This window comes from Zeugodacus cucurbitae, chromosome 4 (assembly GCF_028554725.1).
Source record: "Zeugodacus cucurbitae isolate PBARC_wt_2022May chromosome 4, idZeuCucr1.2, whole genome shotgun sequence".
Lineage (NCBI taxonomy): Eukaryota > Metazoa > Arthropoda > Insecta > Diptera > Tephritidae > Zeugodacus > Zeugodacus cucurbitae.
This window is the reverse complement of record NC_071669.1, coordinates 18,748,565-18,820,653: the sequence shown is the minus strand read 5'-3', so window position 1 is coordinate 18,820,653 and position 72,089 is coordinate 18,748,565. Positions and strand designations below refer to the sequence as shown.

The 72,089-nt window shown below is 37.0% G+C and overlaps 5 protein-coding genes across 6 annotated transcripts; 3 read left to right on the top strand and 2 right to left on the bottom strand.

Annotated features, from left to right (window-relative positions):
• Positions 1-39,289: 39,289 nt before the first annotated feature.
• LOC105216310 (charged multivesicular body protein 1b) lies at positions 39,290-40,348 on the top strand. Its single transcript, XM_011190738.3, has 3 exons — positions 39,290-39,510; positions 39,586-40,051; positions 40,117-40,348. The coding sequence occupies exons 1-3, from the start codon at positions 39,489-39,491 to the stop codon at positions 40,238-40,240; spliced, it is 612 nt and encodes a 203-aa protein (XP_011189040.1). The 5' UTR covers positions 39,290-39,488; the 3' UTR covers positions 40,241-40,348.
• On the bottom strand, positions 40,312-41,148 carry LOC105216315 (uncharacterized). The gene is made up of 2 exons (XM_011190752.3): positions 40,900-41,148; positions 40,312-40,837 (listed from the first exon to the last, which is right to left on the bottom strand). Exons 1-2 carry the CDS (start codon positions 40,998-41,000, stop codon positions 40,486-40,488), a joined length of 453 nt encoding a protein of 150 aa, XP_011189054.2. The 5' UTR covers positions 41,001-41,148; the 3' UTR covers positions 40,312-40,485.
• Positions 41,149-41,390: 242 nt separating this feature from the next.
• Positions 41,391-42,475, top strand: Sgf11 (SAGA-associated factor 11 homolog). The gene has a single exon (XM_011190728.3). The coding sequence runs from the start codon at positions 41,501-41,503 to the stop codon at positions 42,155-42,157; it is 657 nt and encodes a 218-aa protein (XP_011189030.1). The 5' UTR covers positions 41,391-41,500; the 3' UTR covers positions 42,158-42,475.
• A 212-nt stretch (positions 42,476-42,687) lies between these two features.
• On the bottom strand, positions 42,688-44,779 carry LOC105216292 (cilia- and flagella-associated protein 45). The gene has a single exon (XM_011190714.3). The coding sequence runs from the start codon at positions 44,621-44,623 to the stop codon at positions 42,962-42,964; it is 1,662 nt and encodes a 553-aa protein (XP_011189016.2). The 5' UTR covers positions 44,624-44,779; the 3' UTR covers positions 42,688-42,961.
• A 2,175-nt stretch (positions 44,780-46,954) lies between these two features.
• On the top strand, positions 46,955-64,693 carry LOC105216254 (gram-negative bacteria-binding protein 1). 2 transcript variants are annotated; one of them, XM_011190662.3, is made up of 5 exons: positions 46,955-47,244; positions 58,548-59,130; positions 59,187-59,356; positions 59,420-59,796; positions 60,840-61,105. In XM_011190662.3, the coding sequence occupies exons 1-5, from the start codon at positions 47,115-47,117 to the stop codon at positions 61,023-61,025; spliced, it is 1,446 nt and encodes a 481-aa protein (XP_011188964.1). In that variant the 5' UTR covers positions 46,955-47,114; the 3' UTR covers positions 61,026-61,105. The 2 variants fall into 2 exon arrangements, with proteins under 2 accessions (XP_011188964.1, XP_011188956.1); XM_011190654.3 differs by lacking the exons at positions 58,548-59,130; positions 59,187-59,356; positions 59,420-59,796; positions 60,840-61,105 and adding exons at positions 61,367-61,934; positions 63,702-63,889; positions 63,949-64,253; positions 64,318-64,693 and having other exon boundaries at positions 46,975-47,244.
• The last annotated feature ends 7,396 nt before the right edge of the window (positions 64,694-72,089 follow it).

Here is a 72,089-nt window from a genome sequence, read left to right as displayed (position 1 = left end):
GCCAATATTTTCCTGCAAGGAATTACAAATTATTTTTCCTTCATATAAAAAAATATGTATCTGCTAGCATTTTTTCCATACCCGAATTTATATACACCGGTATATTTATATTCTTGTTTTTGTAGCACACCTCGTTACCAGTTGCATGGTTGTAAATGGCTGTATATTGCCGCCAACAGTTCAAAGGTCTATAATTCAAGTGTTTTAATTAAAATCGGCTTTTGATTGAAATACAGCAAACATGCTGATAAACAAATGTAAGTGATTTTGCTACAGTTTTTACTCGCTCTCACATGCACTTCGACGCATTTGGTCTATATTATTAACAATTCGCCCTTTTGCCTGCACCTGACACAATTGAGCATTCATTCGCTCTTTAAAGTATTTTCCATAAAGCTTTGCACAAACCTTCAACGCCTTTATCTTTCAGTTGCAGTATTTAGAGAGTAAAAAGTTCTAAAAAGAAGTAAAGAATAGTGATTACGAAAATATGAAACTTTTTTCGCAACAAATTTGTTTGGTGTCAATGCCAGGTGTTTGTATATATACATAGAATGAAACATAGGTACATACATATATTTACATCTAATTGATTTTTTTTTTGTGGACTATTAAGAACTTTAAACTTAATTCAAGTGCAAACAGAATTACAATGGCATAAAAACTTGGAAAGATAAGCAAAATGGCAGGCTTGTATCCTTTGCATTTAAGAAAATCAACTTTGTAGCCTAAATTAAGGCAGTGCCTAGAGAATTTACAAAAAATTAGATTATGACATTTGGTACTTACGTATTAACGTCACCGCACCAACTTCTTTGATGGATACCACGGAATTGGATCGACTAGGGTAATTTTTTTAAATCGCGGCCGAAGTAGTTCTAAACAAAAAAACTTAGCACATTCCGGTTACATTCCGGTTCCTGACATTTTAAATCCCAAGATCCCTATTTTAATATGGGTTCTATGGATCTGGAATTCAGTATTGGGATGTTGATAATCGTTTTTTATCAGTTTTTAAATAATGCTAAGACAGAATTACAATCAATCTTGGATTACATGGATCTTGCATTGGCCCTCGGGAAAATGTTTAATTCCTATTCCTCTACTCTTAAAAAAGTTGATGGGATCTGCCGGGACTACAATAATTCTCTCCTAAATCACTGCTTAAAAATGATCAGTCTATATGCCCTCTTCCTCCCTCTTCTATGTCTTCCAGAGGGTGGTTCTCCGCACCTTCCCGACGAGTCCTGGTGCTTTCAATCGCGGGATCCGTTTTCAATCTCTATCAGTTGTTTGCCGAATAGTCGATAATGATGATGACACGGAACTCGCTCTCCTCAAGATTAGCTCAGATCGGTAACAGCAACACAACTGCTGGGTCTTGATCATTCTTCCAACATGAGGAAGCCTGAAGGAATGGCAGAACCGTTGGGATGCAACAACCAAAGGGCGATGGACGCATCGGCTTATAAAAAAACGTCGAAACTTGGGTAAATAGAAATCATGGATATACTGATTTATATATGACGCAGTTTCTAACTGGACATGGATGCTTTAGAGAGTACCTCTAAAAGTATGGCCATGACAATGGAGTGTTCCTTTTGTGGTAACGAAAACGAAAATGATCTACATATTTTCTTCTATTGTTCGAGATATAATGTAGAACCGGCTCAAATAGAACAACAGATAGCCGAGCGACTATCACCCGATAATATAGTCTTGCGTATGCTGTAATCAAAACAAGTGTGGCTTGCTGTAAAGAAGCTGACAGCAGAGGTTCTAACCGAATTGCGAAAAATGGAACGAATACGAAAGGCCGAAACAGAGGAGAAATACAATGAGAGACGTGAGTCAACAGACAAAGCTTACCTTGCGTAGTAATACTTAACGGTAGTCCCACAGGGTAGATAAAAGCTGACGATGTTAAGGGTTTAGCACGTAGGCGTTCCGGTGCGCGAGTTCGGCTTATGAAATTTTAGTATGACTGGGGGTGTTCCCAAAAGAGGTGTACGCAGCGCACGGAACGAATCGTACATGTTGTCATTCCGGACTGTATCTTTTAGAAGATTCCCCCTTCGATAACAAAAGAAAAACCCCCTGCACTATACTGTATTTCATTAGAGTGTTGGGACTAATGTAGTCGCTGCAGGTTTCATGGCAAGGCACAAGAGGCTAAAAGTTGGAGTGCAAGCCTTATTTATGTGTATATATGTATATATAAGTTCAAATTGTATTAAAGGTTGGCATTTTTTCCAATTCTAGCAAAGAGGATGTAGTCATTACTCTGTTTGAGGACGGAAAGACCTCGGCCAAATAAAGACCTGAATGAAATCGGAGTCAAATCCCTTAACTCTTTGATAAACCTATGGAACATAAAATAGGAAGGTTCACTAAATATAAATTGAAGTCAAATTATACTCGGATATGCTCGGAAAATTAACAAACTGGTCTCCGGAACACTAGGCCATCGAGCATTTTGAGCACATTGAGCATTCCTGTTTGGTAAATAATTAAACAGCTTCGCTGGCATTTCTCTAAAAAATTTGTATTTTCGCGCGCTAAAAATGTATTAAAATTATATAAATCCACATTTGTAAACAAAAATCGACTTTTGGCCATTTAATTAAAGAGTCCATTTTAAAATTGATGTGATTTTCCGGAAAACAGCTTTATATATTATAATATGTATATTTATAATTTCCTTTGATCCATTAACGCCAAAGTGTTCCAATTCCACATTTCATTTGGCGCATTTTGAAATTTCCGCCACACAATTGTGTCGAAAACATATTTTAAAACTAATTAAAACTTTTAAATAGTTCCATTTGATTTGATTTGCTAAACGGAACCGGAAACAACTAGAAACGATAAACACTTCACGCATGAATATTTGATTTAACTAATTCATTTTGTTACCACTTTTGCATAGAGTGACACATGAAAAGCGTGGAAAATGTACAAATGCGTTTTATACTGCAGTGACGTCATGTCGCAATGACATATCTCACGCCTTACCGTTGTACAGCTATAAATTGAAATTGAGCACACAACGGACATGAGCATAGCATAGCATAAAAGTAAAACTAGTTGACAAAAACAAAGGAAGTAGATTGAAATATAAACACCAAAGATAGAAGAGAGTAAGCGCTGCTGCAGCGACGCAACGTTGCAGCTGACGCTAGTGACAACAACAAACATTTAACGCAGCAACTCGCTGCGACAAAGAACATGCGTGGCAAGCATATACTTACACACATGCGCTAGTGTTCGTAATTGTGCGGTTTGTCTTGACGATTTGCTAGTCACTTGACGTGCTTACTACACTTTACCGTTCTAACGCAAAGCTGCAGCCATTCGTGTAGCCATTACGACGTATGTGCTTGGCAACGGAGACAGCAAGTCCGTCATTGCAACTACTTGAATGGCAGTCAGGCAGTCAGCTATTCACTTAGGCAAAGCACTGATGCTGCCAAGTAAAAAGTTTATTCGGAACACGTTCTTTCATTCAATCACACCACTTTTTAATGTTCTCTTCCGATTTTCCAACATTTCCGTGAATTCTTTTTTGTTTTCAATTTTTATTGCCAGTTTTGCTGCTTCTTCTTCTGGGTAATGCTGTTTGGCATTTCTATGCCGGCAGCATAGCGTCTGTCAGCATCGCTGCCGGTGATTTTGTCAGTGGTTGCAATTCAGGCATGATTGATGACTCCTTTGTGTGGCAAGTTTCTATTAACAGCTGGCAGGTGTGCTGCTGTTGTCGTACTGGTACCAGTTTTACAGCAGTTGTCCATTGCGGATGTTATACACTTGCAGCACAAAGTCTAAAATTCTTGCTTTGTATCTTGATTGTAGGCATTGCAGTGATAAGAATTTGCAAAAAGGAGAGACGATAAAATTTTTGTTGTGTTTGTTCCACATTCAAGTGGTGCAAGGATTGTTTAAAACTTAAAATATTCCATTTCAATGCTTAGTTCTGGTAGATAGTCAGTCTTATATTGGTTGTTGGCGACTATTTTTATACTCTCGCCACAAAGTTGCTAAAGAGAGTATTCTAGTTTTATTCACATAACGGTTGTTTGTGTCACCCAGAAAAAAAGAGTTAGATATGGGGTTATATAAATATATATAAATGATCAGGACGACGAGTGGAGTTGAAATCCGGATATCTGTCCGTACAAACGATAACTTGACTAAAAATTAAGATATCTTCATGAAACTTGGTACACATATTCCTTGGCACCCGGATAAGGTTCGTATTGAAAATGGGCAAAATCGGAATATTGCCACGCCCACAAAATGGCGAAAACCGAAATAACATAATGTGCCATAACTAAAACACAATTAAAGTTATAAAAGTAAAATTTGGTTCAACGGATCGTTCTAGGAAGGGACATATTTGGATGTAATTTTCTGGGAATGTGAGCGTGATCCCGCCCCTATTAAGTTTTTTGTATATATCTCGTAAACTATTAAAGCTGTATCAACCTAACTACTAAATGGGTGATTCTACGATAAGAGGTAACTTGTGCGGCAATCAGCTTAAAGTATTGTTTTGGTGCTTTATGTTGCTATTTTTTTAAATGAATCACATCATATTAATTTAGTGTATTAAATAACATTACATTTTACTGCATAATTAAAACAATTTTCTCTGAAATTCCTTACAAAGTCTAAAAAAGTCTCTCTCCTGGCTTGTCCCATTGTTACTTTTTAATTAACTTTCGGACAATACATATATTTTTGTATGAGATGCTAAACCAAAACTAAGTTCAATGGGAAGGAAAATAATTAAAATTAAGTATTGTTACATAAAACAAAATTATTTTGTTTATTTCATATAATTTTTAAAATAAATTTTGTCCCGAATTTTTTATGTATTTACCCTGCCAAATTTTGTTCCGCTTGTACGATATAAATTCAAAGATTCGCATTGAAAAAAGTGCTCATAGGCTCATTTCAGCCTGAAGTTAACAATACTAATCGCGAAATCCCTTTGAGCGCTGTAGTTTTTTAGTTATTGCGGACCGATTGTGCGGTGTGCTGTATTCGAAAACTGATTTTGTCTTTCCCCTGGCAATTCATATAACGTATACTATTAATTTAATTTATTTGCCTTTATTGTCCTAAATTACTAATACTGTGATATTTAAATTTAAAATAAATATTTAAATAAATAATTAACCCAAAAAATAATTCAATCAATTAAAACAATTAAATTTTCCATGAAAATGTCTCTCCCCTGCCGTATTTCCCAAGGCAAAATAACTGCCAGGGGAGAGAGTTAGAGACCAGGGGAGATACTATTCATCATGACACCCGGACCGGAAGTCGTGAGCACTAAGAAAAAACAGTAGAAACCTTAAATTACATCGTAAAGATGCTACAGAAGAGCTGCACTCAAATGGTAAAAAAATTTGAAATGGGTGTGGCTCCTCCCACTTATGGGTCAAAACCATATCTCCGAAACTGCTCAATCAATTTCAATGAAATGTGACAGCCACGCCTACTTTCCATGTACCAGAACTTTGAAGTCGATCTGAATCGTTTACGTTTCAATATATGAAGAAAGCACTAGTGCAGACATCGGAACAAAACTTTGCACAAATACTACATTTATAGTGGAACATCGTCCTTCTAAAAACCGTCGAAATCGGACCATAAGTTTTCAAGGCCCCATAATTTATTTTTCACTGAAAATATAAGTAAGTCTCTTAGATATTTTTAAGAAATAAAGAGGGAACATTTTTCTTCTAATAATATGTCTCCGTGCCAAAAATGAGTTAAATCGGGCCATAACTTCCCCTAGCTCCCATATACCTGTTATTTGCCGTTTCAAACTTTCATCGGACTTTTTATCGGTCGGTATGTGAGATATATCAGTGAGCATATAATCTTGGAAGGAATGTAGCTAGGTGACAAAAATAGTTGAAATTGATCCATGAATTACCCAGTCCCCATATACTATTTATACTGATTTTTGTTTCCTAATGGACTTATGCCGAATGTGTGAGTAAAATTGTGTGAGTAACACACAATTAATAAAATTAAATAAATAAATTTCGAGAGTATATAATGTTCGGTTACACTCGAACTTAGCACTTAATGACTAGTAACAAACAATTTTTTTCGTTGCGAAAATAAACTTTTGGGTATGAAAATGTGGTGTTCTTAGATGAAGAGAATTTCTTAGAGGGATAGCTGTCAAACCAGCTATCAAACAATGTTTTACATATTCAATATGGACTGACAAATTATTTTCAAAGACCAACATTTTTAAATTGTGGGGTTATATATTTAAAACTCAATAAAAGCGATATTTCTGGTTTATCAGGACTCTGTAGGCTTTTTTTTCAAGAGTAGAAGGTTACTACGAACTAATGTCTGTCGAAAGTACCTTTTAAAGCGTCAATTGGAGATAAAGTTACCAGCAATGGGGACAAATTATTATTATATTAATGGTTGCTCGGGTAAATATCGATCCCTTGAGTACTAGTGTAAAACATTTTATGAAATTATATAATTTCCATTTTGATACAATCCATTTTAAATTTTTATTCTTTGCAGACAAAAAATTGGTCCAAGTGTTTTTTGATGTCCTGATTTGAGGTGAAGGTTCTCCCATCCAAAAAAAATGCAGAAACATAATCATTTAATACTCCTTATGTGCCAAGTCTGAAGAGTATGGTGGCTGTATTAACACATCCCATTCAAGCTGCAAAAGCTTTTGACGAGACATCACACTGAGGTCCTTTTCCATTGATCAATTCTTGTCCAGATTTTCACAATGGTTTGAGCTGGTTCATCCTTTTTAGATCATGTTTATGTCGAAAAATAGTAAGCGGCCCTTCAAAATTTTCTAGAAGTAAGGTGCATTAAAAAAAAGACTAGGTCATGTTGTTCGAATGGACGAAAATGCTCCAGCTCTAAAAATCCACCAGTACCCGCTAGTGGAAGCCGAGGAAGAGGGAGACCTCCACTCCGATGGAAGGGCCAGGTGGAGAAGGACCTGGCTTCACTTGGTATTGTCAATGGCGCCAAACTGCCAAAAGGTGAGATGCGTGGCGCCCTGTTGTGGACTTGGCTATAACCGCGTAAGCGGTGTCGACGCCTGTCAAGAAGAAGAAGATACATTAAGCCATAGAGTATGTAAGTTTCTTTGGAGTACTATCTGCTAAAGAACCAGCTACAATTGACAAGTTGGAAACCAATATTTATTATGTAAAATTGTTACGACAATACTGTCTTCCAAGAATTCTGTTCAACTAAGAATAACCATAAAATTGGCAAACTTAAAAAGTAAACTATTTGGATATAAGGTTTCCGTATTTTATTTGCACACATCTAAAAGAGGTCTTTTGTTTCCTACAAATTTTCAAAATATATTCACTATTATTTTCTTCTTCACTCTTGCCTTACATTTTGTATAACTAAAGACATGGCATGAACTGGAGTCTGTGTTTAGAGAACAATATGTGTATATCCTTATATATATAAGACCTGTTACTACTGCGCTATCTTAGTGTAAAATTCTCGCTGGTTTTGAGTTTGAGTTTTATTTCCTTTCTATTTATTTATTGTAGTATCTCACAATTTTTTCTTTTCTTCTTCCGTTGAGACTAAAATGTATGCCGGCACTTGCGTCTGCTTATGACTTATCTTTGCTCCTATCTTAACACTCACACACATACATACAAACAAGTGCATAACTGGAATTATTTAAATGACCTATATACCACATTCTATCTAAGCGTTGCGCTGCTGCAGCTACCCACAATAATTTATTAAAGCCTTTGTGCCATTCTACATGCTGCTGTCACAAACAATTACAACAAAAAATTGCACTTCTCACTAACTTTTACAACGAGCATAAATTATTTGACTTATAATTAAAAACAACTTTCTTGCCAGCAACAAAATTAATATTAACTAAGAACAACTGCATTCTTTTTGTAGATATCAAAAAAAAGAAGCGGATGCTAAGTATTATTCATAAATGCGCTGCGCTCAGCAGCAGCAAGCTGTTAAGCTTACACCAAGCTGCAGCAGTTTAGACAGCACGCTCATATAACGGTACATATTAGCGTTTGCTGCCACAGATCACAGCAATGACCGCAAGGCGACTCGGGTATTTCGGTGTGTCGCCACGGAATTTCACGAGCACGAGTCCAAGCGACACTTGTTAATCAAAGTTTACTCCTTAATTTAGTGGCGAGCAGCGCAGCGCAGCGCTCATAATCATATACTGACATTTCGTAAAACTTTTAACAGGCAACTAAAGTGGAATGAATGAAAAAAAAATAAAAATAAAAAAAAAAAATGAAAAAACATTAAAAGTAGTAGAAGAGTAGTAGGAAGTGTAGTAGAAGTGTAGTAGTAGTATCGTAAAAAACTTCACATTTTTAATTACATCATAACTTTAAGAGAGTGGGTGGCGAGCGTTTACAACAAGCTACAAGTGTGTAACAACTGCTGCTGCTCGCCTACTTTTAACTACATCCACACTAAGTAAGCTACTGGTATACTTGTGTTTGTGTGTGTGAGTGTCTACATACATATATATATATGCGCATTGTTGTAATTCAAATTTAATGATCATATCGTAACTTTTAATGACAATAAGTTATTGTTTCCAAGTTTGCTAAATTTATGCAACACTCATTCAACTTGCAACTTGCAACTTACAGCTTACAGCTTGCAACTTGTAAGTTATAAATGCCTTGTTGCAATTTGAAAAAGCTCGCCAAATGAATGCGGCGCGCTTACAACCCCACTCACTCCTCACTTCTATATAAACCCAACCCACCCAGCCACTCACTGTCACCACAATGCAGCTTGTTGTTGTGTGCCACACAGTTATGCTGACCACAATTAACTTTCAAGCACTGTGTAAAACTTTGAATTTATGTTTGCTATGCAGCTATTTGTATTATTCATCTGTTGTGAAGTCGCGCAGCCTTAAGCGCGAGAGGTATTAAGGGATTAACCGCCAAGCAGCCAATGAAGTAAATGAGTACTGTAGCTACGAGTGAGAATTATAACATTTATGAATATGAAAGGATATTCTGATGGCGATTTTTGAAGAGATCCTACAATGAAATGACCAGAAAGTTGAAATAGATCTATTGAACTTGATACCTCGATCAGTTTATAAAAATATGTATTTCTTTCTAGAGTTTTGAGATATCGAGTTTAATAATGCAGCTGTATTGTTGTTGTTGTTGTGTTATAATGATTTCTCAAGAGCTGAGCACCTTGGCCCATTTAAAATCACTGACTGATCTGCCCGTCAAGTGGAAATACTTGAAAACTTGTAGCAGGCTTCGAGCGATTTATTTTGATATATATGTAAGTAAAAAGAAATAAATTCGATGTTATACCACTTAAAAAAGGTTTTACTTGCAACCGACCCACATAACTTTTTGTAACGGAACAGATATCACATTTCCAGCTGTACCCCTACAAGTAGAATCGACTCTTCAACGTGTGTGACAATGATAGAGAGACAGAGTTTAATTCGACAAAGTTATTTGAGCTTCGGAGGTAGATACTCCGTCTCAATATTTGGCATTTCCTTTGATCACTGCATAATCTACATATCATGGATTAATTTGAATAAAATTAGATTTTATACTTTTCGACTTTAGAGAGCAATTTTCAATTTGAATGTTAGGTTAGTATTGTTTATTAGGCATATCTCTGCATATGCAAATACCCTTATGATTCGGCAAATTGCTTGGAATCTGTTATAAACTACTTGAGTCGGCTAATGTAAGTTCTAACCAACTCGCTATGTTCGCCAAAGTTGAGCCTTACAGGAGCGTTCAATCTTAGTTTGAACATTGGAGACGGAAATGCTTAGATGATTCCACCTGACCTTTTTCCACATAGCTTCGGCGAATTGCATCTGCCAGGATCCCTAATTTTAACTCATATGTACCTATCGGACATTGTCCAGTAAGCACACATATGATCGCACCCAGATGGACTTTGCTGAGAGAAAGCTTCACTACATGCCAAAAGGACCTCGCAATTGCACAGGTGTTGCTTGTTCTCCAAAGCTTGAAGAACTCACACGTTATTTGTTTGTCCAGCTCTCGGGCGCAAATGCTAACTCGATCCCATTCCGGGCAAGTTTGTCCGCTTTGCAATTTTCAACGATTCCTCCGGCTGCTCTGTTGTCGGAGTGAGTATATATCTGAAGGTAGCCACAAGACGGGGCAGTATGTTCAATGTTACCTTGATCGCAGACACCTCTGCTTGATAGGCTTCCGTCAGAAGACTCCTCCTCCCACCTTCGCGCTGAGTTTCGATACATCCGGGAAAAAGGTCAATGCGCCTCTTCTCCATCGGTTTCTCCTCCTCCATATAGTCCTTGTAGGTATGTGCGTAGAGCAGAAATCGTTGAGGGACAGTTCCGCGATGCAGTGTTCCAAGTAATCAGGGATGTAAGCTAATTTGAATTTCAATATTTTCGTCTGCAAATCGGCGAATCTTTCATTAATTCTTCTTCTTGGGTATATATATATATATATATATATATATATATATAGATATATATCCCATATGTGATATATACCGACTTCCTTGGTTTCGTAAGCTGTTGTCCGGATTCGAAGGACCCACTTGGCACACATTTTGTTGTGCACACGCCAGAGTCAATCAGTCAATCGAAAAAATAATAATATTCTTAAGAACTTTATCTATCAAGATGGTTTTATAGTAGTCCGTATCCTCAGTTGAAATTAATAGCACAAATAATCTCAAATATTCAACGGAAAAAATGTGTTCAGGGTTACCTTTACTAATGTACTATATAACTACTTGTGCTAGTTTGAAAGATTGCTGAAACTGTGTCAGCTCAACTTTGCTGTCCAAAAAGGTGGAAATCAAATACGTGCAATGGGAGGAAACGACATTACAAACCAACAAGCTTCCTGTTAGCAAACCGCTACATACACGTATTCGGATGTTAAAAGTCTTGTTGCGACTTAAGATGTTGTACATATTTATCTATACGAGGTCAGTGAAGGAAAGATGGCGATAGGTCCCAGCTACCGTTTTGTCCTGTTCCAGGTAGTATCACACCAAATGAATCTTAGCAAAAAGTGTTATTTTCCGGGAGATAGGATAATCTTCGGATCTACCTCGGATCAGCTTCGCTTTATGAAATCCAATGTTGAAACTGTTTCTTTGTCTCTTGTGGTGTTGCAACGGATCAATGTTTCGTCGACAATCACGAAACAATCAACGCGATCCGAAGCCGCTTAAGCAGCGTCAAAGGCTGTAGCGATGTCATCTTACGTTTGCGCTTCTAGTCCGCAGTCTTATGGCCAATATTTCATGCAGGCCTCTGAGATACTTACTAAATACATGACTCCTCAGGATCCGACTTGAAATCCCATTGACTATCCTTGTACCAGTCGGACGACCCTCGTATAGAGCACACATTATACACGCTCACAGCGCACGCTTCGTCGCATATATGCACCGGGTATTACTTTAGCAAGCAAGCAAGCCAATGCGAACGAGTGAACTCACGGCACACGGAAATCCCATGAGGTGTGATGTGATGCGGCAAGTTTCATCATTATGTCACACTTACTGCCTGTCGTCTACGAGCTGAATAAATGCGCACCTTTATAACAAAATGTGCATATGTAAGTACAACAGTTACGCACGTACTTGTGCTAAGCATTAGAACTTCGCTTGTCTCCAAATCGCTGCCAGACGACGACGATGTTATCAGCGGTGGCAAACGTGTGCGCCTAAAACTTGTGGCAATATGTTGGACGGATGCATGCCACATAAAGCAGCTAGCAACTGCTGTGTAACTGCTGATCTATGGCCATGCGTTAGCACTATTCCCCCGAGTGCCTCCTATATACCAACAAACATGCATACATACTCACATACATGTGTATACTTTAAAAGTAAGCGGCAAACTTTAGCTAAGTCAATGGCTCTCGCAAAGGTAACCACGTTGTCGTCGTAGTTAAACAAACTCACACACACATAAGGCAGATACAAGCACTTGTGCCACTCTAACAGCTGTCGCTGCTGTTGCACGCTCATTGTGGTAAGATTTGTGTGCTTTTAGGTCGTGAACCTCGTCAGCGTTGAGTGTGTTTACCTCTTTGCACATGCGTGCACAATTTCCTTACAAACACAACAAACACACACACGTGTTTGCATACTTTTAAATTAAATAATTCCTGCAAATTAATCAGATTTCCTAAAAGCGCAAATTTTTGATGGCTAAGTTAGCATACGCACATGCTTTCACACTTACATACTTATGTATGTACTCGTATGTGAATAGAGGTGTTTGCAGTTGGAAAAGTTTCAAATTAAGTAATTTGTAGCAATTAAAAGATCGTGAAATTAAATCGAGACTCGTCTAATAGCTGAGCGTGGATTTTCTTAGCTTTATAGCAAGCAACTGAAAAAACTGATTTGAAGCTTTTAAGCTTACCAGGCTTACATTCAACTTTTTCCAAGTCTGAGCCTTTTAAAAAACCTTTTCATTCAGCCTTTGAGATTTCTTTGCTGAGATATTTTATTAGTTACATAATAGTAAAGTCCATAAATAGCAAGAGGAGGCAACGGTACTTGAAAAATTAAAAATTTCACGGATGTGAAGAGTCTAATTTTAATTTTTTTTTCAATTTACAGCTGTATTCTGCTCATTTTTTTATGAGCTTGTTTGTGGAGCAGAAACAATACTGTAACAATGACAATTTCCTATTCCCAAAAATAAAGAGATCCTTAAAGGGCCATATACACTTTTCCATCCGTGATCTCCCCATGTCTAGTCTTAGTCTGTAGAAGGGACCCCTCAAAACTAAACTGTCGTATTTTGTACAAGAAAGAGTTCAGTAGTCGTAAACAAATAGAGGTGTTCGTCAAGTACGCCTCGAAGATCATAGTCTAGGTCGGCAGACGACATATCTTCAATGACAGGACCATACTGACTGGACTTCGGATGCGACGGACCTTCGACAAACACTGAACGCCATTTCCAGAAGAGTCATTAACACCTTCATCTTCCCGCGAATGGCGTACTTGAAGATAAAACACCACCCATCGCAGACACAGAGCTCAAGTTGTCTCGCGAAACTAGAGCGAGCTAGAGCATTGAATCACCGCAGGACACTAACTACCTCTTTGCAAGTCCCCTAAACCCCGCTCATCTAACACCCTTCCCCTTGATCAGACCTTGTCGAAACAACTCGTTCCTGTGCCTCCTTAGATGACTTCGATGACAATTAATTTATGCTTGCAGGCACAGGCCACTTTGGATAACCGTTACAACAAAAACAACAACGAGACCCGGAACACTATCGACTGGAATCCAAAAGGAAGCCGAAATAAAGATCGACCCTCTCTAACTTGGAGAAGAAATTTGGGTATTGAAATATCTATAAAATGTAATAAGCACAACGAAACAGTAATAAATTGCAGACAAATGCATTATTAATGAACTTTCACACCATTAACGAAAAAATATTTATATTAACTTTCTTCGCTTTCAATTAACTCACTTACACTTCAATTATTCGAAACAAATTTGCTTATGCTCCATACACACATATACATAATTAATTAGTGATAAAAATCAATTAAAAATTATTGCAACAAATTGAGCGAGCACATTAAGCTGGCTGGCTGTTTAATTGTCAGTGAAGATTAAAAAAACAAAAGCAATATTTCATATACATACATACCTACATATATTCTAAGAAATTAACAGTTAACGTTATAAGTATGTATGAATGTAGAGTATATTAAAATGACTGGCAGACACAATATTACAAAAACTAAAACAAAGCCAATCATCACTTATAGACAACGATTAATTCTTCAATTTCTCTATGAAAGAAGGCGTCGCGTAAAACAACGCCAACCACGAAACGGCTTTGCCACGGCGCCCTTAATTGCGTGAAATGTACAAGTATGAAATTAATTAAAATGTTGCTGCATAACAACTCGATTATGAATGACGTTCATGAGCAATAAAAAAGAAATACTCTACCGAACAGCACTGTAGAGTAAGGCTGGCGATTTGAAGGTCATTTGTAGAGTGTGGTAGTGTGGCAATATAGCAAAATAGAACTTTAATGATATTATTACAGTAAACATACATACAAAATTTTGGCTATTTTTGAAAAATAGTGCACTTAATTGAAATTTTGCACAAAATAAATAATAAATTATTCAGCGATAAGTAGATTTTTGAAAAGCGAAAAACTAATTTATTTGTATAATATTTTAAACGAATATTGAATTTGCAACTGTTAGAAATAAATATGAAAATTGGTAAATATTTCGGAAATAAAAATATGTGAAATTTGTGTAATATTCAACTTAATATTATTTACTTGAAATTATAAAAATGATTTTAATATTAAAAAATAATAATAAATTCAATTTAATTTAATTATTTAAATACACACATGGAAATTTGGTACGAGGGCTGCTATATATATTTCTGGCCTAGGCAACACCAAGTGTTGACAGGTGCAATCTGACATTTCCATTGGAAAGTTTGACATTTTTTAGCATAACATCACTCAGAACGTTTTGTCATTTAATCGTGAATTGTTTTATTTACAGGGAATTAAAAAATTCATCTCGGCCAAAAAATGGAATTAACTCGTGAACATTTTCGTGCGATCATTTTTCACAACTTTCGACGTGGATTATCGCGACAAGAGTGCATCGATGAACTAAAATCTTTGTATGGCTATGAAACACCATCCTATAGCAGTGGTACAACGAATTCAATCTAAACGACGCTCGCTCAAAGACGAATTCCCTGAAGGTCGTCCAAAAACAGCCGTTGTGCCAGAAAACATCGATGCCGCACGTGAACTGATAATGCAAGACCGTCATGTAACATACCTTCAGGTAGAGGCATGCCTCTGCATTTCTCCCACCAGCATACATTCGATATTGCATGAACACCTGGTCGTAGAAAAGGTTTGTTCTCGTTGGATCCCGCACAATTTGACAATCGCTCAAAAAAAGGCTCAAAAAAGTGCTTCGAGCGTATGCTCGAGCGGTTTGAGCGCATGCAAAAGTGTATAAATCTTGATGGAGAATAATTTGAAAAACAATAAAACCATTTTCGTTGATAAATATTCCTATATTCATTATTAGGCCAGAAATATATACAGCAGCCCTCGTATATGTCAAAAAAAAATTAAACGATAATAATGGCAAAATAATGAAAAGATTGCAAAAAAAATCGGATGCCATTTTTTTCGTTATGGAGCTTTTAAATTCCATCTAAGGAGCATTCGAGTATTATGGATATTCTGATATATAAGATTAAAAGATGCTATTTTTAAGTACACAGATCTCTTTTCTCATAGTTTTATAACGTGTTTCATAAATAATTCTACGCCTAAAATTGCCAGTCAGTTGCTCTTTAGTCTTGACGACTTCACTTACTGAGGACAAGGATAATAATGATTGATAATGTCTATATTTGAGAAATTTTCTTCAGAGAAGAACAGGTTGTTTCTTTATCAGACCGATTTTTACATTGGTTACGCTGGTTCAATTTGGCATTTGAATGATTGGAATAACGTTTCATAGTTTTTCACTTCTATATCCGCTATTTCGCGCGATTGTAAGAAAAAGGGAGATCCGAGAATTATTTTTCTTGATCTCGCAAAGGCGGGATATTCCAGAAGAAAGTGATGAGATTATTCCACCTGGAGGAGAGCTTCTACAAATAGCATCCGGTAAAATTTTTAACCTTGCCGCATAGATCTCGACCTCTACGAACCCTACCTCTAGAACCCCTACGAGTAATGAGATGTGAACTTTAGGGCGAAGAGTCAGCGTTTGCTCAGCTCAGCTGAGACTCACTTGTCCAGTAGTAAGCCGCAATAGGAGAACGGTACTCCGACATATTCCACGCTACTATTAGTGAGACAGACCTAACCTTCCGAGCTCATCAGTCTTTCAATTTTCCCCGATTCCGCTGTGGCTCGGGACTCAGACCAGTTTAATCGGAATTATAACAATGCCACTGATAGTGAAAATAAGTGATACAGATGTCGCGGTAATATGTTCTCATATGAAGAAAATGTATGGTCATATTCTAGTTGTTGAGGTCTCAATATACTCTCTTGGAAAATTTTGAAATTTTCAATAGAGAGAGCAAATAAAGAAAATTTAATATTTCAAATTTAATTGCAAGCACAACCCACTGTTTTAATTGCAACCTACAGTAGTAGCAAGTTATGAAATCGCCTCAAGCCAACACAATCACCACGCTCCAATGGGTGTGAGCATGGTTAACAGGCATTCAAGCAGCAATCGACTTTCCCACCCTCACCCCTCAACATGCTGCACCATTAGCTCAATTCTACTCAATTTCACTTTTGCTGTAACTAACACTTTCAACGCTTTCCCCCACGCATTTGATTGCCAATTAAATTGTCGTTAATTAAAAATTATGTTCACTCCTCGGGAAAAGATAATAAATTTTCAATATTAAACCAAGGCTGAAAGGCAAAGGCAAAAGTAAACTATATATATGTATGTATGTAACAGCAATGCACAGATAAGCTGTAATATAACAGAACTACAAACTAACATTTATGTAGCTACAACCAAACAACCAAGCATACACATACATACACAAGTATTTATGTACACTTTCGCACTTCTCTAATACAAAAGCCACTATATTCATTCAGTGCTGCTTAATGCCAGTTGGAGTCCTTTCGCCTTGCTTAATATTAACGAAGAGATTTCCTATATATATATATATATTTATATATATGCATGTTTGTATGTTTGCATGTGTTTGTGCGTTCAATTCTTTACCTTTATTGGTAATGGCATTACGCTTCAATAAAGTGAAAAATTGTTATTGTTATTGCTAATGTCAGTTTTGCTTGTTTACTCATATTGTTTTGACTCTGTTGTGATTACTTGGTGCTGTTGAATGAGTGAGAAAATTAGTTTCCGCTTAAACAATTATATCGGTGTATTTGTATACATTATACGTATATAATTGGTGCTTTCATCTTTGTTAGTTGCTTGGCCGAACTTCCCTTTCCATTAGTGGTGTGCGACTTGAACTAGAGAGTTCTAAAAAATTCGGAGACGGCAGTAAGCGGCTAGTGGATGGATATTTATGTGAGTCGTTTATCATTTCGCAGTGATTTGACATAACTATTTATTTGAGGTGTGGTCATTAGTGGGTAAAATTTCTATAATATTTGGTTTTTATCACAGCTAGAATTTTAAGCAACGAACTACCATTTGGTGGTCACGTACTCAACACACTGGATAAATATATCGTTTGTATGTATGTAATTGACGTAAAAACCGTTTAGCCGGTTATAGCCGAATGGACAACAGCGCGCCATTCTTCTCTTTCCTTCGCTATTCGGCGCGAGTTGGAAATCCCAAATGTAACCAGGTCGCTCACCACTTCGTCTTTCCAAGTCAAGTCTTTCAAAATCATCGGCGTACGCCATAAGCTTTCACTCTTATAGAAGATTGAACCTTCTCTATTTAGCTTTGCAGCTCGTATTTTTTGTCAACATCAAGTTAAAGATGTAGTACGATAGTGAGTCACCTTGTCTGAAACCATCGAACGGCTCGGAGAGGTCCTTCCCGATCTTGACGGAGCTTATGGTATTGCTCAACGTCTGCTTCCACAGCTACATAAGTTTTGCGGGCATACCAAATTCAGACATCGCGGCATAAAGGTAGCTCCTTTTCGTGCTATCGAAGGCAGCTTTAAAATCGATAAAAAGATGGTGAGTATCGATTCTTCTCTCTCGGGTCTTTTCCAAGATTTGGCGCATAGTGAATATCTGGTCCATTGTCGATTTTCCAGGTCTAAAGCCACACTGATAAGGTCCAATCAGTTTGTTGACGGTGGGCTTAGGTCTTTCACACAGTAAGCGCGATAGAACCTTGTATGCGATATTTAGGAGGCTGATCCCACGGTAATTGCCGCAGATTGTGGGATCTCCCTTTTTATGGATTGGGCAGAGCACACTGAGATTCCAATCGTCAGGCATGCTTTCTTCCGACCATATTCTACAAAGAAGCTGATGCATACACCTTATCAGTTCTTCGCCGCCGTATTTGAATAGCTCGACCGGTAATCCAACAGCCACGCTGCTTTGTTGTTTTTCAAGCGGGTTATTGCTATTCGAATTTCTTCATGGTCGGGTAATGGAACATCTGTTCTATCGTCATCGATTGGGGAATCGGGTTCGCCATCTCCTGGTGTTGTACTTTCACTGCCATTCAGCAGGTCGGAGAATCCCAGTATGCCCTGGACATCGGTTACCAGACTACCACCTTGGTCTCTACATGAGGATGCTCCGGTCTTGAAACTTTCGTTAAGTCGCTTGATGTTTTCCTGTCTGCCGGCTTCTCCAGTTCTTCATACTCACGCATTTCGGCCTCTTTCTGCTTTTGTCTGCAAATACTTCTCACTTCCTTCTTCAGCTCTCGGTATCTATCCCATCCCGCATATGTTGTGGCCGTTTCCGCTGCGAGACGGCAATCCTCATCGTAACAGCCAGTTTTTTGTTTGAACTTCTACACATGATCCCTTCCTCGATCGCTTACAGACGTTCAAATAACGTGCATATTTGTTAATGTGCTCTCTGTGTTGAAATCATAATCGTATAGCCTTTTCGCACAGAAGTTAATTGATTAAATAACCGGCCTTTGCTCAATTAAAGCGCTGATTTAGACCGTTTGACTATGCAAAAGAAAAATCTTACTTCATTACATTAATTTTTAATTGGCCAAAAATCAAGTTGAAACTGGAATACAGTTCTTCGAGTTGTTGCCCACGCTGTAAATTTAACTGTGAATAAAAAAATAATAAAAAATTAATCAGCTGACGAAATTTACCATCTTCTTAACAGGAAAAAAGAAATGTATAACAGCTGATCGTTAATCGAGTGGTTTCTCAATTATAATCTTAATGTATTAAATTTATTTAACAGTTTGAAAAGCCTAATATCTAATTAATATATAATAAATCGTGCATTAAGTTATAAAATCATAAAAAGCGCATATCTATTTAAGAATGTGCCCTCATTATAACAAGCACTGTATGAACTACTGTAAAACTTTGTTTGCCAGAAGCCGCAGAAAACACGTTAAGATCCATTTTGACTACCTGGTTGCCTTCCGAAAGTTCGCTGACTACATTTCATCTTGGTGAACATATCTTCTCTTTTAACTCATCCTCTCTAAACAGGACGCAATAATTTTCGCCAGAGATTAAAAGCATTGAAATTGATTACAAAACCATTGGGTATTTTAGATATATTTAAGTTATTTATTTTATATTTTTATTTACAACCCCCAATTCTATACATTTCGTGCCACTTATAGATCGTATCAGAGCGTCGAAATAGTGACGATTTACATTCAAAATAGTCTTGATGTCAGAATTAAATTTTTCACGGTTACACTATGAATCAAACCTCGAAATTTCTTTTAAAAAATCATTCGGACATTTGAGGTCAAATAGTAGTAGTATTGACTGGCCACCCAAATCGTCAGATTTTACTCCAACTAACTTCATTTTTTGTGAGATATTTGAACAGCAAAATGTAAGGCTGAACACCTTTAATCAATGACGAGCTCAAGACAAATATTTTTGTAGAAATCCGAACTAAACTGGCTCGAACAAGAGATAGAAGACTCACCACAAATAATTGTATGAATACAATGACGTGAATGATGTTGGGTTAAAAATTAGGTCAAAGAAGAATTTATAAAAAGACAAGGTACAGGCTTAACACAATAGTGTAACTATGCCCCAGACTCAAGACATGGTTCCTTGTGGTTTTTTCCTATTCATAAAAATAAAGAGAACTGCTGTCCTTGTCAAATCATTCCTTTAAAGAAGTAAAGCTCCAACATATTTTATGATGAGGAATGAACGATAAAATGAACTGAGATATAATACGTAATACGGATAGATACAAATCCTCCTCTAAAGAGGCTGGTGTCCAACTAATTACCATCAATTTTACGGGTCTTCAAAACAGTTTTCTTGGCGTTATCACATGACTCCTGGTTATTTGCATCAATATCGTCAAATATACAAAATATATATTTAGATATTTTCCTCCGCCACAGTTTAGAAATATTACTCAAACATAAATATTTATGTGAAGCAAATGATACTAGATTAAGAAATTTAAACCCTACTTTAGACTGCCAGATCAGTCAGATCATAATGGAGAAATTTTAATTTTTCAGCAGAAATTTTATGCTATGTTGAAAAGAAATTCCAGTATTTCACACAAGTTCTGGTGGTTGGACGATTTGTTAAACCTAAATTCCAGAAAGCATCTTATTTGAACATCTTCTACATTACAGCACATTAGGTTTCAACCGCAGCTCATACGTCAGCAATCCACTACTATATAGAGATAGAGATAGTGCTAAACTCGCCTTCCACGAATATGATTTCCGGGATCATATTCGAATTCATTCAATACATGAGTAAACGTAATCAAAGTATCATGCCCTCTATTTAAATTATACCAATTCTTAGTTAAATCTTTGACTTTTCTATGTATGGCGGTTCAAAGAGAACTACAATGATTATAGTATGACGGAGCGTATGAGTAACATTTTATGCAAAAGATCAACGATAATAGGTAAATGATGCTTATTTTATACACAAATTATAACTAACGTATTGGCCTTCGTTTTACTTTAGTATACAAATATAATGTGGTTTCTTTTCTTTTTTTCTGAAAAAAAAAATCAAAATTCATCCAACATTTTATATGAAATGTTACTACATGTCAATTAACCACAGAAATTTCCTGACAAAGCTCAAACAAAAAATCATAAATGTGTTAATATTACATTAGAATAATGCAAACAATAATAGTACACCACGAAAAACGCCAAAATGTGCTAGCCAAGTGTTGCAACGAGCCAAAAGCACGACCGCCGGCAAATGACAGCTGCCATGATGAGCAAATGAAGCAGCGCTTTCTTGCGCCTTTGATATGAAGATGCTGCGAACAGCCAAAATATTTGCGGCGCTTGTATTGGATGCCTGCCAACCACGATGGCAGCACACAAGATAAGCAAAAAAGAAGTGAAGAGAGAGAGAGAGAGTGTCAAAAAAAAAAACACAAACAAGCACAACTGCTTTTGAAGGACACAACGGCATGTCCGGTAAGGCAAGGCAACGCAAAAACCTTACAAAATGCGTGAGCAGTTACTAAGCTGCATTCACACCAAATGTAAGCCGATCAGCGGCCAGAAAAAATCTGCACCATTTAATCGCACTCCTCGGCTTTCGCGGCCAAAGTAGAAACAGGCTTTCATGCTATTCAAGCGAGGTGTGGACAATCGTTCAACACTTCTGCTAAATACTGCCGTTGTGCCGACTGCCACTGCAAGACAACGAACTAGCGCGCTAACAAAAAAACAAAAAGAACTTGCATATTCGGTTCTCAAGTAGTGAATACTTAGTACACCGTCAGCAAGCGTAGAAGCGTAGCAGAAGAACACAGTGAGGGCGGTGATTGCGGGGAATGAGTGCATCTGTGAATGAACAGATTTCTCTTACTTTTACTGTTTATAACACTTTGTTATTTTTTTGTTGTTGTTTTTCGCTGTCTTTGCTGTGGCGCATGTTTGGCTGCCAACTGCGGTTGCTCGTGCACCACATGCACACATGTCCGTTGGGCAAACAGCTGTACACACGCTTAACGGCACACTATCTAAAGGGCGCAACGTTGCGAATGATTGCTTTGATGGCGTTGAAAATTGTGTGCTAAATGAAAATGGTGTCGCTGCTGTTAGCGTTGGCGACAATCTCACTGCTGCTGCTACTGGCATTCCAGCATATTCTGGTGTGCTGCTGACGGTGACACTGATTGTGATTGTGTGACTATGTGAAACGCGCTGCATTTGGGTAAATATGTGCAAGTGAAGCGTTTAACTTGTTGTATTTACATACATATTTCGTTTTTTCACTTTTCTTTGGTTGAGGTTTTGAGGGGTTGGGTGTTTTTTTTTAAATTTTGCGATAATCAATTGACGTTTCTAAGCAGAATTTTTATTTTATCTGTCTGTCTAACCGGTCATTGACCAAAACTAAGGAATGTCAACCATACTCTAAGACGGCGTTTTGGCGCAACTCACACGAGTGCCGGTTCTGTGGTAGAGGAATCGACCTTTTGGCCTCTAACCCTATTTTAATCGGTAAGTTTTACTCCGTTTTGATGACAGCAATCAGTGCTGACGACAGATCCATAAACCCGAGGTTTTTAACAAGTGTCAACGCAAGATTGTGGAAGTTTTTGGCCCAACTCTATTACTAATCTAAAGATCTGCAGATTAAAATTACTCTTCTTGGTTTGTACGCTTTGAAAAAGCTCCGTGGCAGCAACACAAAACGGAAATCTTCAAGGGAACAAGAGGCTTGGTCCATCGAAAACTATTGGAGAGAGTCGGTATTGAGGAAGACTGACGACAGTATATACTTCCCAAATAATTTCAAGATTTTTGTCGACAGAACCTTCTTTTAAGGAATCCAAGTTCCGACCCGTTTACTTAGATCCCACTGTAGTAGACACGGCGCTTTTAGTTATGAAACATCATGTGAAATTATGCAACCAAAAATTATTTTGAGCTTGGTTAAGGAGATCTCCAAACAGCCGGCTCTACGAAACCAGAATTTACACGAAGTTTATTCGGCTATGGGTAGTTTTTTCGACGATCGAACCCTGTCTGTAGTAGTGCACCCTTTCCGGTAATTGAATACCGCAAGATCCGCCATTTTGATGCACTATTGTATGACCTTTATATTCATGCTATCACGTTTCATCTCTACGTTCGAATCATTTGGTGCTTTCAATGAAATGTCCTATTTCCTTTATCCTTTCTTGTGGACTGCCACAAATTTCACAAAGAAAGTGAAAAACCGTCTCCTTGTACTCATCTAGTTAGGGGAGACGATGTAGCGCAGACCCATTTTCATGCTTTTTCGTATGCTGTAAGACTGTCTATACTTTTCCTGAATCTATTTAACAAGTCCTTAGTTCTTATCCTATCATACTCAGGCCATATCCGCTTTCTTATTTAACATTTCCGTATTTTAGATTTCCATCTATTCTGAGCAATTTCTTCATTTTCTCTCTTGATAGTTCCTGATGGGCAATGTATTTACTTAGCCTCGGTGTTATCTATAAAGGCTCCTGATTTTAGCACATCTCATCTCCTATATATTCACTTTCTGCATCCACGCGTAGTTATTCAATAGAATTTCTCTATGCCTACCACTTCCATTTGGAAGATGCTGGATGAGTTTGGTAAACGGATAGAGAGAGAGAGGGATAATCCTTGGAGTATACTCCGTAACTGCACCGCAGTCCATTTTAGATCCATCAGTATACATAGATTGAGATAGTATCCTCCTCTCTTATTAAATCTCTTCTCCATTCACGTCTAATGGGTATCCTCAGATGTAAGAAGTTTTATTAATTATACTCTCGCAAAAAAGTTGCTAAAGAGAGTATTATGGTTTTGTTCACATAACGGTTGTTTGTAACACCCAGAACTAAACGAGTTATATATACCAAAGTAATCAGGGTGAAGAGTGGAGTTCAAATCCGAATGTCTGTCTGTCCGTCCGTCCGTCCGTCCGTCCGTCTGTGCAAGCTGTAATTTGAGTAAAACTTTAGAAATCTTGGCGAAACCAGGCACACATGTTCCTTGGGACCATGAGAGGCAAAATAGGACCACTGCCACGCCCACAAAATGGCGAAAACCGAAAACACATAAAGTGCCATAACTAAGCCATAAATAAAGCTATGGAAATAAAATTTGGTACGAAGCATCGCACTATGAAGTGGCATATTTGGATGTAATTTTTTTGGGGAGGTGGGCGTGGCCCCGCCCCCAAATAGGTTTTTTATACATATCTCGGAAACCAATAGAGCTATATAAACCAAACTTTCTGCAGTTGTTTTTTTTAGCCACTTCTTAAAGTGGGTTAACTCACTAACGAAAAACGTCAGAAACACTAAATTTCACGTAAGGAATGGCAGATGGAAGCTGCACTCAGATTTTTTTACAAAATGGAAAATGGGTGTGGCGTCGCCCACTTATGGGTCAAAAACCATATCTCAGGAACTACTCGACCGATTTCAATGAAACTTGGTTTGTAATAGTTTCCTTACCTCCCAATAATGTGTTGTGAAAATAGGCCAACTCGGTTCACAACCACGCCTACTTCCTATATACTAGAACTTTGAAGACGATCTGAATCGTTTACATTACAATATATAAAGTAAGCACTAGTGAAGATATCGGTGCAGAACTTTACACAAATACTAAGTTTAGAGTATGGCAGCCCCATTCTAAAAATCCCGAAATCGGACCATAGGTTTTCAAGGCCCCATATATCGAACACGAGGACCTCGGTGCCTCCAACCTAATATTAGGGTTTCCAACTTTCAATGAACTTTATACAATATAAATAACGAATATTTGAATCAAATTGTGTATTATATAATATAAATAAAGTTAAATAAATACATTGCGAGAGTATAGAATGTTGGGTTACACCCGAACTTTGCCTTTCCTTACTTGGTTTTGGATAATAATCCAACCGCAGTTCTTCAACCGCCAATACAGCAATATTTCATAATCCATCTTGCGTGGCGTGGCTGCCAAAAATTATATCACATATCGGAAGACTGAGTAACAAAGATGATGGTCTACAAGTAAATGACTATGCCTGCTCGTATATTATGGAATATGCGTAAGTGTAAATACTTGTGCATGTGTGAACCACACATAATTGCCTGTCTTCTTGCGAAAGAGGCCAATAAATTTACCTGCAAATGACAGTTGATTTTCAAATTGTTTACACACCTAAATATATGTCTTACACATATGTACATATATATATAATATAATGAAGCAACTACCTACACCAGCCATCACTTGCCACTGACAGCAGGCAATCTGTTTAACGGTGCAGGTTACGATTACGTACATTAAATGTCCGACACATGTCAATGCTACAACAGCCTCAAGCTGGCGCCGAAAGTAGCTAACGGAGCGCTGCTGACGGCTGGCAGAAATTGCTGCAATCCGATCAGCGGTTGATACGTTACGCTGTGGCTATTATTACGTTAGCATCATATTTGTAACACGCTGTTGTTGTTATTGCTATATTTGAGTCGTAGGCAGCCACTGAAGGCCTCCATCAGCAAGTTGACATTTAATTTTCTGGTTAAATAAGATTTACGAAAATGCATATATATATATGTATATATATATATATATATATATATGAATTGTACATAGCAATGTGTTATGATATATCATAAGTGCTTGTATGGGTTATCAGCGCTACGTGCAGCCAACACTCAAGCCAAAGTGGTCAATAACGCTGCTCATCATTCTCATGTGTAATGTGTAATGTCTAATACTTATAATAAATTATAGTCAAATATATGCTTCGAAAGATGTGTGTGTGCCTGGAAAATTATTAGCTTAGAGAGTTGTTAGTTTTAACGGAGCATACAGCTAAGCACAGAGTGTTAGTAGCGCAATGGGATGATGCAAATTTGCAATACACATAAGATATGCTTAAGAGGCTTCAATATAAGACACTTTGGTGTCCTGAGATAACTAGCGCTACTTGAAATTTATGCTACAAGAGTGTTCAGCTCCTGGCTGTCGGCGTACGCCGATTATATTGATATCATCGGAAGCAACAACCGCGCCGTTAGTTCTGTTTGTTCCCGCCTGGATAAGGAAGCGAAGCGAATGGGTCTGGAGGTGAATGAGGACAAGACGAAATATCTCCTGTCATCAAACAAACAGTCAGCGCACTCGCGTCTTGGCTCGCACGTCACTGTTGACAGCCATAACTTCGAAGTCGTAGATAATTTCGTATACCTGGGAACCAGCATCAACAACACGAACAATGTCAGCCTCGAAATCCAGCGCAGAATCACTCTTGCCAACAGGTGCTTCTTTCGACTGAGTAGGCAATTGAACAGTAAAGTCCTCTCTCGACGAACCAAAATCAAACTCTACAAGTCGCTTATCATTCCCGTCCTGCTTTATGGTGCAGAAGCTTGGACGATGTCAACATCAGATGAGACGACACTAGGAGTTTTCGAAAGGAAAATTATGCGTCATGTTGTCCGAATGGACGAAAACACTCCAGCCCTGAAAGTGTTCGATGCAGTACTCGCCGGAGGAAGCCGAGGAAGGGGAAGGCCTCCACTCCGTTGGAGGGACCAGGTGGAGAGCGACCTGATTACACTTGGGATCTCTAACTGGCGCCGAACTGCGAAGGAGAGAGAGAAGTGGCGCACTATCGTCGATGCGGCTATAACCGGCTAAACGGTTGCAACGCCAATCACATACATACCTACATACATTTGCGATACTAAAGGCCTAGCAGATATGTACTGAAGTGGTGCTACATTTTCGCCAGTTATTTGGTCGAGCTTGTCCAACAAATTTAGACTCCACGAACTGCTGATGTGTAATATCGGGTGATCCAAGTAGAGGTATTTTTTTCAATAGCCTTTTTGTGACAGATCACGCGTGAGTCGTGTCAAGCTGTTATTTTATTTTTGTTCATTATTGTTTGGCATTTTATCTAAAGAGATGCAAGAGCTACAATTTCATCCATAACAAGTAAGGAAGGGCTAAGTTCGGGTGTAACCGAACATTTTATACTCTCGCAATTTATTGATGTAATTTTATAAAGACAACACAATTCGACCCATATATTCGGTATACAGTTCAATAGAATAACGAAAATCATCATAAATAGTATATGGGGACTGAGGTAATTCCTAAACCGATTTCACTGGTTTTCACCACCAAGATACCGATTTTTATCATTTCAGGTACAGAGAGAAACTGTTATAAGAAAAAAATTGAGAGGGAATGAATTACATAAAAATATCTGAGGGATTTAACTATATTTTCGGTGAAAAATTACCCTTAGGCACTGAGTTCTTCATGTTCGATATCAGAGACCTTGAAAAATCATGGTTCGATTTTGGCAATTTTTCATTAAGTGATGTCACAGCTCAAACACAGTATTTGTGTAATGTTTTATTCCGCTATCTTCATTTTTTCCTAATGTATATATGTATTATAAAGTGAACGAATCAAAAGAATTGAAAATTGAGTTATATGTGAAGTAGGCGTGGTTGAGAACCGATTCCACCCGTGTTATCAAGGTGTCAAGAAAGTGTTATATACCGAATTTTATTGAAATCGGTCGAGTAGTTCTTGAGATATGGTTTTTGACCCATAAGTGGGCGACGCCACGCCCATTTTCCAATTTGTAAAAAAATCTCAGTTCAGCTTCCTTCTGCCATTTCTTATGTAAAATTTGGTGTTTCTGACGATTTTCGTTAGTGAGTTAACGCACTTTTAGTAATTTTCAACCTAACCTTTGTATGGGAGGTGGGAATGGTTATTATCCGATTTCTTTCATTTTTGGACTGTATAAGGAAATGGCTAAAATAAACGACTGCAGAAAGTTTGGTGTATATAGCTTGCGAGTTATATACAAAAAACTTATTTGGGGGTGGGGTCACGCCCACTTTAATTTTACGTTTTGGACTGATCGATTGGTCATCATGATCGTGTGATATCACACCGTTATCCTTATTCCCGTGGGGATATGTAAAGTCTAAAGTAAATGCGATGCCAATCCCGCTTCATTTCAGGACTTGAAGCAAAACATCACGCGTGTCATTCACTAGTTACTAGTCGAAATGCTTGAACGAGTAATCGAAAATTGAACTCAACGCATGGACCATCTGAGATGTAGCCGCGGCCAACATTTGAAAGAGATAACCTTTTAAAAATAAATGCCAAGGAAAGTTCTTTCGAATGATAATAAGCATTAAAAGAGTAGAGAAGCTCGAAATGGATCATCCTCTATAATATAATTTTTTTCAAAATAATGGCCTTAGATATCTTATTTTCTGCGAAAAAAATTTCATAATTCTCTCTAAATGTGAATATAACCACCTGTTGTCTGATCTGTTTGCAGTTTGAAGATGCTTTCCAGGACAACTGTCCTTTACATTCACTATCTTAGTACAGTTCGAGGAAATAAAAGTAGAAGAGTTCGTGTTGTATTGTCTGAGAGTATTTGGACTTTTTTTACGCAAAAGATTCGATTATTTAAAAATTCGTTATTTACCTTTCGGGCCGATGTGACCCAAAGTCATTCTGAACTGGTTAAGAACATTATAAGCTGCTAATCATAATATTAAAATAGAATTTCCATGTAAAATAAATGACGAGAGTGTATAGTCTTTAGAAAAAAACGTTTGAGGCTTGGAATGATGACTCTCGCCAAGTTATGAACCCATAACACACCGTACTACGACTGCCAACCACTTATCTAAGTACCCTCGAAATGTCTGCAATTGTTTCCACTCACCATAAATCAATAAACAACTTTTTATCAACGAATTTTCACAATTCTCCCGATGCTCTGCTCTTCATTAAAATTCAAAGAACATTTTAAAAAGTTTTGACAGCTTCATTTACATTGTATAAAAGTATGCTGCAAACGAAATGTTGCATTATTTGGGTTTTTATTTTATTTTATTTTTCCCAACATTCTATCAGGCTTTGTACTACAACGACGTACTCATTTGTTGAATTATGTAAGTCTATTGTTTTGAAGGGTAATTAGTATCGGAGACTTTTTGCGAATACTCATACCTTACCAACGGAAAATAATGAAAACAATTTATGAGAGCGAAAAAAAATCAACGAATTTGCATAGGTCCATTATTTGTGCAGGGCAAAAGTTAAGCGCAGCGAAATCATGACGAAAAGTTTTAATGGTAAATTTGTTGCAAATAAATTAGAATTAATTTGTCAACAAAAAAATTGCGCGAATTTTTGTGGAAAAGATAAATTACAACAACAAATGTTGCAAATTGAGTTTGGAGACTGCTGACAGCAGAAAATAGTAATTGAGAAGGGTAACAGATTATAGATATAAAAATATGCAGAAAGCTGAGGAAATTAGATTTTGTGATGTCTAGCCATCGGTTTAATGACCTTCAAAGTATTCTTAAATCTTCCCAACTGTTGAAATTTTTAGCTCTACAAACCCTTCGAATGACTCCAAAAATTCCAACCTGTTATAATCGCATTAATTGCTTCCACGCGTTCTACCTCAAGCAGACAAAACCTGTGATCTCAATCCGTATTGAGCTAAGAAAAAATTCATCAAATCCTGAAAACAAAAACAACTAAGAAGATTGACACAAAGCAGCCGGATAATGCAATAGCTGCAGTGCACTGAAACTCATCACTCAAAGTGAGTGGGAATATTTGACTGTTTTGACTTGCAAATTGCTACTTCTACCTTAGCAAGTGCTTTGAGAATCACATAGCCATGACTATGTGATAGGAAATATGTCAACGCTTGTCTGAATCAACAACTGATTGAGTCCTTTGAGGGAGAAAATGCGATTACTTTGTAACGGCAACAATTGTTTTTGTCTTCATGTGCAACAGACATTTGCGTTTGAAAAGAAAGCGTATAATGCAAGAATGTTTAATTTCCTTTAAATATAATAATTGTTTGAGTCACAATGCTCACAAGACGAAGTATTTAATTAAGTCAACATTTTTTAAGGGTAAGTCCGTTAAGCGGATGATGGGATTATGTGTAGAAGTTCACGTAAGTGAGGGAAGTTTTTGATTGTCATTCACTTGGGAGTGGCCAGAAACGATTATTCTCCACATGATTCAAGCAGCTCACGACTTCCGGTTTTAGACCAAGTATCCTCTAGGTAGCTAACAAACATCCGTTTGAAGGCGAGCTAAAGTGAGAAGGCGAACCTGCTCCTGCGGTTATGCGTAGGGCTTGGGACGCACCACATTAAAACGAAGTACCACATAAAAACGAAGTACCAATGAAAAATCGAAAAAGAAAGCTTCGAATCGATAGCACGAAAAGGAGCTGCCTTTACGCCGCGATGTCTGAATTTGGTATCCCTGCAAAACTAATACGGCTATGTAAACTGACGTTGAGCAACACCAAAATCTCCGTCAGGATCGGAAAGGACCTCTCCGAGCCGTTCGATACTAAACGAGGCATCAGACAGGGTAACTCACTATCGTGCGACTTCTTCAATCTATTACTGGAAAAAATAATACGAGCTGCACAGCTAAATAGAGAAGGTACAATCTTGTACAAGAGTGTACAGCTGCTGGCGTATGCCGATGATATTGATATCATCGGAAGCAACAACCGCGCCGTTTGTTCTGCTTTTTCCAAACTAGATAAAGAAGCGAAGCGTATGGGTCTGGTGGTGAATGAGGACAAGACGAAATATCTCCTGTCATCAAACAAACAGTCAGCGCACTCGCGTCTCGCGTCGCTGTTGACAGTCATACCTTTGAAGTTGTAGATAATTTCGTCTACCTGGGAACCAGCATCAACAGAAATAACAATGTCAGCCTGGAAATCCAACGCAGAATCACTCTTGCCAACTATGCTACTATGGACTATGTAGGCAATTGAAAAGTAAAGTCCTCTCTCGACGAACAAAAACCAAACTCTACAAGTCTCTCATCATTCCCGTCTTGATGTATGGCGCCGAAGCGTGGACGATGACAACATCCGATGAGACGACTCTTGGGGTTTTCGAGAGAAAGGTTTTGCGTAAGATTTATGGTCCTCTAAACATTAGCAACGGCGAATACCGCAGACGATGGAACGATGAGCTGTACGATTTATAGGACGACATTGACATAGTTCAGCGAATAAAAAGACAGCGGCTACGCTGGTGAGATCATGTTGTTCGAATGGACGAAAATGCTGCAGATCTGAAAGTGTTCGATGCAGTACCCGCTGGAGGAAGCCGAGGGAGAGGACGACCTCCACTCCGGTGGAAAGACCAAGTGCAAAGTGACCATGCCTTCAACCATTGAAGCATCATATCAAAGGCATTCTAGCAGTGAGGAGGGTTTTAATTTCCAAAACTACTTATTTGATCTATGGCTAATATATTGAACTTGACAGGGCTGGTCGGAGCAAACTTACTCATCATCTAATAATTTCTTCATCAGAAAATTTCCGATTTTGTTTTAATTTTTTTTTTATTTAGACGAAAAGAACATCACTAGGAACATTCAAGAGATGCTACCAGTTGAAAGCCTTAAGCCAAATTGAGATCCGTTCCTTCTACATACATAGATATCCCTATCGAACCAACCCAAACATTCACAACACATTGTAGATTATTTTTATATTTATCTGATCTGAAAGATTCTATTAGTTTAACAATAAAACTATGTGATTACTGAAAAGGAACTCTGACGATTTCAAAACAGCCCCGTGAGAAATCTTATTCATTCGAAACAACTTATTTACTGTCTTCTTTAATTCACTGATAAAGTATTATATCAAAGCTATAACATAGATGCGTGAACAATTTGAAAAATAAAGCCGAGGATAGATACTAAAGTCACCTCTGAGCTTAAGACAAAATGTATTCAAAGAATCTATAATAAGATGAGGTCCGTGCAAAAAATAACGTGAGGAAAACTCGAGATCCTACTCGAGAAACTCCTATCTTAATGGTATAAATATTTCTTGGCATCATGAAAGGATTATTATTGCAGATGGACGAAATCAGACCATTGCCAAGCCCACAAAATAGCACTAACAAAAAGCGTGGCAACTATTAAATTTGACAGAAGAAATGGCCGAAGAGAGCTGCGTTAAGATTGGTATACAAAATGGAAGATGGGCGTGGGGCGCCCACTTATGGGTCAAAAACCATATCTCAAAACTGCCCTCAGCCCTCTTATACTTATATGATGATATTCGTTATTCTAGTGTACTTTATGCCGAATATATGTATGTCGAATTGTGTGTTACCTTGATAAAATCACATCAATAAATTCCGAGAGTATTATATATTCGGTTGCACCCAAACTTAGCCTTTCCTTACTTATTTGTTGTTATTTTCGATATAGAACAACCCTCAATCAATAGCTGTTGCATACAACTTTTCTAAATCATATTTTCAACATATGTTAGCACCGGATATAAATATGGAGTCCTAACCGAACGCATACGAAGAACTTCAGTTGATTTTGTATCCACAGCCTTGCTATGACTTTAAGCTCAGCTTTTGTGAGTATATGTGATACATATATACAATATTTATATGACTGCCTAATCTCGAACATATTAATTCCTTTATGCTTTCATATGTACATACAAATGATGAGTAATAAGAAAATGTGAACATCTTACACATACACACACACACAAACAAATGTATTTGAGAGAGCGTAGATTATTGTAAGACTTCACAATGCTTTTGTGTCTCCTTTGTGTCAATCCTTTGTCTTGTATTGTACTCAAACTTGACGTTCCTCATCGCTGCCTTGTAATTGTAATATTGTTTTTGTTGTTATAGTACTAATTTCAATCATACTACATATGCTTGTTTGTTGCATTGTCTCATGACTTGAACTTCTTCAAGTTTTCGCCTCACTGCATTGTACTGGCTTATATATGTATGAATATACATACATATGTACATATGAGTAGATGATATTCACTTCATATTGTGATTAAAATTTAAAGTGAATTTGCTTTTGTTTTTTTTCGATTTTTTGTTTTGTTCTTCTTTACTCTACCTCGACTGTTATTATATTTTGCTTTGTTCTGCCAGGCGTATCAGGCGGAAGTAATCTGGCAGTGCGTTGTGTGTGTGTGAAAGCGTAACAAAAAATATGAAATATCTAAGATTTCTAGGGTGGATAAGAAAAGTTATTGAGAGAACACGTTGTGGAATTTTAAATATATGGAAGTTGTAGTCGATGAAGGCGTAGAAACTACTAATAGTTAATTGAAAGTAATACGGAAGCGTATTTCAGATTTAAGAAGCTTTTCAGTGAAAGCATGTTTCTTTCTGAAAGCTTTCATGCTACTTGCAGGGTACTATGTTTGAAAAAAAGAAATTCTGAGGCTCATACTGGTTCAATAATTCAGCTAAGGTTCAAGTATATAGAGGTATTTATATTTGCCAAGTGCTTAGATTGTGAAAGCTCTGTTAATTAAAGCTTTTAAGCTTGCTTGAATTACAATAAAATATCTGAGGGATTTACCTATATTTTCGGTAAAAAATTACCCTTAGGCACTGAGTTCTTCATGTTCGATATCAGGGGCCTTGAAAAGTCATGGTTAGATATTGATATCATATACAGTGTTTGTGTAAAGTTTTATTTCGCTATCTTCATTGGTTCCTAATGTATATATTATAAAGTGAAGGAATAAGATGAAATTCAAAAATGAGTTATATGGGAAGTTGTCGTGGTTGTGAACCAATTTCGTCCATTTTTCACACGTGTCATCAGGGTGTCAAGAAAATATTATATATCGAATTTCATTGAAATCTGTCTAGTAGTTCCTGAGATATGGTTTCTGACCCATAAGTGGGCGACGCCACGCCCATTTTCCATTTTGTAAAAAAATCTCAGTGCAGCTTCCTTCTACCATTTCTTAAACAAAATTTGGTGTTTCTGACGTTTTTCGTTAGTGAGTTAACCCACTTTTAGTAATTTTCAACCTCACCTTTGTATGGGAGGTGGGCGTGGTTATTATCCGATTTCAACTATTTTCATGGTGTGTGGTGGGGTGTGTAAGAGAACCGACTGCAGAAAGTTTGGTTTATATAGCTTTATTGGTTTGCGAGTTATATACAAAAAACCTATTTGGGGGTGAGGTTACGCCCACTTTTCCAAAAAAATTACATCCAAATGAGCCCAGGTTTTCGGTTTCCGCCATTTTGTGGGCGTGGCAGTGGACCGATTTTGCCCATTTTCGAAAGCAACCTCCTCAGGGTGCCAAGGAATATATGTTCCAAGTTTCATTAAGATATCTTAATTTTTACTCAAGTTATCGCTTGCACGGACAGACAAATTTTGAACGGCAATAAATATTAAAATGCAAACTTACGAAGAAATGGAGATTAAAAGCATTAAATGCTTTTACAGGTATTAAACTTTGGAAAGGGTTGCCCGACTTATTATATATAAGCTAGTATTTCTTAGAAACGACAATTGTATAGTAGTATCCTTAATAGTAGCAGCATTCTATTAGACTACTAACAAATAGTTATTAGTTCGTTCTAAATACACCACGCGCCGTTAGCAGCATATGGCGCTAATTTTATACATTGTTTGGCTTTAGCAAATTTATTCCCATTGCAGTTGTTGTAATGAACATTTCAATGGACTTGCTAAGCATAACAATTAAATTAGCAAACGCTAACTAAATTGATGCTGCTAATCAGAGTGAACGGTATAAAGGTTAATACGATAGTGTAGTCCCATTGGAACATGTTGCATGTTAGCATATGGTGAACTTGACGCATTGTATTGTGAATTTTTATGCAGCGGAAGTTGGCTTTATGCTTTTGCTAAAGTGAAAGAATATTTTTTATTTATTTATAATGTCAATAAAGTTGTTGGAATTAAATAATTTCCTAACTCGAATCACCATAATCCCCAAAAATACTTCGAGTTATAGAGACTTTAGACTTCTATTGTCAATGCAAGAGTTGTTGTTATTGAAGCAACAAATTATAATAGTTCTCGGAATGCTGCCGACAGTCCTTCGCTAAATATAAAACCAGATCCGTTCAGCTTTTTTTTGTATTTCGACCTAACCTAACCTAACATAAAATGATTCTATGTCATGACTTCTGTTTGAACTTTAGTGCAAAGACATTGTCGAAATCTTGGAGTTCTTCTAACTTAAAAGCGCTTTGAAGTAGAGTACGGAACAAGTCAGGCTACCCAACTAACAACTTTTTGATATCGTTTGAACTACTATTAAATACAGTGGAACTTCTCTAACTCGAATCACCATAATCCACAAAAAAACTTCGAATTAGAGAGACTTCGAGTTATAGAATATTCATTAAAACATATAATTTTTCAAAAAGCTGGAAAATAAAAATTGTAATGGACATACGTTAAGAAATTTTTTTTTTGTAGTTTTATTTGTTGCATTTTGTTATTGTTTGGCTCTTGGCGTCTATATCCCATGCCTTTGTTCTTAGACTCTTTTAAAATTATGCCTCGATAGTAAAATTTAAAATTTTGTATAATGTCCTGACCAAAAAGTTCGATTTATGGAAGGAAATTTGTATGAAATTTGGCTTCTAAACGCTATTGCCAATTCAAGTGTTCGAGTTATGGAGATCTTCGAGTTATAGAAGTTCGAGTTATGTAAGTTCCACTGTATATATCAATTGTATCAAAGCTATTTAGAAATCAAACAAAGTGGTTTTGTCACCAGCCACAGCTTGTATTCCGTTCAAGCTCAGATACTAAAATTATATATAATACTAGCAGACCCGGCCACACGTTGTTATGGCTAAGGTATACAGTAAATTAAGTTGGTCCAATCTTGGTTCGGCGACGATATTGATTACTCGAGGTCGATTTATGTTACGCAGCATGATTACAACTCGCACTACTTTTAATTGGAAAGTGAGTGGTGATAGTACAGGCAATTTTAAATAGCTTGGGATAATTGACTACGTCATCCTGGTTTGTAGCTGTGTCAACTCTCCTGGACCGAAATTCTAAATTGTCGCATTAAGATCATCGATATCTTTGTTTTTTACCACCAATAAAGGTCATTCAATCAGTCATTTATGGTTATCATATTGAGGTTTCATGTCAGGAAAACTTCTCTTTCAAGTCAATTAAGTGACAGAAATCTGTTGGAAATGCTATTAATCCATCGAGGTGTCAACTGCGAACTGCTTCTACAATCGCAATTTGATATTGTTGCAAAAACACTCATATGTTAGTTGTTAATTGGCGATTCTTTATGTGTCGCCACAAATTAAATGACTTTAGGCATGCGATTAGCCCGTCAGTAACAGTTGATCCAGGAATAATTGGAAGAGTCTGGCGTAAATCACCTGTTAACAGAATCCTGGCTCCACCAAAAACGTTTATCGACAATCAAGATCTTTTAAAGTCCTGTGCAGTACCTCCAGCGACTTCTTGAATATTTAGAAAATCTTCGTTATAGCGTTTTTTTGGCGATTTTGCCGACTGGTGTTTCGTTCATTTGCAATTTAGGAGTAATTTCAAAGCCGAATGTGCCGTCTGTTTGCTTATTGCTTACTAACAGGTGCCAAATTTGTGGTGAAAATGAGTGAAATTGGTTCTGGAATTACATCAGCCCTCATATACTATATGTGATGATTTTCTATTGGACCTTATGCCGAATATATAGGTCAAATTGTGTGTTATCTTAATAAAATTACATCAATAAATTGCGAGAGTATAAAATGTTCGGTTGGACCCGAACTTAGCCTTTCCTTATTTGTTACAAATTGTTTTGGGCTATCGACACAACCTTATACAATTGAACAATAACAAAAATATTTTAACAAAGCAACAATGGCAACCTTCAAAAAATTATTTTTTTGTTTTCTCTTTTTGTATTTTTCTTGTTAACTCGAATAAAATTCTATTATTGATATCTTCCTCGCAATTTTTCCATATTTACTCACTTTCTAATCTTTTTCTGGCCTTCCACGAATATTTCAAGACTAAAATTAGCCAGATCGGTTTGAACTTCAACAACCAATAACTTCCCGATTTTAGAAAAATTTTAATTTCCCTCGCGGAAAGTTAAAAAAATGTAGGGGTGGACCACCCTTAATATTTAGGATTATGGAAAATAGATGTTGTCCGATTCTCCACCCTAGCCGATATGCACGCTAAGATTCACGAGAATCGGTCGAAGCGGTTTCAGAGGAGTTCAATAACGTACACCGTGACACGAGAATTTTATATATTAGATAAAACAGAGTTTTCAGCAATTAAAAAACATATTCAGCCTTATTGTAAACTTCATGTGAAACGATATTCCGAATGAAAAAACTCAAACATTTCTGTTTTTTGTATGAAGAATTTTTATTTCCACACGAAATCGTATCATGAATTTCGTGTGAATTAAAATTTATATTCGAATTTCGGCATTGTGTCACAAATAATTTTGTTTTGATTTTTTAATTACTCGTATTGGAACTATAAATAAAGATTCCGTTCATAAAGCCAATTACGCGGCTGTTTTAGCATAAAAGCATAAATTTTCCACATAAAAATTTTCAGTGCTGGCCCGACTTACATCCCAACCACGGAAAAATATATATATTTGAAGGGATAATTTAATAAAATAACTTGAACGGACGCACATTGGACAGCTTAATAGTCACGTTCTATTCTGCAATCGATTTCGATGGTGGCCCCATGATATCCAGGGAATCATATTAATATTCCAAAATGCATGCACTTTCTCCTTATTTTCTATGTAAAAGCTGTTTACTATATCAGGATTTTCTACCAAAAACTTCAACTGTGTTTTGTTAATGGCTGTTTCCCACAAGAGGAGGAATACACTTAGACTATAAGGATAGTCCTTTAGGAAGTCAGAAAAAAAAAACCTAATAGATATTAAGGCTCGAAAAAACGCAGTGAACCTACTACATATCTGCATATTTTTTACTTCTAAATTCGCTTATTCGCCAGGATAAAGTTTTTAATGGGTCAATGACCCATTAAGTACCAGAAGTATGAGGGAGGGCGCCCTAGACATCTTACGATTTGCCTTGGGTCAGAAGGATTTTCTGACTGACCAGCTTTTATTCTTTCAGCTGAAGCCCAATTGTCCAGTAGACAGTAAATCACAAGGGCGTAGTTGGTGTTCGTATTTATTCGCCTTCTACTGTAGGTAGACTTACGTGCCTAGCCTTGAAAGCTCATTAGCCTTACCTTATTACCTAGGATTCCTCCGTGAGCAGGCACCTAATAACTGGTATCGAATGAAAGGAAGGATAGACATTTTTTACCAGTCACGGGCGCGTGGTCTGTGAGCACTTACTACCAGATTGAATCGTCACTTAACCGAAGGATGCTACGCTTCGAAGTATTAGATCCAGTGCTATTTTTTTAGCAGCCACTTGCGCTTTAAAAACACTAAAATAGTCTTGAAGACTTTTGAAGCGCCCTCCACCGCACGAGGATCATACCGAATAATAATTTAACTATGGTTTCATATATCGTTAAACGTAGCAGCAGATCTACTTCTTCGAAGTGGAGCGTCCTTCAGATTAATGACAATTCAGGAAATTGTAGGACTACACATGTCAGTCTTATCGACAGGAGAATGGAAACAAGTAGGAGCACTACCTATCCTATTGTGATTTTCTACTGGACAATTGGGCTTCAGCTAAGCTGCACAAACGCTAGTCAGTATCAAGATCCTTCTGACCCAAGGAAAATCTCGACGTTTTACGAGTTCTCGACATCTTGGGAGCTCTTTGTCCTCAGTATTATTTTGAAGGGGTTATTGTCCCTTTAAAAATTGGAACCAGGTGGTAGCTGCAGAAGTTGCCTGGAAGAAGATGAGGTGGAAACAAATCAACACTTCCATATGGAATGATAATTTATGCTTTACAACAGTCTCGTAATTGGCTTTTTAAACGAAATCTTCAATACGAATCATCAAAAAACCAAAACAAAAATATTTGTGACAGATTATCGAATATAAGTTTTCATTCACACGAAATTCATGATACGAAATTTTCTTTCGTGTGGAAATAAAAATTCATGGGAATGCTTTATTGACATGAAGTTAACAATAGGGCTGATTTACTTACACAAAATACATCTCAAAACTGCTTTACCAATAGTAAGAACACCAATCGCAACATAATACTTTTATATGCACTAGTATTGCTCCACTATGAACGCTATCGGCGATTTTTAGAATGTTACCTTTAATACTTGTGATATTTACAATTATTAGAATATATATGACACACACACACACCGCACAGCTTTCAATTAAAACCAACAAAAGAAGCACTATTATTTATAAATTAGAACCAAATTGCTAGAAATTCACGCGTAATTTGTAGAAAAGGAAAGGGAAACGATTAAATAACGGAACTAGCAAAGACACAGAAATCACAGGGTGTATCAAATGATAATATACTCTTAGCTATTTTAACTAACAAGAAAAATTAAATTAATATAAAAATAAATTATTGCAAAAATAAACTAAATTCTCCATTAAAAGAATAAAATATATTTAGAAATTTGTCGTTTAATATTTTTTATTTATTCTTTCCATTATTAACAATACGAAATATTTCGCTGTTGCACAACACTGCAGTGATATGAGCTCACAGCTGTCAAACAAAATGATTCATAACATAAATTGGGAAAACTAGAATATTATCAATACTGCGAAATTAAGCCAATTGTGCTTAAAATATACATAAAAACCACTCCAAACACAACAAAAAGTATTTAATTAACTAAGTTTATTTGTGCAGTTTTTCATTTGTATAAAGGCCATCAAACTGGGTAACGAAATGTCAACATCGTCCATGGAAAGTAAGTGCAGCACTTCAATGGTGTAAAAAATATTTACTCTTCGTTACTACAATTTATGTTTTCCAACAATTACAGAACACCTTTTTAATTTAAAATTTGCGGTTAAGGAGTTGGAGCGCAATTCGAAGAAATGTGAAAAAGAGGAGAAGCTGGAAAAGGTCAAGGCCAAGAAGGCCATACAGAAGGGCAACATGGATGTGGCACGCATACATGCGGAAAATGCTATAAGACAAAAAAATCAAGCAGTTAATTATTTGCGTATGAGTGCACGTGTGGATGCGGTGGCAAGCCGTGTGCAATCGGCGTTAACTACGCGTAAGGTAACCAGTTCAATGGCTGGTGTGGTGAAGGCTATGGATGCCGCAATGAAGGGCATGAATTTAGAGAAAATCTCCTCACTGATGGAGAAATTCGAATCACAATTTGAAGATTTGGATGTACAAAGTTCGGTTATGGAGAATACAATGTCGGACACAACTACAACTTCAGTACCTCAAGGAGATGTTGACAATCTACTACAACAGGTGGCAGATGAGGCTGGGTAAGAAAATATTATAACAATTAAAGTAACTCGATAATGTAACTTATGCCTTCTACCTTATGCAGCTTGGAGTTGAATATGGAATTGCCCAGTGGTGTACAGAGTTCTACAATTGGCGCCTCAACACAAGTATCACAAGAACAAGACGAGTTGACACAGCGACTGGCACGTTTAAGACAAGCCGAGTAAATACACTGCATTTAAGGTCAATAAATCCAATTTGATTTTGCGGTTTTGATAGTTTTTTTGGTATTACTTTATATTAATAAAAAGCGAACATTTTTAAATGATTTAAAATTGCTAATTGTATTATCACCAGCTCTAAAAAGGGCACATGTAACTGTTATGTGCTTTTGTCAATGGATATATGCATGTTACACACGAACGTTCGGAAAAATCATAATTTATATGCTATTAAATACATGAATCTCTATTCAAATATCTTGTTTGTATTGTACAAATTGTTGTTGCAGCAATAATTGTTGCTGCTGTTGTTCATTGAAATGTGGTAATTGTTGTATAGTACTTCCCTCAATATTGTTGGGTTGTGATGCTGGGTTCTTTTTCATGCGTTGTTTGCGCACCTTCTTGACTTTTCCCTCTGTTGGTTCTTCGGTGGGATTCTTTGGCTTGGGCTTGGGTCCACGTTTCTGTTCAATTTTACGTTTTGGATGCGGTGCCACCATCGGCAATTGTCGCCAAATATCATTATGTTTATCAAGTCGACGCTTCAATAGCTCCACATCGCGTGTACGTCTACGCAAAAGCTTTTTAACTGTGTTTATGCTGAAATTGGAATTTAAGATTGAATTGATGACAATTTAAATAATAATAGTTTAACTTAGTACCGCAGCACAGAACGTTCATTCTCTATTTGCAGTTCCTGGCAACGTTCATAGATTTTCTCAGCAAGTAGTTTGTACTTTTGTACCTTCTCATCAAGTAGCATATTTGTATTGTATTTTATACTTATTGCATGCCAATAATTATGTTGAAACTATTATTTCATTCCAACTTATTGAACTCGCGTTATTTTTTTTTGATATTTTATAAATGTAAACAATACACTAAACTTCACTGCTTCTTCTTCAAATGGTTGTTAGTTCTTACTCATTCACAATAAGCAAATTATTTTATAACACTAATTAGCAATTAATTATAATTAAAACATAAAATACAATTTAGAGTATCAAGTATTAACTGTAGATAGAAAATAATTTAGCAAATTATTTAAAATATAGAAATAACAAGTTAGTTTTTACTGTTTATGTGTAAATCAGTACGATAATATTAATGTATCGAAATATGTTTATCGATATATTGTAGTGTTCTGACAGGTGATTTTATGACTGCTCATTGTTTTGATAAACTGGGGAAGACATAAAAAGCCGACATTGTCAACAAAAAAAAATTGAGGATACATTTTACTGCTGCATAGTACAAGGCGTTATGGCCTCTTCTTCAGACTCTACAGTAGCTGCAGCGAATATTGATGCAAAAAGCGAAAAGAACACAAATCTTACAGTCTCGGGGAAAACGTCTGCCAACAACACCAAAATGACTATAGCAACTATACAAAAGGCCTATCACGACATACTCAAAGATCCCACAAGTCTGGATGAGGCTGCACACTATTTATATCAATCGTTACTGGACGATGCTGTTGTAGGTGTTTTTCTAGAAATACATCATTTGCATAAGACTGGTAATTTAGAAGCACTCGATGGTGTACCCGAAGAAGGCACAGACGCTTCCTATCGCATTGTAGATATGCCAAATTATGATATTTTTGGCATTTCATCAGTGAAAAAACTAATGGATTGCACTTGCCCCAACTGTGATAGGCCCGTGTCGGCGTCACGTTTTGCACCACATTTGGAAAAGTGTATGGGTATGGGACGTAATTCGTCACGTATTGCTAGCCGTCGTTTAGCTACCAAGGAAGGTACGAGCGCAAGTTCGTCATCATCTTCATCGTATCTGCAAACAACAGTCGGCACGGATGATGAAGATGACATTGACTGGTCATCGGAGAAACGACGAAAGAAGACTAATCAAAGTAATCGTAATAACGGTTCAAAAAAGAATAATGGCAAATCATTCTAGATACGATGTGAATAATATGTAAACGTATACAAAATAATAATTTAATTTCTACTACGTGCTAAGTGCAGCAAATTATATTGGCATTTGTATATATGTACATGGTATATGCAAGAAATATAATTTTCATATATTGATAGTGGTTATGTGTGGCATGTCCTCTGCATGTGCATATACAATATCAAGTCTGTGCTAAAAGATTCCATTTATAGTGTAAACTACATGTTTTTTTCTCAACAAATGCTTTGTATACATTCTACTAACTTATTCAAACTATTTAATAAAATATGAGTAACGGAACTGCCGGTTAACAAAATGAAATTCAGTTTTATAGTTGGTTAAGAGGTTGAGTTACAACATAAGCCGTATGAAAGTGCACACTGTTCTTGTTAGAGTTCCCTGACCATATTCAAATCATTGTTAATGGTGTGTAACTAAAAAATATTTCCAGGCGCAGGAAATGTGAATATTTACATGAATAAGTGAATATCAGTTGTTGCTTAACATATTTAATTATACACAATTGCTATAAATTTATTGTGAGGAAAGTTATTTTATTGTATGCAAGAAACATTTACAATAATTTTATAGTCGTTATGAGTGAGCAATTATTTGTAGTTGCATTTTTAATATTATACATGTGTATATATATGCAAATTTAATAAATCTTTGAATCCCATATTTCTAGTAAAGTTGAGTAGGTTTGCGTTCGTCATATAATAACTCACATTATCGGTGTCAAATTGATAATTAATAATGTAAATTATTATTTTGACACCGATGTATAAATATAGTAGCTCCTTACACTCATTTGATCTTGGTCAGTAGCGCCTTCTGTCCTTTAATTTTAGTCAATTGCATTTCAACTTCTTTAATGTATTTCTCCGGCAGGCAAGCGTCGCGCATTGCTGCCAATTTCGCATCAATTACAGCGCGTATATTGCGATCACGTTGACGTTCGCCCTCACGCCAATCCAAGGCCTGTGCGCGATCCAGTTCCAAGAGACGACGCCGTTCCAGCTCTTTATCGTTCATTTGTTTAATGATCGCCTGACGATAGCAGTCATTTTGACGTTCACGTTGTGCCTCCTGTTGTTTTTGTTTCTCCTCATCGACCTTCACTTGCGCCATTAGATTGTCAAAGTCCTGTTCGGCGCGTGCAATTTGCAGCGCTTGTCGTTGTTTGGTTTGACGTAATTGACTCTCGCGTGCTTCGGCTAAATCTTTTTCGATTTGTCGCTTACGCATTGTCGCCTCCTTCTCCTTACGTCTGTATTCGCGTTCGATACGCTCCTGCTCACGCATATAACTCAACTCTTCGCTGGCCGATTTTGCCTCGAGCACCTTTTGTGCCAATATGAATATGCGTTGGCGCTTACTTTCGGACGCCTCTTGTGCCAATTTCTTCTCCATTGCCAATTCACGTTCCTTCTTTTGCTTTTCACGCATATATGCGGCGGCACGCATATCGGCCTCACGCTCCTGCTCACAGAGCATACGCTTGAAGAGCGCTGCCATCTCGGCAATACGATTCAGCTCTTCGCGGAATTTCAGCTTACGTTCACGTTGCAATTGCGCTTGTCGCTCATCTTCGACGCGTATCAATTCATTGGCTTTGCGTATACGTTTGGCTTCCTGCTCCAGGCGCTCCGCTTCGAGAAAGCGCAATGTCTCGCGTTCATTCAATTGATTACGTATCTCACAAGCGTATTTCAGTTTCTCCTCTTTCTTTTTCTCCTCTTTGGCGTCCTCTTTTTTGAGCGCACCCGTAGCACCTTCCAATACCATACGATCCATACGCATCTCTTCGTTGCGCAGCTCACGTTGAAAATCCTCCTTCTCCTGTATCTGCGCATCACGCACCGCCTGACACTTGGCATTCAGTATGATGCGATTGACACGACGCACTTCCTCTTCTTGTTCGTGTTTGGCTAGAAAGGCACGCTCTAGTACCTTGACTTTTTCGCCGGCACCGAAGAGATCTTCTTTTACGGCATTCTCCTCTAAAGCCTTCTGTCGCGCATCGTCAATCTTTTTGAAGCGCGTGCGCACCTCTTCAGTCTCTTTTTCCATACGATTGCGTTCCTCCTCTTGTCGCTTCAAGACCTCTAGGCGGTCCTCTAGCGTAACCACTTTCGATGCATTCTTCAGGCGATCCAACTCTTTTTGCGTTAGCGTTGTCTGATTCTTAGTTCTGCCCGATTTCGGTCCCACTGGCCGTTTATTCAAAGTTTGCGGCGTGTAACCCATTACTTTCAGGAATTCGGTGCATTCCTTGGCGGCTTTCTTATTATTCTGTGCGGCAATGGCTGCTTTCAGCGACGCATTCAGCTCTGCGGTGGTGCCGACTGCCACATTTGTGCTACTCCCTTGCGAACGATGTGTTGTCGTTGTTTTGGCACGCCTCTTACCAGCGTGCTCCAACTGGTCTCGTACAAGCCGTAAATTCGAGGCTGTGAAGCACGGCATTGTCGCTGGTATTTATATATAAATACTGGTATATATATATAAATCTGTGTATATATATAAATAAATAAATGTTGTTGAATTGCTGGCAAAATGTTAAAAAATAAATTTCTAATTTTTCCAAAGAAAAATTTTGAAAGTTGTTTGAGTGAAAGTTCGATTTGTTTTGTTACACCACAAAAGAACTTTGGAGTCTCAAATGCCTAGCAGTGTTTAGTAACGGTTATTTTTATAAACAGGAAGTTGTCATAGAGATGTGGCCAACCCCTAATCGAATCAATAATTTGCTACTGTAACACAATAACAAAATTAAAGGGGTTTTGAATGAGGACTAGACATAAGATATATGCATTCGTCACTTAAAATTTCTACCGATGGTACTCAGGAAGGCGAAAATCCCTGGCATCATTGACTTTCAAATTCGGCTTACAATTTCTTCGACTCGTTTTTTGTCGATAGATATCAATACACTCTATAAAAATATAAAAAAAAAGTAATTCTAAGATCTTGAGAAGATAAACAATAGTGAAGACTCCAGGGCACCACACCCGCGATCGGATGAAAACATAAAAAAATCCATAATAATATTTCAAATATCTGTATAAGAAAGTTTTTGACGAAGCTGACACTCCAAAAGCTTCTAAAAGCTCCGAAAGTTTTGAAAAGCTCTACACAATTATTTCAAACATCAGTATAATGAAGTTGTTAGCGATAGATGAAACTCCAAAGCTATCAAAGCAACGTGTTTATGAATATTTTTGGCATGCGAAAGCTTCCAAAATTCTACAAATATTTAGAATATTTGTAAAGTGAGTTTCATGGAGATAACCGACATTCCAAATCTATCAAAGCAACGTTTTCACGAATAATTTATGTGAGCGAAAGCTTCTAAAAGCTCTACGAAATGATATATGTATTATGAATATAGATGAAACTCTAAAGCTATGAATGTGTTTAAAAATATTTCAAGTGTGTGAAAGCTTCTCAAAACTCTACAAAATGATTTCGAAACCTATAAAATGAAGTTGATGGCATTAACTGGCACTCCAAAGCTTTTAAAAGGATGGGTTTACGAATATTTTAGACAGGCGAAAGCTTCTAAAAGCTTTACAAAAGCATTTCCTCGACTCACATCAATGAAAACAATTTCAGAATCGCATAAATTGAGGACTCAAAGCTTAAAAAGCTTGGTAAACTCCGAGTTTGAAACTATTTTGAAAATTTATTATTTTTTAATCAAAAATGGTAATGAAAAGCTTGAAGATCTCTATCGCTGTACCGCCTCCTTACACAGTTACTTTATCAGCAAAATCTTCTAGTTTGTGTTGGTTTTGATTTTTTTTTAAGAGCGCGTTGCCTTAGTTGAGAATGGAGCTACGATTTCTAAGACAAGCTTCATTTCTCAGTAATAGCATAAAAAAAGAGAAACTGATAAACTTATCAATGAAGCTGTGTTGTAACGTATTCTTGCCTGTTATTAATTGTTGTATTGTTTCGTCTCTCCGTTATTGCGTCTGTCATTTTGCACAATACATCACAGACATACAGTGACTCACGAAATTAATGACACTTCCGTGGAATAGTCATTTCTTCATTCACTCCATACGCAGTCAAATACAAATCCAACTGATCGGATCGGCGCGATTGGACTTGAAGAAGCAAGAGTGCGAAATTAGCGACACACCACTCATAAGCCTATGCTGAAGTTTGAAATTGGCGCCATTATTGTGCGGGGATGTATGATGGCCAATGGCATTGCAGTCATGCGATATCGACGGTCGGGCGCCTGCTTGCTCACCCCCTAAAACCGCCAGCACTGGGCTTTTTACAGCCTGCACCGTAACTTTGAATCTTTCTAGCGTGTTCGCCATGTTCTGTTATCCGGGATCCGTACCATTTTATATCTACTGGAAGGTGATTTGTTCATACGTTACTAACCAGGAGTCAGACGATGCACAGTAACCCGCTCATTCTGAGTCAGACGCTGCTACGATTTTGTTGTATTGTAGTCCAAGCTAGCCTTATGGCCTATGTTGCAGTAGATGTGTGATTCTATTTCATCAGAAACATGCGTAAATTTGAGTGGTAGTATGCCAAGCAGAACAAAGTCGTTACAGACTCTAAAGCTCTTTATACGGAGTACTAATATTAATTTTTAACTAAGTCAGTGTTGATTTGAGGTTTTACCGACATCGTAAATTAATACTAATTCTCTATAAATAATTCGAATTCTCAGAGCAGCCGTGCTAATCGACAGCTTTCAATCTATGAAGCTCTCACACAAGGTGAGAGGCTTACTCAAAACCAGTCGCCTCTGGTTGTCTTCTTATTTGCTGTTTAAGCTCATCACAGTTCTTAAACGTATTTTTCGCAGCATTTAGTTTTCAAACCTTTGCGCTAGCGTGAACAAGCAAATTCGAAGTGTTACTTTTATAAATTATTATTTTCAACTTTTGTTTTTTTTTTGTTTTTTTGCTCTTGCAATCAAACGAAGATGCGCTTTTCGCTGTGTTGCATATCCTTCGTGTGGCTGTGCTGTTATGGTGTTCAAAATGTGTTTGCTTATAAAATACCACAAATTAAACTGGAACTGATAGGAGACAAATTTAACGTTTCAATACCGGGTGAGTGATAACGTATTCGTATACACTATATACTATATACATACATATAAACACAGTTTAGTTGTAAGTTAGTTTGGGTTCTTGTGATTTTGATTTTGATTTTGTTGGTGTTTTTGTTTTTGCTTTAACGGGGGAAACCCTTTCGGTGCTGGTGCTGGTGCTGTTGCTGGTGCTGTTGCTGTTTGTGTGGCTAACAATAAAAAGCTTCATACAAACATAAAAAGCTAATGCAAAGCATTAGTAATTGATTATATATGTATGCATGTATGTATGTACATAATATATATATACATATACTCGTATATATATTCTTATATATATTCTCAAGTATATAGATTTTTTATTCAAATACGTTTAATCGCTGTCATTTCTTCTATCTTTATTATTAAAATAATTTTTTTCATATCAATATTTAATGATAACCTTTGACAAATATGCAATTGTGCTTATATACAAATGTACATGTGTACATATGTATGTATGTATGAAATGCTAAATTATTGCGAAAATAATAAATTTATTCATGGTATGAAGGATGTACTGACATTAAACAAAAATATATTTTAAAACAAGTAAGGAAGGGCTAAGTTCGGATGCAACCGAACATTTTATTGCTATATTTTTATTAAGATAACACACAATTCGACCCATATATTCGGTATAAAGTCTAATAGAAAAGTGAAAATCGTCATATATAGTATATGAGGGCTGAGGTAATTCCTGCACCGATTAAACTCATTTTCATCACCCACATACATTATATCTAAGATTATATGCTCATTTAATTTGGCTAAAAAATTTCATATATTACCCGATTTATAAGCTATTAAGCTCATCGTATTTTTGAAAATCCTATAATTAGCTATATGAGAGCTAGGGGAAGTTGTGACCTGATTTTAACCATTTCTGATAAAGAGATACACTATTAGAAAAAACAATTTCCTCTGAATTACATTACTCGTATATGAATGAGGGCTGATGTAATTCCAGAACCAATTTCACTCATTTTCACCACCAATTTGGCACCTGTTAGTAAGCAATAAGCAAACAGACGGCATATTCGGTCTTGCAATTACTCCTAAATTGCAAATGAACGAAACACCAGTCGGCAAAATCTCCAAAAATATCGCTAACACGAAGATTTTATAAATATTCAAGAAGTCGTTGGAGGTAATGCACAGGACTTCGAAAGATCTTGATTGTCGATGAACGTTTTTGGTGGAGCCAGGATTCTGTTAACAGGTGATTTACGCCAGATTCTTCCAATTATTCGTGGATCAACTGTTACTGACGGGCTAGTCGCATGCCTAAAATCATTTAATTTGTGGTGACACATAAAGAATCGCCAATTAACAACTAACATATGAGCGTTTTTGCAACAATATCAAATTGCGATTGTAGAAGCAGTTGGCAGTTGACATCTCGATGGATTAATAGCATTTCCAACAGATTTCTGTCGCTTCATTGACTCGAAAGAGAAGTTTTACTGACATGAAACCTCAATATGATAACCATAAATGACTGATTGAATGACCTATATTGGTGGTAAAAAAAACAAAGATATCCATGATCTTAATGCGACAATTTAGAATTTCGGTCCAGGAGAGTTGACACAGCTACAAACCGGGATGACGTAGTCAATTATCCCAAACTATTTAAAATTGCCTGTACTATCGCCACTCACATTGCAATTAAAAGTAGTGCGAGTTGTCATCATGCTGCGTAACGTAAATCATCGCCGAAGCCAAGATTGGACCAACTTAATTTAATGGATACCTTAGCCACAAAAACATGTGGCCGGATCTGCTAGTATATACTATATATATTTAAATGCGCTAGTAATCTCTCCTTTTTGCGGTATTCGCTTTTGCCAATGTTCAAAGGACCATAAATCTTCCACAAAACCTTTTTCTCTAAAACTCCTAGTGTCCTCTCATCTGATGTTGACATCGTCCATGCCTCTGCAGCATAAAGCAGAACGGGGATGATAAGGGACTTGTAGCGTTTGGTTTTGGTTCATCGAGAGAGGACTTTAACATTTAAATGTCCTCTTCTTCTTCTTGACTGGCGTAGGCACCGCTTACGCGGTTATAGCCGAGTCCAAAACAGCGCGCCACGCATCTCTCCTTCTGGCAGTTTGGCGCCAATTGGTTATTCCAAGCGAAGCCAGGTCCCTCTCCACCTGGTCCTTCCATCGGAGTGGAGGTCTCCCTCTTCCTCTGCTTCCACCAGCGGGTACTGCATCGAATACTTTCAGAGCTGGAGCACCTTCATCCATTCGAACAACATGTCCTAGCCAGCGTAGCCGCTGTTTTTTTATTCGCTGGACTATGTCTATGTCGTCGAATAACACATACAGCTCATCGTTCCATCGTCTGCGGTATTCGCCGTTGCCAATTCTTAAGGGACCATAAATCTTCCGCAAAACCTTTCTCTCGAAAACTCCTAGTGCCGTCTCATCGGATGTTGACATCGTCCACGCTTCTGCACCGTAAAGTAGGACGGGAATGATGAGAGACTTGTAGAGTTTGGTTTTTGTTCGTCGAGAGAGGACTTGCCTACTTAGTCCATAGTAGCACCTGTTGGCAAGAGTGATTCTGCGTTGGATTTCCAGGCTGACATTGTTATTGCTGTTAATGCTGGTTCCCAGGTAGACGAAATTATCTACAACTTCAAAGTTATGACTGTCAACAGTGACGTGGGAGCCAAGACACGAATGCGCTGACTGTTTGTTTGACGACAGGAGATATTTCGTCTTGTCCTCGTTCACCACCAGACCCATACGTTTCGCTTCCTTATCCAGTCTGGAGAAAGCAGAACTAACGGCGCGGGTGTTGTTTCCAACATTTAAATGTCCACTCAGTCCAAACTAGCATCTGTTGGTAAGAGCGATTCTGCGTTGGATTGCGAGGATAATATTTTTGGTTTTGTTGATGCTGGTGTTGGCTGGAGGTGGGGAAGGGGTCATGTTCAGAAGCTCACGCAAGAAAGTATCAAGACTCAAGCAGGAATAATTGGAAGAGTCTGGCGTAAATCACCTGCTAACAGAATCCTGGCTCCACCAAAAACGTTTATCGACAATCAAGATCTTTTAAAGTCCTGTGCAGTACCTCCAGCGACTTCTTGAATATTTGGAAAATCTTCGTTATAGCGCTATTTTTGGAGATTTTGCCGAGTGGTGTTTCGTTCATTTAATAATAAATTCAATAATATTTTAACAAAGCAACAATGACAACCTTCAAAATATTCTTTTTTTGTTTTCTCTTTTTATATTTTTCTTGTCAACTCGAATACAATTCTCTTATTATTACCTTCCTCGCAATTTTTCAATATTTACTCACTTTCTAATCTTTTTCTGGCCTTCCACGAATATTTCAAGACTAAAATTAGCCAGATCGGTTTGAACTTCAACAACCAATAACTTCCCGATTTTTGAAAATTTTTAATTTTCTTCGCGGAAAGTTAAAAAAATTAGGGGTGGACCACCCTTAACATTTAGGAGGATGAAAAATAGATGTTGTCCGATTCTCAACCCTAGCCGATATGCACGCAAAGATTCACGAAAATCGGTCGAGCGGTTTCAGAGGAGTTCAATAACGTACACCGTGACATGAGAATTTTATATATTAGAATAAGCTCATCGTATTTTTTAGTATATATTAGAAAAAACAATTTCCTCTGAATTACATTAAATTATCTAAGAGATTTATCCATATTTTCGAGTGTTCAACATATTCGATATCCGGGGATTTGAAAAATTATAGTCCGATTTCGACAACTTTTTCACAAGTGATGCTACAGATCATACACAGTATTTGTGTAAAGTTTTATTTCGCTATCTTCATTGGTTCCTTATGTATATATTCAAAATTGAGTTTTATGGGAAGTTATCGTAGTTGTGAACCGATTTAATTTCTTCACGTGTCATCATGGTGTTAAAAAAATATTATATACCGAATTTCATTGAAATCTGTCGAGTAGTTCTTGAAATATGGTTTTTGACCCATAAGTGGGCGATGCAACGCTGATCACTTTGGTATATATAACCCTATATCTAACTCGCTTAGTTTTGGGTATTACAAACAACCGTTATGTGAACAGACTATAGTACTCTCTTAGCAACTTTGTTGCGAGAGTATAAAAAAAAAATAAAAAATGTAATTTCTTATAATTGCTTAAGTCGCTTTATGAGGTAAGCTGGGTTTCAGAGGCTAAGAACAAGTGTATTTTTTATAGCAGATATGGCAATAGTTATTAATCATTATCTAAAACATTATTTTCTTGGCTTTAATTGTTTTTCAAAACATTTCACTAATTTTGTGATTTTTTTATTATATATTTTTAAACCAATAAAAACATAAAATTAGCAAAATTATGCACTTTTAGCCAATGTTAGAGCTTTATGCGAAAATCGCAGTTAGAAATCGAGCCATACTCTGTACATTAAAGTGATGGCAAGTCTCAGTTTGAACGGGTTCTGGAGTTCAGAGAGGTCTTGAGATGAAGCAATCAAAGAATGCTAGTGCTATTGCATTCTTAATGCCACAGAGAGGTTTTGAAATTAAACGTCCAAAAGAAAGAAACTTGATCTTTCACTTTCTTAATGGCTCAGAGAGGTCTTGAAATGAAATACCACTAAATGGCTTAGAGAAGTCTTAAAATTAAGTATAATAAATATAACAAATTATTCCCATTCCGTGACTTATTAACTCGAGAACGCATGTGAAAAAAATTAAGCAACAAAAGTTAGGCTAAAAAAATATTATATGTACATGCATATGTACAAAGTCGACGTCCACTGATACGAACTATATACATGTAATGTCAGACCTATTCGTAGAATGAAAAATTCGTATAATCGCCACGAATTATTTTTCTAATCCTATATTTTGATAAGAAATCAATGGAATGTATGCAAAAAATAGTATTCTCTTACTTGCAAAAAAAAAAAAAAAAGAATCCAACAGCTTAACATATACATACACACATTTTTGTTTACGTAAATGTGTATGGGTGATTCTACGATAGTAAGTAACTTGTATGTGTGGGCAATCGGCTTAAAGTATTGTTTTTGTCCTTTATGTAGCTATTTTTTTCAATGAATTACATCATTTTAATGTAATGTATTAAATAACATTACAACTCACTGCATAATTAAAACAATTTTCTCTGAAATTCCTTACAAAGTCTAAAAAAGTCTCTCTCCCGGCTTGTCCCATTGTTACTTTTTAATTAACTTTCGGACAATACATATATTTTTTGTATGAGATGCTAAAACAAAACTAAAATCAGTCGGAAGTAAAATAATTGAAATTAAGTATTGTTAAATAAAAGACAAAATAATTTTGTTTATTTCATATAATTTTTATACTCTCGCAACAAAAGTTGCTAAAGAGAGTATTATAGTTTTGTTCACCTAACGGTTGTTTGTAACACCCAAAACTAAACGAGTTAGATATAGGGTTATATATACCAAAGTGATCAGGATGAAGAGTGGAGTTCAAATCCGAATGTCTGTCTGTCCGTCCGTCCGTCCGTCCGTCTGTGCAAGCTGTAACTTGAGTAAAAATTAAGATATCTTGACGAATCTTGGCACAAATACTCCTTGGCACCATAAGAAGATCAAATGGGCGGAATCGGACCATTGCCACGCCCACAAAATGGCGAAAACCGAAAACACATAAAGTGTCATAACTAAGCCATAAATGAAGATATAAAAGTAAAATTTGGAATAAAGGATTGCACTAGGAGGGGGCATATTTAGATGTAATCTTTTTGGGAAAGTGGGCGTGGCCCCGCCCACAAATTGGTTATTTGTATTTAACTCGCAAACTAATAAAGCTATATAAACCAAACTTTCTGCAGTCGGTTCTCTTACACACCCCACCACACACCATGAAAATAGTTGAAATCGGATAATAACCACGCCCACCTCCCATACAAAGGTGAGGTTGAAAATTACTAAAAGTGGGTTAACTAACTAACGAAAAACGTCAGAAACACTAAATTTTGCAGAAGAAATACCAGAAGGGAGCTGTACTCAGATTTTTTTACAAAATGGAAAATGGGCGTGGCATCGCCCACTTATGGGTCAAAAACCATATCTCAGGAACTACTCGACCGATTCGAATGAAATTCTGTATATAATATTTTCTTGACACCCTGATGACACGTGTGGAAAATAGATGAAATCGGTTCATAACCACTACTACTTTCCTTATAACTCCTTTTTGAAATCCATCTTATTCCTTCACTTTATAATGTAAACATAAGGAACCAATGAAGATAACGGAATAAAACTTTACACAATTAGTGCTTATCATCTCTGGCTTCACTTGTGAAAAAATTGTCGAAAACGGACCATAACTTTTCAAGGCCCCAGATATCGAACATGGTGAACTCAGCGCCTAAGGATAAATTTTAACCGAAAATATGGGTAAATCTCTCAGATATCTCAATTAAATTCAGAGGAAATTGTTTTCTTCTAATAGTCTGTCTCTGTTCCAAAAATTATTAAAATCGGGTCACAATGAGGTATTGTAGGTTTTTCAAAAGTATCTTCTCCTAGCTCCCATATACCTCATTGTAGATTTTTCAAAAATACGGTGAGCTTTATTCCGCATATGTGCATTGGTTAAATTTCTTCAATAAATTGCGAGAGTATAAAATGTTCGGTTGCACCCGAACTTAGCCTTTCCGTACTTGTTAAAATTAACTTTTGTCCCGATTATTTTATGTATCTACCCTGCCAAATTTTGTTTCACATCTATTTAAAGACGACCGCATTGAAAAAAGTGCTCAAGAGCATATATCAGCTTGAAGTTAATAATATTAATCGCGAAATCCATTTGAGCGGTGTAGTTTTTTAGTTATTGCATTCCGATCGTGCGGTGTACTGGATTCGCGAACTGATTTTGCCTCTCCCCTGGCAATTCATATAATGCATCTATACTATTAATTTAATTTATTTGCCTTTATTGTCCTAAGATACTAATACTGTGATAATTAAAGTGAAGTAATCATCATAGCACCCGGACCTAATATTATAAAGAGGGTTTGATTTTTTGTTTGTTTGTCTCGAATAGGCTCCGAAACTACTGCACCGATTTTAAAAATTCTGAGTGACATAGGCTATATTTAGTTTATAAAATAGGGGTTAAATAGGGTTCCTTACCAAAACTCCGATAATGTAAAAAAAATACCAAAGAACTTTCTTTAATCGCGAATATTATTAAAAAGAGAAAACAAAAAAATAATATTTTGAAGGTTGTCATTGTTGCTTTGTTAAAATATTTTTGTTATTGTTCAATTGTATAAGGTTGTGTCGATAGCCCAAAACAATTTGCAACAAATAAGGAAAAGCTAAGTTCGGGTCAAACCGAACATTTTATACTCTCGCAATTTATTGATGTAATTTTATTAAGATAACACACAATTTGACCTATATATTCGGCATAAAGTCCAATAAAAAATCATCATATATATAGTACGAGGGCTGCTATATATATTTCCGGCCTAATAATGAAAATAGGAATATTTATCAACGAAAATGGTTTTATTGTTTTTCAAAATATTCTCCATCAAGATTTATACACTTTTGCATGCGCTCAAACCAATTTTCGAAGCACTTTTTTGGAGCCTTTTTTGAGCGACTGTCAAATTGTGTGTGATCCAACGAGAACAAACCTTTTTTACGCCCAGGTGTTCATGCAATATCGAATGTATGCTGCTGGGAGAAATGCATAGGCATGCCTCTATCTGAAGGTATGTCACATGACGGTCTTGCATTATCAGTTCACGTGCGGCATCGATGTTTTCTGGCACAACGGCTGTTTTTGGACGACCTTCACGGAATTCGTCTTTGAGCGAGCGTCGGCCACGATTGAATTCGTTGTACCAGTTTTTCACAGTGCTATAGGATGGTGCTTCATAGCCATACAATTCGATGCACTCTTGTCGCGATAATCCACGTCGAAAGTTGTGAAAAATGATCGCACGAAAATGTTCACGAGTTAATTCCATTTTTTGGCCGAGATGAATTTTTTAATTCCCTGTAAATAAAACAATTCACGATTAAATGACAAAACGTTCTGAGTGATATTATGCTAAAAAATGTCAAACTTTCCAATAGAAATGTCAGATTGCACCTGGCAACACTTAGTGTTGCCTAGGCCAGAAATATATATAAGAGCCCTCGTATATGAATGACTTTCTAATCTTTTTCTGGCCTTCCACGAATATTTCAAGACTAAAATTAGCCAGATCGTTTTGGTCGTTCTCGTTTATTTGCGGGACAAACGAATAACAATTCAGACAAAGAGAGGTATATACATATACATATATAGAGGTTTCATGAAAAAAATCCAAAGTTTTTCTTTGGCCGTATCCGCTATGCAATTGAAACCCCTTATCGTAGAATCACACGTATATTAAATTTCTTGAGTTTGTATACACAAAAATAAAAATGCATCTGATGTTGAAGAATGGAAGTAAATTAGCGTAGAACATCTACAAACTCCTTTGCATGGTCTCTTGTAAAGGGTGATTTTTTAAGAGCTTGATAACTTTTTTTAAAAAAAAAACGCATAAAATTTGCAAAATCTCATCGGTTCTTTATTTTAAACGTTAGATTGGTTCATGACATTTACTTTTTGAAGATAATTTCATTTAAATGTTGACCGCGGCTGCGTCTTAGGTGGTCCATTCGGAAAGTCCAATTTTGGGCAACTTTTTCGAGCATTTCGGCCGGAATAGCCCGAATTTCTTCGGAAATGTTGTCTTCCAAAGCTGGAATAGTTGCTGGCTTATTTCTGTAGACTTTAGACTTGACGTAGCCCCACAAAAAATAGTCTAAAGGCGTTAAATCGCATGATCTTGGTGGCCAACTTACGGGTCCATTTCTTGAGATGAATTGTTCTCCGAAGTTTTCCCTCAAAATGGCCATAGAATCGCGAGCTGTGTGGCATGTAGCGCCATCTTGTTGAAACCACATGTCAACCAAGTTCAGTTCTTCCATTTTTGGCAACAAAAAGTTTGTTAGCATCGAACGATAGCGATCGCCATTCACCGTAACGTTGCGTCCAACAGCATCTTTGAAAAAATACGGTCCAATGATTCCACCAGCGTACAAACCACACCAAACAGTGCATTTTTCGGGATGCATGGGCAGTTCTTGAACGGCTTCCGGTTGCTCTTCACCCCAAATGCGGCAATTTTGCTTATTTACGTAGCCATTCAACCAGAAATGAGCCTCATCGCTGAACAAAATTTGTCGATAAAAAAGCGGATTTCACATTTCGAACCGAACACTGATTTTGGTAATAAAATTCAATGATTTGCAAGCGTTGCTCGTTAGTAAGTCTATTCATGATGAAATGTCAAAGCATACTGAGCATCTTTCTCTTTGACACCATGTCTGAAATCCCACGTGATCTGTCAAATACTAATGCATGAAAATCCTAACCTCAAAAAAATCACCCGTTAGATATCGCAGTGAAAGCGTTTTGAAACTGTCAATATTATTCTCAGTAGCCCACTGTATACATTTTCCAAAATAGCTAATCATGTGGATGCATGGTTCACCTTCGATGATTCGACTGGAGCCAAAATTTTTTATTCTTGATCAGTATATCGTCAGCGATATTCTCATTATTCCAAACGGTCAAATCGTTGTCATTAAATGCTTCCTTAGGCATCACGTTCCTTAGTAAACGTAAAGTGTTTGTGGTCATGAAACAACGTCCTCTTTCTATAGAACTATGAGTGTATAAAAATTGGACATTCGCACGAAGGAACTTTCGTATTACTGGACGCCAACTGTATACATATGTAGATCTGTTTGTTATAGCACATACATACATACATATGTCCATCAACAGTTATCAGTATCACACTTGTGCTGAAAATGGAAATTCCACAGAATTGCAAAAGCTTTATAAATTCAAAAGATTTATACATTTTAGATTAAATTTGTTAGATTAGCTGTATTGTGACCTTAAGACAGTGGTCGGCACGAGAGGAATTGTGACTGTGTTGGTGAGCACGAAAGAAAAGATACCCAGTGAGAACTCTGGAACCTTACATTTTGAGAATGTTTTCCATTTTGCCATATTCCAAAAATTTCCCTAATTGGAAAGTGTTCGTGAAATCATGTGAAATCAGAAAATATGTTTATGTCTAATTTGGGTGCCTGGCCACAGCGGATTCAAGCGAAATTGTTAGGCTGATGAGCTGGTGAGGCTACACATTAATGGCTACCCATCTTGTGATTTTCTACTCGACAGTTAGACTTCAGCTGAGCTGATCAGTAACAAGAATATTATGACCCAAGGAAAATTTTAAAAAGTCTAGTGAGTTCTTCGCACTCCGTAATAATTCCATAGTTGTAGGGGTCATAGTCGCTTTAAATTTGTATCAGGCACTAGCTGTAGAAGTTGCCTGGAAAAAGACGAGATGGAATCATCTCAACTTTCCTTATTGAATGCCCCGCCTATACGAGATTGGGCCTAAAATTACTTTGACAACCTAAGCGGATTTGTAATAGGTTCACGGCACTTTAGCGAGTCTAAATTTCTAATTCGGGGTTTTTTTCTGACTTCACAAAGGACTGTTCTTATAATCTAAGTGTATTCCTCCTTTTGTGAGGAACAGCCATAAAACCTAGCTTAAGATCTGTTAACGCAATACGATTGAAGGTTTTGGTGGAAAATCCTTATATAGTATAGAACTCGCATAAAGGAAATGAGAACAAAGTGCGGTGTATGTAACTCTGTAATGTTCTATTGTTATCTTTGAATAACTGTAATTCAACAAAAAATAAGAGAAAAGAAATCTAGTAGTTATTGTTGTTGTGGTTCTACCCTAGATACCTTCTGGAATCTAATTGTAAAGCAAGAGCTTAAATAATAATAATAAAAATTACAACAATTTATGAACTGCCCATTTGAGCATGAATTTTAACATCTTAATTAAATTATTTTTGTATCCGATAGTAAAAGAACACTGTTATCACAATCCATTACTCGTATTTAAGTATAGAGCTCAATATCTCTGTATATCGGTCTATATCCTTCAGCCTTTGGTATGAGCGTCATCTTCATGTTGCTTGAACCATCTGTGAACTCCATCTCAACTTGAAACATAAACAGCTTAATATTTCTTATTAAACCCTTATCTAGATTTAAGACACTTTAGCACTTTGTAATGGTTATGTGCACTGACTTGTATTACTAATGGCTTGGTAATTGGTAGTAATTGGTGTGTAAATACAAGCTCAAAGTACTGAAATACGATTATTTAAATAGATGAGGCTGGCATCGAAAATGTGGCATTCAATATCAATCGTAATCGGCCCTTCAAAGCTTTCGAACAAGGCGAATTCTCCGGTCGAGTTAGTACGCCAATCGATAATCGTTGGATATTTGAGAGCAAACGTCATCTACGTGACGACGATACCATTTACATATGGACTGATGTACAATTCAATAAGAATCGTTTTCGTGCCATGTCCACACCAATCGTGGTTAGTGAGACGCTAACAGATATCAACGAAGTTATTAATGATAATAAATCAACGGTTACAACGGAAACGCCACCGGCCATAGATCCACGTACAGAAAAGTGTGAGCCAGCTTTAACGAAAATACGTGATCGCAACGTATGCCGTGGTGAACTGTTATTTGAGGAAAATTTTAACGGTAACGAATTGAATGTAACGCGCTGGCGTTATGAAGTGCGCCTACCGCTCGATAATGCCGATGCGGAATTCGTATTATATGATACAAATGCAGAAATCACGAATGGTTTGCTGAAGATTGAACCGCACATTTGGGGTAATGATAGTCCGGATGCCGACATACGTAGGGGGAGTTTGAATTTAGGTGCAAGGTGAGTTTCAACACACACTATTATAAACAGCTATAAAAAACAACAACTTTCCGCAGATGTACCGCCTATCAGAATCCGGATATCGAATGTAGGCGACAACCTTTCGGACGTGTCGTACTGCCGCCCATACTCACGGCCCGCATCAACACCAAGCATGCGTTCAGCTTCAAATATGGACGTGTTGAGGTGCGCGCCAAATTGCCACAAGGCGATTGGCTTTATCCGTGTAGGTTTCTCAAAGGACATATATATATATATATATTAAATAATTGTTTGTTTGTAAATTAAGTACTTTTACTGGAACCGCACGCCAATCTGTACGGTCAACAAGCGTATGCCTCTGGTCAAATGCGCATCGCATTCATACGTAGTAATCTGCAATTACAAACGCAAAGTGGCACTGAAATGGGCGGCCGTCTACTCAATGGCGGTGCAGTGCTGCGTCCCGAGGCGATTTATCGCAATGCATTCATGGTGAATACCAGTCGTGATGCACATTTTGGTGAAACCTTTCATGTTTACACATTAACATGGGACGATCGTCGTTTGAGCTTCGAAGTGGATGGACAAAAATATGGCAGCATCGATGGTGGATTCGCGCAGCACGAAGTGGGCCAAAATTATGCGTGGACCAGTGGCAATTATATGGCGCCATTTGATCAAGAGGTTGGTTTTTAATTATTGCAGCAGTTTAAGTGAAGTGTAGACAACTGTTAGGGTATTGTGGACTGACTGGAATACTGACAAGTCATGGCTATGTTCTAAAGGGTGATCCATTTCGAGGTTCCCTACTTTTTTAAAGAATTTAAATTTAATGAGGAATGTTTATTATCATTCGAAAGCGCATTCTTTGGCCTTTATTTCACGAGCTTCAATATCAGATAACATGGCTTACAAATCACATAAAACTGTTGTTTTCTTTTGGACAAAATGACAGCTCTTGTATCTCGTCAGGTAGCTCTTCATCCCAAATGCGGCAATTTTGCTTAATTAAGTACCAATAGAGTCAGGAATGGGCCCCATCATTGAACAGAGTTTGGCTCGAAAACGTCGGATCTTTTTGGAACTTTTCAAAAACCGATAGAGCGAAGCGTTGTCGCTTGGAGGTCGAGCATCTTCAGTTCTTGCACAAGCTGTATTTTGTACGCTTTCAATTTAGGATATCGAAATAAAATGCCTCACGTCGTTACATACGTCAGTCCAAGTTGCTGCGTACGGCGCCGAATCGATTGTCACACGGTCTTCGTGCACATTCTCAGCTACGGCTGTTATCTTTTCTTCACCGCGTGCTGGATGTGGTCTATTCGGTCGAATATTATCCAATAATGAATGTTGGGTCTCAAGTTGAATTTTAGTACTTTCAAACACATTATTTACGGAACGTGAATTTTGAAAGTTGAACAATTTGTAAACGTTATTCAGGCATTGGTTTTTCCATGATGACATGCCAAGCAATACTGTACAAAAATAAGATGACAGCTTGACACGACTTACTTGTTCTCACATGATCTGTCAAAAGGAGACTATTGAAAAAAAGTGCCTCTACTTTAATCACCCTTTATAAGTTATGTTGTTGCACACACTATAAAATGTTATTGAAAACTACTTAATATTCGGGTTCCAGCTGTAGTTTAAATTAAACATTGCCTTACATGTACTCATAATTATAATGATTTTTTTCCATATTCTTCTTCGTTTATGCTTTGAAGTTCTACATCACACTTGGTGTCGCAGCTGGTGGACATGGTGACTTTTCAGATGATTATTTATCAAAACCCTGGGCAAATACGTCGCCCAAAGCAGCATTGAATTTTTGGCGTGATCGAGCCAATTGGAAATCTACTTGGACCAGTCCAGCACTGGTTGTGGATTATGTGCGTGTCTTTGCTATATAAATATATGTATTAATATGTATATATGTATATATCTCGTGTATATTGGAGAAATTTTAATAAACTTCTATATAAATAATTAATATGCACTGTCGTTTTAATAAATATATACAAGCTTCTACAGCCTATTTATATTGCTCTGTAAAGTATCATACATATAACTTCCATAACATATGAACACCTGAAATGTCATATCTTCGAATGCGTCATCATTGTAGCTACTACATTACATACATTCTTATGTACGAGCTTTAGACCTGTCATGTGTTTTGTTATCCATATTCTCATCGAGAGAGTTTATTTTTCATTTAATCTAAACTAATTTCTTATCGTAATTTTAATAGATGAAGATGGAATCAGTATGGCAATATTTAATATTGAGATTAATGAACAGTGTCCTGTATTAGTGGATATGGTAACTGCACAACGAGGCGGTTTCTGGAGAAGTGAACATGCCGCTAATAAGCTAAAAAGGAATGATAAAGTAAAAATCAATGTCTTAGTGACACATAAGGATGGTCTCTTTTCAAGGACCGATAGTGTACAAGTCTCTGATAGACTCACGCTCACCTATGAAACTATTAAGGAAGCCGAAAATCCGATCGATACATGTGCTGCAAATATAGCCACAAATTTGGTTAATCGAGAGACTGAAACCAAAGTTAAAAAAAACGGCAAAGAATTGAGGAGAATATTCAAACGTGACGAATTGATTTTCGAGGAGCTTTTCGAAAAACAAGACTTACCGAATTGGACTTATGCAAAATTTATTCATTCAAATGCTATAGGTGATCAATCTGAGGATTTTACAGCTTTAAGTAAGGCTAACGCAGAGGTGTATAATGGAAAATTGTTTATAACACCCTCAATCTCCTCGAAATTAGGGACGAATTCAAGATTTAACGTTTCTGAGTAAGAAAATTTTTACATTGCCTTTTATATTATCAAAATTATAATTTAATAAAACCAGTAAGGAAAGGCTTAGTTCGGGTGCAACCGAACATTTTATACGCTCGCAATTTATTGAAGAAATTTTATTAAGATAACATACAAATTTACCCATAAATTCGGCATAAAGTTTAATAGAATAACGAAAATCGTCATATATAGTAGCCTTTTAGAAGAAAACGATTCTCTCTTAATTTCATTAAAATATTGAAGAGATTTGCCCATATTTTCGATGAAAAATTACCCTTCTCAACAAGTGTAGCCACTGTGTATCATGTATTTGTGTAAAGATTTGTTCCGCTATCTTCGTTGGTTCCTTATGTTTACATTATAAAGTGAACCAATAAGATGGAATTTAAAATTGAGTTATATGTGAAGTAGACGTGGTTGTGAACCGATTCCACCCGTGTTATCAAGGTGTCAAGAAAGTGTTATATACCGAATTTCATCGAAATCGGTCGAGTAGTTCTTGAGATAGGATTTTTGACCCATAAGTGGTCGACGCCACGCCCATGTTACATTTTGTAAAAAAATCTCACTACATCTTCTTTCTGATATTTCTTCTGTATAATTTAGTGTTTCCGACATTTTTCGTTAGTTAGTTAACGCACTTTTAGTCATTTTCAACCAAAACTTTGTATGGGAGGTGGGCGTGGTTATTATCCGATTTTTGGACTGTATAAAATGGCCAAAAGAAACGACTGCAGAAAGTTTGGTTTATATAGCTTTATTGGTTTGCGAGTTATATACAAAAACCCTATTTGGGGGCGGGGTCACGCCCACTTTTCAAAAAAAATTACATCCAAATGTGCCTCTTCCTAATGCGATACTATATTCCAAATTTTATTTTCATAATTTTATGTATGGCTTAGTTAACCGATCAGTGGACCGATTTTGCCCATTGTCGAAAACAACCTCCTCAGGGTGCCAAGGAATATTTGTTCCAAGTTTCATTAAGATATCTTAATTTTTACTCAAGTTATCGCTTGCACGGTCAGACGGACGGACACACATCCGGATTTCAACTCCACTCGTCATCCCAATCATTTATATACATATATATAACCCTATATCTAACAAAAAAGTCTGCATACTATTTACTCTACGATAATGTTGCTGTGATTATCGAGTTATATCTGTACATACATATATCAAGAAGATAACGATGATGAGGTATATACATATGTCCGTCAGCTTGCGCAAGTGAAAATTTGTGTAAACATTTAGATATTTGATGGTGCCACCTTGGTACCTTAACACTCCGAGGAGGTTGGCATTGCAATTGAAAAGAATCGGAAAACTTTCCCGGCCAAAAAAAAACTTGTCGAAATCGAATCAAGACTTTTGAAATCCTAAGATACCGAATAGCAAAACTGATATCATAGTGAAATTCAGAAATGCCAAAACTGGATAAATTCGGGTGAACACTTCCCCTAGCCATCGCTTACCTTACATATATAAGAATTTGCAAACTTCCGGGGTGCTATACCAATTTGAATCACAAAAATTCTTAGAATGAGTTAACGTACACTCCTAGATATGTATATGTACATAGTTTGTATCGATGCTTGAGTTATCTTAATTATATTTTAGTCATTCCTTATATGTTTTACTAGCAAATATTTCAAAACGATGCTATACGTTCTTAAAAGGTTCAATGAAAACCAAAAACAATACACTAATCAATTACTACTATTATTAAACAAAATATTTATAAGCCTTTCTCTATAGTTGTAGAAGTCCTGCTTGCTATGAAGGCAGTCATTTTACTTGCAAATATGAAAAATCTAAAGAAAGGGCATACGAATATCCCGCACCAGTAAACTCGGCGAGAATCAGCACAAATGGGACATTCAGTTTCACATATGGACGTATTGAAATCAATGCAACACTGCCTAACGGTGATTGGCTATTCCCCTGTAAGTGGAAAAAATACTCAAATATTTAGAATGTGAATTACGTTCTTCATTATATACAGATATTATGCTTATGCCCGACAAACTCAATTGTGCTATGCGCAAGCAAATCCGTATAGCTTTTGCCACGTCAGCTGATCTTGAAAGTAAACGTTTACGTGGTGGCCCAGTAATATTACAAGCACGAGAGAATAAACAATCCGCAAAACTATATTTTACTCGTTTAAGTCACATGGCCGTCAATACGAATTTCAATGTAGATGGTTTTCACAACTTCACCATGGTATGGACTTCACAAGGGATGAGTTGGTACGTCGATAGAAAACAGTATGCTTGTAGTATAAACAACGGGGAATATGCAGAACCTGTAAGTGCTTACAAAAATAATTTTTTGCTTTTTGTTGTATTTGTCTCTAAATTTTCATCTCTAGTATCATATCGTTTTGGGCGTTGGAGCTGGAGGAAACCTTGAATTTGAGGATACGACATCCAAACCATGGCGAAATGGATATAATACCGCATTTACTTTTTTCCATCGAAGTTTTACAGGTTGCTGCGCACGTCAGAATCATAGAAAGGCATGCGTTCAAATAAATAAAAATAATAAAAACGTAAAAAAAGAAAGAATGTGCAGCAGGGAGTGGGGCCCGCAAGCGACTATGGCTGTGGAATCCGTCCGTGTGTTTGCAGTATAGCGATATCTATATATTTGCATTTCCAAACGCTTTTATAATAATCAAGTTCTTATAATTCCGTTCTTAAAAGTTAAAAATTAAAATTCTAAAATTGCTAATTTTAAACTATGTATGTGTTTTCTTTATACTCTCGCAACTTGCTGCACATAGTGTATAATAGTTTTATAACGGCTGTTTGTATCAACTAAAACTAAACAAGTTAGATATAGGATATGGCACTAAATTGTACAGAAAAGATGGTATACAAATTGGGCGTGATTCAAAATGGGTCAAAAACTCGAAATATTTAAAAAACTTGATATAAAAAATTTCCCTAACATCTTGAATCGGCTACTTTGCAGTATATAAATCAAGAGCCATTCCGAAAGATTCCGAAATGAAACTTTCCACAATACTTCATAGGAGATATGGAGATTGCACATCCAAAACTTGTCGAAATCGGACCATAACTTTATTAATGCAGCTAACGAACATGTCTATGGATAATTAATGTTTATATAACGAAAATATCGGTATTTCTCTCAGATATTTTATAGAAATTCAAATTTCCAAAATAGTTAAAATCTGGTCATTACTTCGTTTAGATCTTATATACATACCTAATAATAGGATTTTCAAACATTCGTTGGGCTTTATAGCATAAGTGATATATATATGTATACGCGTTAATATGTGAGGTCTGTTAACAAAATTAACGTGAACCTGTAATCTTGAATATAGTCTTGATGGCGAAACTGTGTGAAATCGCCCCAAACACTTTTATACTATATAAAGAGTGAAACATTTCGAGGTTTATTAATTTTTTAAAGAAAATAAATAAAAAATTTAAATTCAATGGGGTATGTTTATTATCGTCCGGAAGAACATTCGTTGGAATTTATTTTTTTTTTAAATTATCTCTTTCAAATGTTGGCCGCGGCTAAATCTCAGATGGGCAATCCAATTTTCAATGACTCGTTCGAGCATTTCGACTGGTAACTAGCGAATGACACGCGTGATGTTATGCTCCAAGGCCTGAATCGAAGCGGAATTGTCTGCATAGACTTCCGACTTTACATATCCACACAGGAAAGAGTCTAACGGTATGATATCATACTTCTTGGTGGCCTATTGATCGGCCCAAAACGTGAAATTATTTGCTCACTGAAGTGTTCTCTTAATAAATCCATTGATTGATGCGATGTGTGAAATCAAATGTCGCCGGAGTCACAAGCTTCAATTTCAGGCATCAAATAGTCGGTTATCATGGCGTGATAAAGATCGGTTACGTTCTCACCGGCATCATTTTTGAAGAATTATGGACCGATGATTCTAGCGGCAATTTTGTTTGTTTACATACACATTGAGTCAGAAATCGGACGGATCGCTGAACAGAATTTGACTCGAAAACATCGGATCTGCTTGGAACTTTTCAAGAGCCCATAGAACGAAGCGACGTCGCTTGGGAAGGTCGAGCGGCTTCGGTTCTTGCACAAGCTGTATTTTGTATACTTTCACTTTAAGGTCTCGACGTAAAATGCGCCAAGTCGTTCCATACGTCAGTCCGAGTTACTGCGACGGCTGGGAATCGACTTTCCACGGTCTTCGTGGACACCCTCAGCTACGTCTGCTATATTTTCTTCGGTACGTGCTGGACGAAAGATACCGAGAGCTGAAGAGGGAAGCGAGACGCATTTGCAGACAAAAAAAGAAAGAGGCCGAAATGCGTGAGTATGAAGAGCTTGACAAGCTGGACGACAGGGGTAATGCTCGAAAATTTTACGAAAAGATCCGGCGACTAACTGAAGGTTTCAAGACCGGAGCACACTCCTGTAGGACCACCAGAGGTGATCTAGTTATTGATGACCAGAGTATACTGAGTTTGTGGAGGGAACACTTCTCCAGCCTGCTGAATGGCAGTGAAAGTACAACAACAGGAGATGGCGAACCCGATTCCCCAATCGACGACGATGGTGCAGACGTTCCATTGCCCGACCGTGAAGTAATACGAATAGCAATTACCCGCTTGAAGAACAATAAGGCGGCGGGGGCCGATGGATTACCGGCCGAGCTATTCAAATACGGCGGCGAAGAGCTGATAAGGTGCTTGCATCAGCTTCTTTGTAGAATATGGTCGGAAGAAAGCGTGCCTGACGATTGGAATCTCAGTGTACTCTGCCCAGTACACAAAAAGGGAGACCCCACAATTTGCGCCAATTACCGTGGGATAAGCCTCCTCAACATCGCGTATAAGGTTCTGTCGAGCGTATTGTGTGAAAGACTAAAGCCCACCGTCAACAAACTGATTGGACCTTATCAGTGTGGCTTTAGACCTGGAAAATCAACAACCGACCAGATATTCACCATGCGCCAAATCTGGGAAAAGACCCGTGAAAATAGGATCGACACACATCACCTTTTTGTCGATTTTAAAGCTGCTTTCGACAGCACGAAAAGGAGTTGCCTTTATGCCGCGATGTCTGAACTTGGTATCCCCGCAAAACTAATACGGCTGTGTAAGCTGACGTTGAGCAACACCAAAAGCTCCGTCAGGATCGGGAAGGACCTCACTATCGTGCGACTTCTTTAACTTGATGCTGGAAAAAATTATAAGAGCTGCAGAACTAAATAGAGAAGGTACAATCTTCTACAAGAGTGTACAGCTACTGGTGTACGCCGATGATAACGATATCATTGGAAACAACACCCGCGCCGTTAGTTCTGCTTTTTCCAGACTGGATAAGGAAGCGAAGCGTATGGGTCTGGTGGTGAACGAGGACAAAACGAAATATCTCCTGTCATCAAACAAACAGTCAGCGCATTCGCGTCTTGGCTTCCACGTCACTGTTGACAGTCATAACTTTGAAGTTGTAGATAATTTCGTCTACCTGGGAACCAGCATTAACAGCAATAACAATGCCAGCCTGAAAATCCAACGCAGAATCACTCTTGCCAACAGGTGCTACTATGGACTAAGTAGGCAATTGAAAAGTAAAGTCCTCTCTCGACGAACAAAAACCAAACTCTACAAGTCCCTCATCATTCCCGTCCTACTTTACGGTGTAGAAGCGTGGAGTTTTCGAGAGAAAGGTTTTGCGGAAGATTTATGGTCCCTTAAACATTGGCAACGGCGAATACCGCAGACGATGGAACGATGAGCTGTATGTGTTATTCGACGACGCTGGCTAGGTCATGTTGTTCGAATGGATGAAAGTGCTCCAGCTCTGAAAGTATTCGATGCAGTACCCGCCGGAGGAAGACGAGGAAGAGGGAGACCTCCACTCCGATGGAAGGACCAGGTGGAGAGGGACCTGGCTTCGCTTGGTATAACCAATTGGCGCCAAACTGCCAGAAGGAGGATTACATGGCGCGCTGTTTTGGACTCGGCTATAACCGCGTAAGCGGTGTCTACGCCAGTCAAGAAGAAGAAGACGTGCTGGACGTGGCTAATTCGATCGAATATTATCCAATAATGAATGCTGGGTCTCAAGATAGGTGATGGTGTTGCGAATAGTACGCTCAGTAAGCCGAGAAAGTGAATTTTCGTAATAAAGTTGAACAGTTCACACCCTATAATAGAAAAATTTTATAAAATTGATTCAAACTGTCTTCATTGACGGTTGACGAATGAGTTGTCATACCTCTTGTCATAATTGAGAAAATTGTATGCCAAGTTATTCCAACCCTAGGAGCACCAAAGGGGTTCCTGCATCGTTTCGTGAAATATGGATCCACTGGTACACACCAGAGATCAAGGAACAGTCGACGTCATCCGGAAAAAACTATAGCCACAGACTTTTAACTATATAATATCTAACTATTGTATCATAAAGTATAATAAAGTCAACTATAAGTTCGCAAATCCTTATACTAGGTATTGTATATGGGGTCAAGGAAATGTATTGAACATGTTTTAAGATTTTAACACCAGGCCACATTATTATCAGCAAAAGATACCCTCTTAATAATAGTAATAATAATAATAAATAGTAAATTAATAATAAAATACATAGTCAAGTGTTGTTAATTTAAAATTTCCAAGAAAAATAATTTCTTACATAACCTGCACCAGTCTTATCGCGCGTTAATATATGTACATAAGTCATATATGTATGTATGTATAATGTATGTATATAAATATATTTTAGTGAAAGATGAAGTCTCCATCAGTTTGACAATATCATTTGGACAGTTGACTACAATTATTTTTATACTGTCAGTTTATAGTGTTTTATAAAGAAAAATGCGGTTATGTCTCTTAAATATATCCTTCCTGTGGCTATGCTGTTATGGAGATCGCAGTGCGATGGGAGAAGATAAAATTAATGTTTTCTTGGGTGTACACATAGTATAGTATTTAAAGCACACATGTTGTCCCTAATAATGGACTTAATGTTGAAGAATCTACATTTACAATAATTAAAAAATCTTGCAATCCCCGATATTTCTTGAACACCAAGTGATATACAGTACGCAAGATCCAACGAGGGACAAGAGAATAGCCTTTGGTATGCGGAGATTAGGAGAGCGATTAAGAGTTTGTATTAAATATAACATACTATACATTAAAATATCTCTTGTGACAACCTATATGAGCGATATAAAGTCAGCAATAATTAGAAGTGGCAGCACCAATTTTTGATACAAATATAAAATATAAGAGTTTATGAATTAATCTCAACATAATTTAGTACAAGCCAGTTCCAGAAGTCTTATGTCACATTTAAATGACTGAAAATCGTTTTCATCCCAAAATGTGGAGATTTTTCACAATAATGTTAAGTGGTGCCATTTCTAGAAATTATTTTATTGCACATAATCTTTGTTTATTGTTTAAATGTTATATTACTTTCTATTTAAGATCAAATAAACGATACCTCAGACCCACCAAAGATAATGAATATGGATAAGTAGAGCGAAACCAAAGTGATTATTAACCAAAATCGGTCCAATACAATATTTAAACCGAACGAATTAATTTTCGAAGAGCTTTTCGAAACATCAACATTATCGAATTGGACTTACGATAAGTTTATACATTCAAATGCCATTAGTGATCAGTCTGGGGATTTTACAGCGTTGTCTGATGATAATCAAAATGTTTCTAATGGGTCACCGTTTATAACACCAACAATATCGGCGAATACATCTCGTGTTGGCTTTGAAGTCTCTGGGTAAGATTTATTTTAAGGTAGTCCAATTTATTGATAAAAATTATGAATAATTTCACTCCTTTTCTTATATGATGGCTGGTAGCTTTGTTTAAAGTAAATGTAAAATAATTAATATAATACTTCTCTATAGATGTAGAATACCTGCTTGCTATGAAGACAATGGTCATACTTGAAAATATGCAAAAAGTAAAGAAATGGCACTTGGATATCCCCCACCTGCAAACTCGGCGAGAATCAGAATAAATGGGATATTCAGTTTCAAATATGGACAGATTGAAATCATTGCAACACGGCCTAACGGTGATTGGCTATTCCCCCGTAAGTAAAAAAATGCTAAAATATTTAGAATGTGAATTACGTTCTTCATTATATACAGATATTATGCTTATGCCCGACAAACTCAATTGTACTATGCGCAAGCAACTCCGTATAGCTTTTGCCACGTCAGTAGATCTTGAAAATAACAATTTATTCGGCGGCCCTGTAATATTACAAGCACGAGAGAATAAGCAAGCCATAAGACACGGAAAACACGAAAAAAATCATTATTTCACTCTTAATAGCGACATGGGCACCAACCGCAATTTCGACGTAGCTGGTTTTCACAACTTCACCATGGTATGGAACTCAATACGGCTATGTGACGAACGAAGGAGACTATGCGGAACCTTCAAGTGCTTGGAACGAGACTATTTTTTTTATTTATTTCTATACATTTATTCGTCTGTACTATCATATCGTTTAGGGCGTTGGAGCTGGAGGAAATCTTGAATTTGAGGATGCGATCTCCAAACCATGACAAAATGGAATGACTTCCGCTAAGTTTTCAAGGTTGTTGCGCGCGCAATATTTATAGAAAGACATGCATTGATAAAAAAAGAGAAAGAACGTGCAGCATGTTGTGGGGTCTGTGGGCAACTATGGTTGTGCAATCCGTACGAGTGTATGCAATATTATTTTATGATATTGAAAGAAACTATGATTATCTATTTTGCGCAAAAACAACTTTTGATAGATGTTTTAAATTATTTGACAAAGTGTTCTACATAGTGGAGTGGTGTTATACAGGAGTGCATTTGTATGTGAATAACGTGCTGTCATCGAGAATCGAGAAATGATAAAGGGAAATGTTCGTTTTATTTAAATCTGCTCGGTTTGGTTGTTTTGCAATATTTATGAATCGCCTCGAAGTGTTTGAGGCGTCATTCGACAAAATTGACGAAGTTCAATAAAATTTAAAAAAATTTTCACCAGTAAAACAAAGTTTTTATTTTCAATCTTCCAATTAATTTTTGTATGATAAAGCATTGGCCAATATGAATCTGTACGCACAGTAGGGACCGCTGCGCCATTATTTTTCATATTCTCTGAAAAAGAATCAGTTGAACTGAGTACATCTATTGATATATTTATAACTCAAGTAGGGCTAAACCGATTTGGCTTAAATTTGGTTTGGATGGAGCTTAGGGCCGGTGGCAGGATATAGAATAATTTTTATTCCACTAGATTTTGAATTTAACCGGTTTTAATAGAGAATTGAAATGGGAACATTGATATATATCAATAGAAATTAAATTTATTATTTCCTGGATGGTCCTTTGGGAACATGGAAAACATTCCTCATGTCATTAGTGTTAGCCACTGTTCGTGCGAGGTCTAACATTGCGGTAGCAGTTGCCTTCATCAACATCAAAATTACTGTTAATTTTTGAAGCTGTTTAAGAACCAACATGTAATAATACAACACTCCGCAATGGCCAAAGTTTTATCAGCATCGAAAATCATGAGAGTTGTATTGCTGAACGATATATTTGTGGAACATTTCTCTGTGAAATTTCCGACTCTTGGTAATGGTCAAGTACTTGTCGAATAATCGAGGGGATTTCTAATTTCTATATCTTTATCTCATCGAAAAATGAATGCATCAACAAATTATTCCCAACCACATAAATAACACTGTACAACACTCGGCTGGGTATTTGGAGCAAACTAATTTTGAGAGTGATTGAGTCGTAAGTAAAACATGTAAGGAAGGCTAAGTTCGAGTGTAACCAAACATTTTATACTCTCGCAAGTTATTTCTTTATTGTTGTTATAATAACACATGGGGTAATTCCTTGACCGATTTCAAATATTTTTGTCATCAAGTTACATTATATCCATTGCTAAGTTATCTCACATATTAACCGATATATGTAAGCTTGAAAATCCGTATATTAGATACTAGCAGACCCGGTCACATGTTGTTATGGCTAAGGTATACATTAAATTAAGTTGGTCCAATCTTGGCTTCGGCGACGATATTGATTACTCGAGGTCGATTTATGTTACGCAGCATGATGACAACTCACACTA

What these genes read in the sequence shown, in the direction of transcription:
- LOC105216310 (XM_011190738.3), top strand. Translation starts at nt 39,489, where the DNA reads ATGTCAACATCGTCCATGGAAA. An exon ending in GTCAACATCGTCCATGGAAA is followed by an intron (nt 39,511 to 39,585) that starts GTAAGTGCAGCA and finishes CAACAATTACAG; the next exon opens with AACACCTTTTTAATTTAAAA. An exon ending in CAGGTGGCAGATGAGGCTGG is followed by an intron (nt 40,052 to 40,116) that starts GTAAGAAAATAT and finishes TACCTTATGCAG; the next exon opens with CTTGGAGTTGAATATGGAAT.
- LOC105216315 (XM_011190752.3), bottom strand. Translation starts at nt 41,000, where the DNA reads ATGCTACTTGATGAGAAGGTACAAAAGTACAAACTACTTGCTGAGAAA. An exon ending in AATGAACGTTCTGTGCTGCG is followed by an intron (nt 40,838 to 40,899) that starts GTACTAAGTTAA and finishes TTCCAATTTCAG; the next exon opens with CATAAACACAGTTAAAAAGC.
- Sgf11 (XM_011190728.3), top strand. Translation starts at nt 41,501, where the DNA reads ATGGCCTCTTCTTCAGACTCTACAGTAGCTGCAGCGAATATTGATGCA.
- LOC105216292 (XM_011190714.3), bottom strand. Translation starts at nt 44,623, where the DNA reads ATGCCGTGCTTCACAGCCTCGAATTTACGGCTTGTACGAGACCAGTTG.
- LOC105216254 (XM_011190654.3), top strand. Translation starts at nt 47,115, where the DNA reads ATGCGCTTTTCGCTGTGTTGCATATCCTTCGTGTGGCTGTGCTGTTAT. An exon ending in ATTTAACGTTTCAATACCGG is followed by an intron (nt 47,245 to 61,366) that starts GTGAGTGATAAC and finishes TAATTTTAATAG; the next exon opens with ATGAAGATGGAATCAGTATG. An exon ending in TCAAGATTTAACGTTTCTGA is followed by an intron (nt 61,935 to 63,701) that starts GTAAGAAAATTT and finishes CTTTCTCTATAG; the next exon opens with TTGTAGAAGTCCTGCTTGCT.